This window comes from Scyliorhinus torazame, chromosome 2 (assembly GCF_047496885.1).
Source record: "Scyliorhinus torazame isolate Kashiwa2021f chromosome 2, sScyTor2.1, whole genome shotgun sequence".
NCBI classification, from domain to species: Eukaryota; Metazoa; Chordata; class Chondrichthyes; order Carcharhiniformes; family Scyliorhinidae; genus Scyliorhinus; species Scyliorhinus torazame.
Window position 1 is genome coordinate 176,284,322 of NC_092708.1, and position 72,089 is coordinate 176,356,410.

The window sequence follows — 72,089 nt, forward strand, 5'->3', positions numbered from 1 at the left end:
CTTTCAAAGCCAGCAATCTAGCTCTGTGCTAAACAGCCCCTTTCTTTCTCATCTCTGTCCTGAATGTCTTACCCCTTATTCTTCAGCTGTCACTCCTAGTTCTGGACATCCCACATCGGGAACATTCTTCCTGCATCTAGCCTGTCCAGTCCCATCTGGATTTTATATGTTTCTATAGATTCCTTCTCATTCTTCTAAAATCCAGTGAGTACAAACACAGTCGATCCAGTCTTTCTTCATATGTCAGTCCTGCCGTCCCGGGAATTAGTCTGGTGAACCTTTGCTGGACATCCTCAATAGCAAGAACATCTTTCCTCAAACTAGGAGACCACAACTGCACACATACTCAAGGTGTGGTCTCACCAAGCACTGTAAAACTGCAGCAAGACATTCCTACTCCTATACTCAAATCATCTCGCTATGAACGCCAGCATACCATTAGCTATCCTCACCGTCTGCTGTATATGCATGCCACCCTTCAGCACCTGTTCCACCATGGCACCCAGGTCTCATTGCACAATATAAGGGCAGGGAGGTTATGATGGAGTTGTATAAAATGCCAGTTAGGCCAGAACTAGAGTACTTTGTGCAGTTATTATCGCCACATTATAGAAAAGATGTGATTGTACGAGGAAGGGAGCACAGGAGATTCATCAGGATGTTGCCTGGGCTGGAGCATTCCAGTTATCTGGAGAGGCTGGATAGGCTGGGGTTGTTTTCATTACAGCAGAGAAACCTGAGGGGGGATCTCATCAAGGTGTACAAAATTATGAGGAAAATAGATTGGGTAGATAGGAAGAAACTTTCCCCTTTAGCAGCAGGGTCAATAACCAGGGGCATAAATTTAAGATAAGGAGCAAGGGATTTAGAGGGTAATTGAGGAAATCCTTTTCACCTCGAGGCTGGTGGGAATCTGGAACTCACTACCTGAAAGTGTGGTAGCTGCAAGAACCCACGCAACATTTAAGAAGCATTTGGATGAGTACTTGAAATGCCACAGCGTGCAAGGCTATGAACTAACTGCTGGAAAATGGGATTAGAACAGATAACTTGATGGCTGGCACAGACATGACGGACCGAAGGGCCTCTCTCTGTGCTGTAAAACTCTTATTTCCAAAGAGGTTGGAAGTCAACAGTGACTGTCTCAAAGCACTGTTCCCCCAACCTGTTTAGTGATTGTGCGAACTATCCCTGTGCCACACTAACACGCACCCATCCTATAATCTACAGTCTGTGTTCATTCCCATCCAGTAATACAAGTGACCCCTTTGATTGTCTATGTGACATTCAGTCTTGTCCGACTCCAGCTTCCCTCCCCTCGGTCTTCCCTCTGCCTTCCATTGTTCATTCTCTTCGTCCACCTCGCTGCCCCTCTCTGCCTGCCATCATGAGCCCTTGCCCTTCCCCACCTCATACTTCCACATTGCCTCTCCTCATCTTTGTTTGCTCATGCCCACCCTCGCCTCGCAACCCATCACCGGTCCAACGTCAGACCTTTGTTGTGGTGGCTGCATGACCCCCCCAATGCAGTGCTCCCCAGATAGTGAGGTGGTGACCCCTGTACTCCCCAACTCCAGGCACAGTACTGATTCGATTCGGAGACACAGGAGGGTCCATGGGTCCAGCAGCACAGTGCTTTCCATCACCTCGACATGGAGATGGAGGGCAGGAAACAGTAAGCCCCAGTGGGGTGATGGACAGCACATCAGAAGCAGCACAGCACTATGGCAGGTAAACTTTGCAAGTTGCACTCAGTTCGAAGTCTCTGACGAAATGAGGGCTAAGACACTGGTGATTCCTCGCTGACGTGACACCAGCTCAGAAGGTCTGATGAGGTTGCAGTGGCCAGCTGTGAGCATCCATGAGATGCAAATGAATGAAAATGCTGTCTGTGCCACCTGCCAGCAGGAAGAGCGACCCACCATTTAGCTGCTACTGGGAGAACTGCAACTTGATATTACGCCTTGTGTGTTTCCGGTTTTTTGACTCTCGCTAGATTCCCCATGCCCACCCACCACCAAACCAGCCACTGACAGTTTGAGAGAACTCTGCCCTATTTTCCTTGAACTAAGCACCAAGAAAGGAGTAGTCTGTCATCCAATTCAGAGGAGCAAATTTGCAGGTAAATTATGAAGAAGTGCAAGAATTATAGATGAGTTATAATTGGGAACTTTAATTACCCACATGTAGACTGGATGTAATAGGGCAGAGAGGGGCAAGAGTGTTTTCCTGAAATTTTTCTATAGCAATTTATTTCTAGTCCAACGAGAAAGGAGGCATTGCTCTACCTGGTTTATCAGCAAGAAAAAGCATGACAACTTCTCAAATATACACCTAAGACCCAAGCTGAATATAGAAGGTTCAGAGGAGAGATAAAAAAGCAAACAAGAGAAACAAAGAGAGAGTATGAAAAGACTTTGGCAGTCAACATAAAAGAGAATCCCAGTGTCTTTCTTAGGCCGACAATAGTTAAAAGTTGGTAAAAGGACCAGTAAGTAATGATAGGGACCAAAAACGGGATTTATACATGGTGGCAGAGCTAATAATAATCTCTTATTGTCGCAAGTAGGCTTCAATGAAGTTACTGTGAAAAGTCCCTAGTCACCACATTCCAGCGCCTGTTTGGGGAGGCCGGTACAGAAATTGAACCCGCGCTGCTGGCCTTGTTCTGCATTACAATCCAGCTGTTTAGCCCACTGTGCTAAACCAGCCCAGGTATTTAAATTAATATTCTGCATCTGCCTTTACCTAGAATGATGATGCTACCCAGGCCATGGTGAAAGAGGAGGTAACTCAGATACGCAGAAAGATTTAAAATTTATAAGGAGGAGGAATCAGATAGGAATCTGTATTTAAAAGTTGATGAGACTCCAGGACCAGATGAGATGCATCCAAGGAAATTGAGAGTAAAAATTGCAACTGGCCATAATTTAGCAGTCTTCTTTAGACTCAGCGGTGATGCCAGAGGGTTGGAGAATCACAAATGTTCCACTCATGTACAATAAAGATAAGTCCAGTCAGTCAATTTAACTTCAGTGGTGGGGAATCTTCTAGAAGCAACGATTTTGAGCCAATAGTTACCTATATAAATACAGGTTAATTCAGTAAAGCCAAGATAGATATCTTAAGGGAAAAACATGTTCAACTAACTTGCTGGAGTTTTTTGCAGAGGTAATAGTGAGGGTTAATGAGGTGAAATGGATTTCCAAAAAACATTTGATGTGACAAGTTTTGAGCAAAGTTACAGCTGCTGGAATGATAGAAAAAGTTACAACACAAATATGAAACTGGCTGAGCGACAGGAAACACCAAGTAGTGGTTAATGGATGGTGTTTGGGTTGGAGGAAGGTTTGCAGTGGAGTTCCCCAGGAGTCAGTGTTGCGACCGTTACTTTTCCTAATAAATATTAATGACCTGGACTATTTGTGTACATGGCTCAATTTCAAAATTTGTAATATATTTGGAAGCATTATGAACTGCGAGGAGGCTAATGTAGAACTTCAGAGGGACATAGACAAGGGCACGATGTACCCGAAGTGTAGCGCGCTCAATTAGCCGGATGTTACCCGGTGTTCAGAGTGCTGAGAAACGCCACACTATCTAACGGCCATCTAGGTAGATCGAGGACCTCAGCGGGGAACTCCACGACGAGGCCGCACTGAGACCCATTTTCTGCACTGAGGAGCTCGGCTCGCTGGAACTCAGTGCAGTGAGAAATCAGGACTCCATTTTTAAATGGCATCCCGATCTTTCGAGCCCCCGACGCAACCCCCAGCCCCAATTCAATATAAGAATATAAGGGCCCCCCCCCCCCCCGCACCCATCCCACATCTCCGCAAGGTAACCCCTTGCCCGATCTCCACTATGCACAAAATGCCAGCTTGGCACCTTGATAGTGCCAACCTGGCACCCTGGCAGTGCCACCTGGGCAACCCTCACAGCCATCTGACAGAGCATTGAGGCAGGTTGTAACATTGTGCACAGGTCATATATCCAGATACGTGCCCTCGCCTCTATCACAAAACTCTACACTGTACCCATGCCAACTTCACTGGTATCTACCTTTCCGGCCATACAGGCCCTAATGCTACTTCCAGGTGGATCCCCAAATGGTAAATCAGGAGTGGAGGTGGCTTGTTGTGATTCCTGCCCTGCAACTTGGGTCCCCTTTGGCGGGTGTCTTCAGGTGGTGTGGTAGTGTGGTGTCGCTCTGTTCTGCCTGTTGCCCAGCAGATGCACCAGGTATATGTGGGAGTTGGAGTCCAAGGTGCTGCAGTGCTCTGGCACCTCTCCTGTGGGAGTCACCGGCATGGGCCCCATCATCTCTCCTCCCTTGGGGTGCCTGATGGCTCTTAGGCTATTCCATGGGATGGTGTGCAATCCCCTGAGGCTCTCCCCTCATCAGAGGCTTTTCCCCAGGGTAGAGGGGTCAATTACTAAGGGGCATAGGTTTAAGGTGAGAGGGGCAAGGTTTAGAGTAGATGTACGAGGCACTTTTTTTACGCAGAGGGTAGTGGTTGCCTGGAACTCGCTACCGGAGGAGGTAGTGGAAGTAGGGACGATAGGGACATTTAAGGGACATCTTGACAAATATATGAATAGGATGGGAATAGAAGGATACGGACCCAGGAAGTGTAGAAGATTGTAGTTTAGTCGGGCAGCATGGTCGGCACGGGCTTGGAGGGCCGAAGGGCCTGTTCCTGTGCTGTACATGTCTTTGTTCTTTGTTCTTTGTTTGTGCCAATGCCGTGCACCAGGCCTTCCACTGTGGTCACCACCATAGCAGTGTCTTGCCACGCATTGCCGGCAACATCTCCGCGCCCGTAACCTCTGGAATCCTCCAAGTGGTTATGGATCTGCTGGAGCAACGCTGACATCTTCCTCTGAACATCCCGGCCCTCCCTATCGTCTCCATCAGCTCCGGGTATCCCACTTCCAGAGGCTCAGCATCAGGCTGGAACCCAGCTGGGTCTTGGGACCCAGCAGCCTTCCAACTGCTGTCTCGCCTGGGGGGGGTTCATGTGGTCAATGGGAAGAATTGGTCAGTTAGTCAGGCAATCACAACTCACCTGGATTTGGCAGGTTCCCCGGGTGGAGCCGGCGGTTCCTCACCTCTGTGGCATCCACCAGCCTCCGCATTGGTGACCAGTCTGTCCTCGGCCACCCTGGTCACCTCCAGGTCCCGCTCCTCGAAGGAGATGAGGTTCTGATGTCCAGCCCACCACCAGTCTGGGCCCTCTCACACTGTATGTGTGAGAGATTTTCCTGAGGAGACACAAAGGGGGCATTTATTAGCCACATGCAGGGTTCACAGTGGTGGGAAAGGGGTGTGAAGGTGGGGTTGGGGGGCACTGAGGGGGTGGGGGAGGGGTTGCCTGGGGAGTGGGGATGGGGTAGATGCTCCATTGGAGGGGGCAGGGGAGCGCTGGTGTCTTCTCACTCGTGCTGCCCGGTGTAGGCTGTTGACCTTTTTCCGGCACTGGAGGCCAGTCCTTCTGGTCACACTCCCTGTGCTGACGGCTGTTGCCACCTCATCCCAGGCTGCACTGGCTGCATTGCGGCTCATCCTCCGAGACCCCACAGGGGAACAGGACATCCCTCCTGGCCTCCACCACGTCCAGGTGCCTCCCAAGGTCAGCGTCCGCGAATCCTGGGGCTGGCCTCCTCGGCTCTATTATTGCAAGCTGGTTGGGGTTGGCTGAGTAACTGCAGCTTAAGTGCTGCTCGATCTAGTTAGCGGGGGGGCGGGGGGTGGGGGGGGGGGGGGGTGGGGGGGGGGGGCGGGGGGTGCTGGCAAGCGCGGTACCGGCGAATCAGCTGCCGATCTTCATTTGCGGCAAGAAGCCCCTGAGGCCTCGCTAAGTGAACCAATTAACATTGAATAGCGTTGCCGTCCTCACTGGACTGAACGCGGGGAAGCTCACGGCATTCCCACTCGTTACCACACTTCAAAATGTTTCTGGAGAATCGCGCCCATTGTCTGCCTCAAGGCCCTGCTGCTCAGAGAATTATAGAATCCCTGCAGTACAGAAAGAGGCCATTCTGCCCATCAAGCCTGCACTGACCCTCCAAAGGAGCACACCACCCAGGTCCACTCCCTAGCATCATAACCCCACCTAACCTTTTCTCTTGGAAACTAAGGGGCAATTTATCGTGACCAATCCAGCTAACTTGCACATCTTTGGACTGTAGGAGGAAACCGGGGCACCTGAAGGAAACACAGACCGACATGGGGAGGACATACAAACTCCACACGGACAGTCACCGAGGTTGGAATTGAACCCGGGTCCTTGGCGCTATGAGGCAGCAGTGCTAACCACTGAGCCATCGTGCCACCCCTTTAATACCCTCTTAGCCGACAGCTTGGTTTTGCATGCCTGGTCTCAGAATAGCATTAAATTATTTCTGAAACTGCACCTATTTCCTGCTAACCACACCGTGGCTGCTTCCCTCTGAAAAAATCTCCAGACTCCCCTGCTTAGTTTGTCTAGCTGGCAACGTCCTGGAATGCTTCAGAAATAAAACATTCTTTTTAGCTCTCACCATCTCTAACATGACCCCTGGGGAGACATTGGGGAATCGTGGGATCACAGACTATGTACATACTATGAAAGTCTGCTCCCTCAATGCTGAGGCTGCCAGTGTCCTTTAAGTGGCACCCCTCACTTCTAGCACTTGTGTCCTGATTTCCCTGCCATCCTCAAATGGACGGATATAACGGAGATGAAACACTACTATTTTTCTGATCTTTTATGGGATGTAGCAGTTGTTGCTCTTTTGTGGTTCCCTTGAGAAGATGGTGAACCTTCCACAAAATGCAAATGGGCGTGGCTGGGTAACCTCTAGGGGGGTCAGGACTGGCTACATTGCTCAATGTACTGAGACTGGGGAAGAATCATCAGAGGTTTGAGATGACTCAATCCTGTAACCATAATTCAGCAGTGGTGGGCACTAAACTAACAACACGCCTGGTAAATTGAATACAATGGGTGTGGTGGAACTATCACATTGATGAAATAGGATGTGCTCTTGAGACTAAAGCACAGTGAGGAAAAAAGGAGATGCAATGTAACCTGAAAAACCAAGCATTGACAGAGGCCCAGAAACAGACTATTTATTTGCTCTAAATGTATGGAAAGACTGTGGAACGCCTTCAGTACACAGGGTGAGCAAATGACCAGTTGAAAAGTCTTTGCCAATCCTGCACTTTAGCTGAACATTTGAGTATCATTGCTTCTCTTTCTCACCCTGCCTTGAAAATAATATAAATAGGAATGTTGGCAAAGAAATATGGAAAAACACACAAGAACATATGCAGACTGCAGGAAAAGTCTGATCATGGTATTCCGCAATGCGAGTTGTTTTCACGTCAAACAGGACGATGTTAGAAATTTCCTACACATGCAGTGCTCCAGTAACATGGTGAAAGAATGGAAATAAACTGGAATATATTACTTCTTCAGCAAGATCAACACAGGATACATGCCATATAAGAGTGCTGTTACAGTTTTGGTTTCTTAACCGAAGCTTGGGGGGGATGAAACAAATGCATGTTCACTGGACTGATTCCTTGGATAAATCGGCTATTCTATGAGGAAGGATTGAGTAGAATGGGTCAATATTCTCTGGTGTTTAGAAGAATGAGGAACAATTTCACTGAAAGGTATAAAATGTTTGGAGAACTTGACCAAGTAGCTGCTCAGAGTCTGTTCTCCTGGCTGGAAAGTCTAGATCGAGGGAGAATAGTCTCAGTATAAGGGAATGGTCATTTAGGAATGAGGTGAGGAGACATTTGGCTGTGAACCTTCGGTATTCACTATCCCAGGGCTAGTTACTACTCGGTCAATAGTACATTCATTGCTGAGATCAATAGTTTTTTTCTAAGGAAATCACTGGCTATGCAAGTGGGTTCGATGTAGAAGACTAGCCCTGAGTTTATTAAATGTCAGAGCAGGCCCGTGAGGCGGTACAAACTACTCCTGTGCCTATTTCTTATATTTTTATTAAGTACAGTTAACCTACCAAATGTGTCTGCACAGGTCTGAAAATAAAAGGGTCACTATAGCATTCATACTGCATGTTGTGCAAAACATTTTGGGAATGTTGCGCCCGACACGGAGCCGTGAACGCTGGTAAAATCGTGGGAGAGGCTTAAATCGGGATCCGCGCCGGGTGCCGATCAGTTTGTGATCTAACTGGCATGCTCCTGTTGGCGGGTTCCGGATCCTGCCCAGACGTGACAAGACTTGTGGACTTGGCACCCTGTGAAGGAGGAGGACACCCGCTCCTGGTGGCCGTGAACGTCACCGCAGCCCTGAATCTTTCTGCCTTCAGTTCAGTCCAGGGCTCCAGCGGGGATTTGTGCAGCAAATCACAAGCTACAGCCCACAAGTGCATCCGTGAAATCACAGGCAGCTGCCGATAAGTATTTTGAGCTGGACCAAGTCCATCAAGACGCCCGGGCAGCAGGATTCTCCACCACCACCGGGATGCCCAGGTCCAGGGGGTAATTGAAAACACACATATCGCTGTGCATGCACTGGGGCACCAGGGAGCAGCCTTCATTAACAGGAAGAGGGACCACTCCCTGGGTACTGTATGGGCCAGGGTTTAAAGAACCCCAAAGTGTATCATGGAGTTCACCTGACCCACAACATTTACTAGATTGCGGTATGGGGAGCACACGGCCCACTCTACAGGTGTGGTACAGCAGAAATGGAAAAGTATTTTTTAAAGCAAAACAATGTTTATTCTATGAACTCAAGTTAATCTTTTTAAAGCATACAGTGAACATCTTAGCAACCATTAATTCAAATACAACCCCCAAAGACTACAGCACTAAGTAATCCTTGAGCTTCCCTTTTAACATCCATAAGACTTAAAACAAAACCTTTTAACAGAAGCACCTAGGTTTAAATTCACTACTGAGAACAGTTACCACGTTGAAATCAGCAAATGGACACTCATAAGCTTGCAGAGATTCACACACATCCTGCTGTGATTGCAGCTTCTCCAAAACTAAAATGAAACCAAACCCACCCTGCAGCAAAAAAGCCTAAAGCGAAAGTAAAAAGCTGACAGACAGCCCAGCTCCACCCACTCTCTGACATCACTGCAGTAGTAAACACCCATTTCTTAAAGGTACTCTCACTACAGATATTTATATACACACCCATTTATAGACACCCATTTATTAAAGGTACTCTCACATGACAATGCTCATATCATGTGTAACCAGCACCTCCGGATCATGCATGTGTGTGCATGCTTCCCCGGGAATGTGCATGACAGGTACATCCTGGGACACTCGATAATCCCCGGCATCGTCAAGGACCACCCCGGGCTGACAGGTTGGCTCTTGGTATATAAGGGATAGCCATTCAGGTCCTGGCTGATGATGCCAGTGTGATGGCCGGAGACCGATGCGGAGACCTGATATAATGATATCCATGCTGTCATTGAGCAGTACATCAGACTGCTCAAAAAGCAGTTTGAATGCCTGTACCGCTCTAGTAGTGCACTCCAGAGAGTGTCCGTGTTTGTGGTGGTCTGCCGTGCCATCCATAACCTGGCACAACAGTGGTGACATGCTGGGGGAGAAAGAGGGACATGCAGTCTCATCTGAGCAGGGGCCGCATCTGGAAGGGCTGGAGGACGAGCTGGGAGAGGACTCGTGGGAGCAGTCAGAGAATGGAGGACAGGCAGCAGTGAGGGTCCGGCATGCCTGAGTACCAGGGAGGCCCTCATCATCGTCCAATTCTCATAGGACGAGGCTTTGCTCATCAGCTGAACCCCCCCTGCCTTCCCCAACCCAATCCCACCATTCACCCTCGATCCCTCCATTCTGCCCCATCTCCCGACATCCCCAATCCCTCCTTGTCCCCTCTCCTCTAACTCTCCCCTCCCAACCCTCCTCCCATTGACCACTCACACCTCTACCATCCCACCCTGTGTAACATCACCCCAGGGAGGTGGGCCAGTGTTGGCACTGTAAGAAGGTCAATATACAAGGCAGGGGTGTGATGATAACTCACTGTGAGGAAAGCACTGCTGCTCCTCAGTTTATGCGATAGTCTGACTCCTGGCTTTCTGCTGACAACGTGCTCACATCCACCAACTGCACGTGGCCCTGCATTGAAGACTCCTGACCTAGGACCACTGGGCCCGGGGCAGGTGGGGGGGGGGGGATCAGAGGGCAAGAGGTGGTGAGGGTACAGGCCATCCTGGTGTGAGGAAAATCGTGAGAGGTCTCGCATGTGTCAGATGTAACATGGTTTAATTGTGAACATTTGCAACCCTCATTTTCCTCGCTACTGATTGTGCCCCGCCCCCGCCGCCCATTGAGTGATCCTCAGTCTTCTTAAACTTCCATGCTCTGCTACTACATCTAGGTGTGTGTCTCTGATGCACATCGGAGATGGGGGCAGCCTGCTGCTTCTCATGCCCGGTGGCCTTTGATACCCCTGGTGGATGTCCTCTGGAGGGCCTGAAGCCGCAGGGCCCCCCGGTGTCACTGGCATCGCCCTGCTACCCTGTTCTGCCCACGGACCTTGCAATGTGCCAATATCAGGAGGGGAGATTCGGGTGAGGTGGAGACCGCCGTTGTCTCCCTGGTAGCAGGCCCCGGGTCGGCCTCCAGCGCTCCCTGCTCCTGGACGGTGCCCGTGGGGCCCTGGGGAACTCCATCGGACAGAGAGGCTCACGTCTGTTGTGGGTAAAGTCTTGGAGTGGATTATAAGAGACAAGATTTATAATCATCTAGATAGGAATAATATGATCAGGGATAGTCAGCATGGCTTTGTGAAGGGTAGGTCATGCCTCACAAACCTTATCGAGTTCTTTGAGAAGGTGACTGAACAGGTAGACGAGGGTAGAGCAGTTGATGTGGTGTATATGGATTTCAGTAAAGCGTTTGATAAGGTTCCCCATGGTAGGCTATTGCAGAAAATACGGAGGCTGGGGATTGAGGGTGATTTAGAGATGTGGATCAGAAATTGGCTAGCTGAAAGAAGACAGAGGGTGGTGGAAGATGGAAAATGTTCAGACTGGAGTTCAGTTACAAGTGGTGTACCACAAAGATCTGTTCTGGGGCCGTTGCTGTTTGTCATTTTTATCAATGACCTAGAGGAGGGCGCAGAAGGGTGGGTGAGTAAATTTGCAGACGACACTAAAGTCGGTGGTGTTGTCGACAGTGCGGAATGATGTAGCAGGTTACAGAGGGACATAGATAAGCTGCAGAGCTGGGCTGAGAGGTGGCAAATGGAGTTTAATGTAGAGAAGAGTGTGGTGATCCACTTTGGAAGGAATAACAGGAATGCGGAATATTTGGCTAATGGTAAAGTTCTTGGAAGTGTGGATGAGCAGAGGGATCTAGGTGTCCATGTACATAGATCCCTGAAAGTTGCCACCCAGGTTGATAGGATTGTGAAGAAGGCCTACGGAGTGTTGGCCTTTATTGACAGAGGGATTGAGTTCCGGAGTCATGAGGTCATGTTGCAGCTGTACAAAACTCTGGTACGGCCGCATTTGGAGTATTGCGTACAGTTCTGGTCACCGCATTATAGGAAGGACGTGGAAGCTTTGGAGCGGGTGCAGAGGAGATTTACCAGGATGTTGCCGGGTATGGAGGGAAAATCTTATGAGGAAAGGCTGATGGACTTGAGGTTGTTTTCGTTAGAGAGAAGAAGGTTAAGAGGAGACTTAATAGAGGCATACAAAATGATCAGGGGTTAGATAGGGTGGACAGTGAGAGCCTTCTCCCGTGGATGGAAATGGCTAGCACGAGGGGACATAGCTTTAAACTGAGGGGTAATAGATATAGGACAGAGGTCAGAGGTAGGTTCTTTACGCAAAGAGTGGTGAGGCCATGGAATGCTCTACCTGCAACAGTAGTGAACTCGCCAACATTGAGGGCATTTAAAAGTTTATTGGATAAGCATATGGATGATAATGGCATAGTGTAGGTTAGATGGCTTTTGTTTCGGTGCAACATCGAGGGCCGAAGGGCCTGTACTGCGCTGTATCGTTCTATGTTCTATGTTCTATAGAGGCAGCTGGAGTGAGCTCCAGAGGCCCCAGCATCATCTGTCCCTGCCGGCCCTGGCACCTCCCTGTTGTCTGCGCCATGGTGTTGACACCCTCAGTGATGCTCATCAGTGTCTGGGTCATACTCTGGATGCCCCGCCAAAGTTTACCTGCGTCTTTGTCATGCTCTTCAGCAGCTGGGACATACCATGGAGTGCACAGGCATGCCCACCTGCGCCTGGGACATGCTCTGGAGTGCCTAGGCAATGTCTACCTGCATCTGGAACACATCCCCAGCGACTGGGATTTAAGGTCCTCAGCCAGGGTCGCCATTGACTGAGTCACGGATGGCGCAGCCCCATCAGATGGCGATCCTGCGAGAGATTGGACATATGGTCAGTGAGAGGGAAGAACCATTCTGTATGACATGAACAACTCACTTGAGACAGGTCATCTGGGTGAAGGTGCAGTGGATTCTCACCTCGGTGGCACAGGCCATCCTCGCTGTCGGTGACTATGAATCCTCGCCAACCCTGCGATGTCCAGGGCCCATTCCTCATAGGGGGTGAGGACTCTGATGTCAGGAACTGCGCCGCAGTCTGGGTCCTTTCCCATCTATTATGGGCTAACTTCTCCTGCGGGGACAAAGAGAGGGCATTGTGAGTTGCTGCTTGACGCATCCGGGTTCTATGGCAGATGGCAACTGTAAGCCCTGCTCCTGGGCATGAAGGGGTTGTGTTGGTGAATGCCAGAGTGTGCTCCGACCCATGCGGTCTGCGGTGGGGTGCGAGGTGCCAGCCGCCGACTTGTTTGGCAGGGTGTGGGTGTGGTGGCGGGGGTTGGGGTGGAGGGGGAGAGATATCAGGGTGGTGGCAGGTGGGACCGATGACAGGAGGCTGGTGTCAACTTACCTATTCGGTCCAGTGGAGATCGTTGGTCTCCTTCCTGCACTGGATGGCGGTCTTCCTGGTCATGCTTCCTGCACTTACGCCCACTGCTGCTGTCAATGCCTCCCAGGCTAGATTAGCACCCCAAAGCGCGGAGCAGATTGATGTGGTGGCATGGCTGTGTACTGGCTGGAGTGTGTTCGGAGGGAGCGATTATGAACAGTTATCCTTTGTTAGCGGGGATGTGCTGGGCGGGGTCCAGCTCATTTCTACCATGAAGCCTGAGGGGGATCATTTCCATCATAAGTGGCAATAAATGCGGGTCACGGTTTTCCCAGGACATACCCGGGAAGTTGCGCCGATACAACACTTCGAACTTCTTCCGTTAAATCACGCCTTGTATTTTTTCCAAACTTCCTGCCTTGCTATCTTGTATTCTTCTACTCTTTTGGGGCTAGTAACAACGCCTTGCATTTATATAGTGCCTTTAATGCACTAAAACATCTCAGGGCCCTTCACAGAAATATTATGAGACAATTTGTGACACAGAGTCACATAAATTAATATTAAGACAAGCAACTGAAAGTTTAGTCAAAGACATTAAGGAGCTGATGAAAGGTGGAGAAAAGGCAGAGATGTGGAAAGGTTTAGACAGAGTGTGCTAGACGTTAGGGCCTAGGTAACTGAATGGATGGCCAAAAATGGTGAAACAATGCAAACCAGGGATGAGCAAGAGGCCGTAATCGTCAGAGCGCAGAGATTTCGGACAGCTGTCGGGCTGGGGTGGTTACAAGAGATAAAGCGAGTTTTGAATCCAAGGATGAGAATTTTCAAATTGAAGCATTTCTGGACTGGTTGCCAATGTAGGTCAGCAACCAGAGGCTGATAGCCAAATGAGGTTTGGTGCAGGTTATAACACGAGCTGCAGAATTTTGAATGACCTTAAGTTTACTGAAAGTGGAAGGCGGGAGGCCAAGCAGAGGAGCATCAAAGCAGTTGAATCTGAAAATAACAAAGGCAGGGTCACAGAGGAGGATTGGCTCCAGAAATTCAAACCATCAATCTTCATCATGGGCTGAGAACAGGCCTTCTCACAGAAATGTGTAAAATATAGAACAGAGAATATACAGGCGATAGGAAAGGCCTGATTGTGCTGTTCTGCGAAGCAAATATAGAAAACACTCTCCTCCTCCAAAAACAGGGCAAAGTGAAAACAGACCACCTGATACGCAGTTAATACAACTGGAACCAATCTGACCTTCTCTCTCTTCACAAATTTAATTCAATTCTTTCTTTCTATCCCTTGCGAGCTTCATTTGGAAGGAAGTTAGGTTGAAATATTCATGAGTATAACTGTGCAGGACTGTTAAGAATTTATTACTGAACATATGCTGTGGAACTATAGGATTTTAACTGATGCATTCTTGAAAACACTACAATAGTGTTGTAGTATTTCCTTGGTAATCTGGTCGATTCTCTGTAGCTTTGCCTGAAAAGAAATCCTTTTCACTCACCATACTGTAGTCAGGCTCTATAAAAAGCTAAATAACGTGATTGAAAGTGTTGGCCATTTCTTAAGAACGAGGAATGAGAGAATGCAAATAACAATCCCCTTGACAGTATTGCTGTCGGATATCTAAGTGATCATGACAAGAACAAACTGTAAGATAAAATCAGTCAGTATGACAATTGTTTAAAATTGGGAAAAATTGGAATGTGAAACTCAATCCACTTGCACTCGGTGGAAGTAATTAGAGTGAGCTCAAGGCAGAACAGCAGCACATATCCAGGATTCCAGATGGCTGACATCACATACTAAAACAGCTAATGTCTAGAAGGAGAAAATAAAACAGAATCACGACACCTGCAGTATTTACTGAAGAGGCCTTGTGGTCCTAAGAGACCAAGATAAGCAAACTCATTCCCTAGAGTTTCTAGCTGGTATCTTCAGAATTAATTTAATTTTTGATGCTTAAAAGTTGCCTGTGTGCCAATGGTTTATGGCTAATTAATGTTTTGCACCTGTGTTTGTGGTTTGACAGTTTAACCTCAGCATGCATCTATCCCCACCTGAACGGTGAACTCAATTTACGTGCACTTCTTCGCAGCTCGGCCAAATCAAGCCCGAAGATCCATCAGCGATGGCCAGGATGATGAATGCTAAGCTGATTGCAGATCAGAAGAGGCTGAGACCAGACGAGAACAGAGACGGCGGTCAGGGAGAAATTGCAGTGATTTTTTTATTTTATGCGTTGTCCATCCAGAAATTATCTATGACTGTTCAAACTGCACAAAGACTGCAGGAAATGGAAGGAATAGTGAAATTAGTCACTGTTTACAAAACCATATATTATCCAAGAATTATATACTCATAAAATTGACAAGTCAAATCTGTGTCAGTTTCCTGTAAGTGGAACTGAGCTAATCCCACTCGCCCACTCCTTCCCCATAGCCCTGCAAGTTTTTTTATCCTCAGCTGCTATAATTGAATCTACCTCCAGCACACTCAGGCAGTGCATTCCAGATCCTGTCCAGTGACTGCATAAAGAAAATGTTTTCTCTTGTTGCCTTTGATTTTTTGTGCCAAACAACCGTAAGAGCAGGTCGTCTGGTTTTCAATCCCTTTGCAAAAGGGAACAGTTTCTCTCCATGTACACTCTCTCCATCTTTCATGGTTTTGAACGAAGTCTCTTCTCACCCTCTCTTCTCCAAGAAGTACAAACTTAGCTTCTCCAATCTATCCTTGTAACCGGAGTCCCTCATACCTGGAAAGATCCTTGGACATTTTATCTGCATCCTTCCCAAAATCTTCACATAAACCATGAAGCATGATGCCTGGAATCGGACAAAATAATCCCGTTGAGGCCAAAAACCAGTGTTTTATAAAGTTTCAGCAGACCTTTCATGCTTTTGTATTCTATGCCTCAATTTATAAATCCCCGGAAGCTGCATGCCAAATCTTCAATGGTTTGTGCACATATACCCTCAGTTCTCCGATAGTGCACCACTTTGAAATTGTACACTTGGGTTTATCACTTCCCATTTTTCTACATTAAATTTAATCGGCCACCAGCTTGTCTAGGGTGCTCTTTGTTAGGAAAACAAAGGTAGTTTTGCGGGATTTCTATTTGTATTGGTAAATAATAGAAAGAAGGTATAGTTTTAGGTGGATTTAATTTAGTATTTCTGTGTAAGGAAGGGTAAATTTACAGTTACGTTCCTTCTGTTAAAGCTGTCTATATGTGTTGGGGTTTTGGTTTCAATTCAAACTGTGCTTCGAGAGCTTACAGCGTGAAAAGTAAACAAGTTTGCAGAAGGATAAAGTTGTTGCTTGGTAACCTTTTTTCATAGAATTTACAGGGCAGAAGGAGGCCATTCAGCCCTTCGAGTCTGCACCGGTTCTTGGAAAGAGCACCCTACCCAAGGTCAACACCTCCACCCTATCCCCCTAACCCAGTAACCCCACCCAACACTAAGGGCAATTTTGGACACTAAGGGCAATTTATCATGGCCAATCCACCTAACCTGCAAATCTTTAGACTGTGGGAGGAAACTGGAGCATACAGAGGAAACCCACGCACACATGGGGAGGATGTGCAGACTCCGTAGTGACCCAAGCCGGAATCGAACCTGGGACCCTGGAGCTGTGAAGCAATTGAGCTATCCACAATGCTACCGTGCTGCCACTTTCCAGAAAAAAGAGATTTCCTTTATTAGTTTAACTGGAAACCAGGGCAGTTGGAGATAGGAAACCGGGAGTGAACATTTCTCAATGCTGCCAGGTAAACACAGCACAGGACTAGGAGGCTGCAAAGAGGCAGGCTTCCCAAAGGTAAAAGTCCAGACAACCAGGGAATTGGGACTGAAAGAATGTCTTAGGAAGACTTAAGTTAAGGGAACAGAGACGAAGAAGTTGAACAGTGTCAGATGGCACTATCAAAATGCCCGGATAGCAGTGCCAAGGTGCCAATGGAAGTGCCAGGGTATCACCCTGCCCAGAGCCTGACCACCTGAGGGCCTTAGATGGCCTGGAAGACCCCCCCAGGTACTGTTACACTTGGTCCATGTTTGTATGGACCAGTGCTAAACGGCGCATTGCGAGGTCCCCCTGGTGCGGCCGTTCATTCCCAGGTTTCGGGAGAATCGGGCACCGAAATATTTAAATGAATATGTTTAATATGTTAATTATTTAAATATGCTAATCTGGATCTCGCCCTGCGAGGGCGTCACCGAGTCAGGCGCAGCAAGGCCTTTTGATCATGCCCATTGTTCCAAAATAATATCGGATTAATGTTACAAGGCATCTTATTTGATATTTGTTCTCTCTCTCTCTCACACACTCTCTCTCTATTTTGTCCTACCAAGTGATCATTTGGCATGTAGAATTAGGTTCTCTGCAGAGAAACCTTTCTCTTACATTGCACCATCAATAAACATCACAGGTTCGCTGTAAGTTGAACTTACTTCTGCACTGCCAACTACATGCTGCCTGTAGGAACCATTGAATAACAATTAGGAGGAGAAAACTGGTTTCCCTTTCTCCCTCAACCCAAGCTCATGCAATTCGAACCGTTACCCCAACTGAGATCAAGTAAAGTGCAGCCAATCATAGCTAGCACCGCAGATGTTTCTCAACAAAATAACCAACTGTGCATTTTGCGATTCAACCAACAGCAGAAGTGCTGCAATCAGAGGATTACAAGGACAACAGCTATACGATAAATGAGCCTACAAGAAATGAGGCCATAGTATGGTAACTGAAATATTGGTTGCATTCACTTCATGCAAAAGAGGTCAGTTTAAATGTGGTCATGACCATTGTACATGCTAATTTTTGGTATTCCCCTGGTAAAAGTGTTCAAACTTAGAATGTGGCCTAATATGCACAAAAATGTGATATATTTGAAACTTTTACAGCGTAAAACAAAATTCTGTGAAGGTTTGACCTAGCCTTCAGGTTAATGAAGTAATCTTTTCACACAGATGTTTTAAGGCTTTAAAATGGTTCATTGAAAATCACTGCAGACTTGGAAGCCTCGGCGTTTCACTTCCTTCAGGTAAAAACCTAAGAACAAATTCGAGAAACGCATGGGTCATCGGTCAATATTTGAACCTATCTAATGATTCTTACGCTCCTCTAGATTGCGAGTAGATGTTATCAATCATGCTGCTCAAAGAAGAGCTTTAGCAGTTCTGTCTTGTCCCAGTAAACTGTACACCTTCTTCACAGAAACGATTGCTGACAAGATACTCAAACACCCTCTAGTGGCTGGATTCAGAGATATATTCCGGACACCAGGAAAATTAGCATCAAAGCGTGAAGTTTACTTAGCTGATTGCCAACTTGATCTGAATGTATTGCTGGACATTTAGACACTTCACTTTTATGTACCCATCCCACAGTATACTATCTTCCCACACCAGTTGGAAAGCAGAAATTTTCTTCACTGCCCCAACTAGATGGTTCTTCGCCATCAGTCAAATAACCATTTTACTGATCTCCAATACGTTTAGAATTTATCAACACTCACGAGTGTTCAAAGAATTTTTTTTTTAAAACACCATTTTTATTGCTTTTTCTCCCCAGTCTCTCTGAACAAGGTCCTGGAGACTCCTAGCCAATTCTCAAGGGTTAGTGACCTCTCAAGCCACCCCAAGAGGATAATAAGAGTTTCAAGCTATGTCTGTCATATTATTCCAGCACCCTGGAGATACATTGATTCAAATCATTGAAGGTGTGAAATGGAGCTCTCCACCCCTGCTAGTTCCAATATTACTGAAGTTACAAAATACACAAAAGATGCTATCCGTCCTCCTGACAAGTCTGGTGCTGCCCAGATTGCATGCAAATTGGAAGGATGGTAGCAAGGGTGTGCCATGATTAGGCCATCAATAGACTTTTTATGCTGGTTTCATATTTTTCTCAGAAACTTTGTGCATGTTCAATAAACACCTGGGGAAGGATTCTCTGATTCTGAGGCTATGCCCCCATCTGGCATGGGAACGGTGGCGTTTTACGCCAGAAAACAATGGCACAAAACGGCCACCGATCCTCCGTTTGGCTGGGGGCGAGCATGCCGGCAGCATAAAGCACCCGGCTCCAGCTGCCGATATGGACCGGAGAATTGCCTGGCCCGTAGCCGCACATATGCACGGCGGCGGCCTGCAACGGCCACGCCGTGCTACATGGCGGAGGCCGCTCGCAAGCCCGGCCCGCAAAATAGTGCCTCCGCATTGACCGGCTCACGCGCCCCGGACCATCCCCCACAGTGTCTCCAGCCCTTGCCAAAGTCCCCCTGCCCACGGATCGGCCATCCCCCGACTGTGGCGGCACTGGACTGAGTCTGCAGCCGCCACGCCGAGTTCCCGATGGATGAGATCGCACGCGACCGACGCCATCGGGAACCTGGCCGGTCGGGGGCGGAGAATCAGGGTGCGGGCCTCAGGCAATGTCCTGAGGCTGTCGATATGTCGTGTGGCATTCTCGGAGAGTACGCCGCTTTGGAGGGGGCGGCGCATTGCGAAAGCGGCGTACCAAACCTCGATTTTGACGTCGCCGACCGGAGAGTCCAACCCCAGTTCTCATCCCTCACTACACAAGAACAGTTTATAAAAGTCCAGACAATATAATAATAATCTTTATTAGTGTATGCTTACTGCAATGAAGTTACTGTGAAAATCCGCTAGTCGCCACACTCCATCGCCTGTTCAGGTACACAGAGGGAGAATTCAGAATGTCCAATTCACCTCACAAGCACATCTTTCATGACTTGTGGGAGGAATATTCTGCAGGTGAGATGCTTTTCATTTATTTCTGCTTAAGCTGAGTCTGTGGTTGCGCTGCACAGTGTTTGTGGAGATGTTTTGGAGAGCTGGTGTTTAAAATCAGGTAGACATAGGATGTGATAACTGAAGTATAGGGATTATGGTGACAGTGCCACTTGGACTACGATGTACTAATCCAGTGGAGACAAGGGTAACTCCATAAAAAGGAAGGAGGAAGAGGTCTGAAAGTGCTACTCAGCATGAGTTTTCAGGAACACCTTTCCAATCCCCACATAGAAACATAGAAAAAATAGGAGGAGGCCTTTCGGCCCTTCAAGCACGCTCCACCATTCATTATGATCATGGCTGATCATCCAACTCAATTTCCTAATCTCGCTTTCCCCCCATATCCTTTGATCCCCTTCGCCCTAAATGGTATAACTAACTGCTTCTTGAAATTATCAATGTTTTGGACTCAACTACTTCCTGTGGTAACGAATTCCACAGGCTCACCACTCTCTGTGTGAAGAAATTTCCCCTCATCTCAGTCCTAAATGGTCTACCCCGTATCCTTACACTGTGCCCTCTGGTTTGGACACACCCACCATTGGGTGCATCCTTCCTGCATCTACCCTCTCCAGTCCTGTTAGAATTTTTTAGGTTTCTATGAGATCCCCCCTCATTCTTCTGAACTCCAGCGAATACAATCCGAACCGATTCAATCTCTCATCGTACATCAGTCCTGCCACCCCAGGAATCAGTCTGGTAAACCCTTGCTGCACTCCCTCCATAGCAACAACATCCTTCCTCAGGGAAGGAGACCAAAACTGGACATAATATTCCAGGTGTGGCCTCACAAAGTCCCCGTATAATTGCAGCAAGCCTCAGGAGCAGGGCCTGAGGTAACTCAGGTTCAACAAGGAGGTAGTCACTGAACAGTACCACCTCCTGCAACCCGATTTGGAGCCAGGGCGAGGACAGTCCTACCAGTGGCTGACAAGGTCACAATGGCATAGGAATTGTGTGTCCAGTTCTTTCTGGGCAACATATCGAACATATCCCAATTCCCTATCCGTCAGTGTAGGAAAGGATGTCCCGAAGCGTGGTACATTGGCGAGACCATGCAGACGCTGCGACAACAAATGAACGGACATCGTGCGACAATCACCAGGCAGGAATGTTCCCTTCCAATCGGGGAACACTTCAGCAGTCAAGGGCATTCAGCCTCTGATCTCCGGGTAAGCGTTCTCCAAGGCGGCTTTCAGGACGCGCGACAACGCAGAATCGCCGAGCAGAAACTTATAGCCAAGTTCCGCACACATGAGTGCGGCCTCAACCGGGACCTGGGATTCATGTCGCATTACATTCATCCCTCACCATCTGGCCCGGGCTTGTGAAATCCTACCAACTGTCCTGGCTTGAGACAATTCACACCTCTTTAACCCGGGGTTACCCCTATCTCTGGATCTGTAAACACTTAATTAACTGCAAATGCTCGCATTCTATGCACTGTCTTGCATCTTTGAATTTGTCTATATATATGTTTCTGGAACATACCTCTTCATTCACCTGAGGAAGGAGCAGCGCTCCGAAAGCTAGTGTTTGAAACAAACCTGTTGGACTTTAACCTGGTGTTGTAAGACTTCTTGCTGTGCTCACCCCAGTCCAACGCCGGTATCCATATCATGGCTCCTTAATCTTCATCAATGTTTGCCTTTAGTTTGCCCCATCACCAAGACCCCTGTAGCAGAGGTCATCTTTTTTTTTCATTTTTCCACTTAATAGAAATTATAGTGCAGAAGGAGGCCATTCAGCCCATCGAGTCTGCACCGGCCCTTGAAAAGAGCACCCTACCCAAGCCCTCATCTCCACCCTATCCCCGTAACCCAGTAACCCCACCCAACCTTTTTGGACACTTAGGGCAATTTAGCATGGCCAATCCACCTAATCTGCACATCTTTGGACTGTGGGAGGAAACCGGAGCACCCGGATGAAGCCCACGCAGACACGGGGAGAACGTGCAGACTCCGCACAGAGTGACCCAGCAGGGAATTGAACATGGGACCCTGGAGCTGTGAAGCAACTGTGCTTACCACTGTGCTACCATGCTGCATATCTTTGGATTGTGGGGGTGAACCCCACGCAGACACGGGAAGAATGTGCAAACACTTTATAATAATCTTTATTATTATTGTCACAAGTAGGCTTACATTAACACCGCAATGAAGTTACTGTGAAAATGCCCTCATTGCCACATTCCGGCGCCTATCGGGTACACAGAGGGAGAATTCAGAATGTCCAATTCACCTAACAGCACATCTTTCAGGACGTGTGTGAGGAAACCGGAGCACCCGGAGGAAACCCACGCAGACACGGGGAGAACGTGCAGACTCCACACAGACAGTGACCCAAGCCGGGAATCAAACCTGGGACCCTGGCGCTGTGAAGCTAACCGACAATGACCCGGAGCCGGGATTGAAGCCGGGTCCTCGGTGCCGTGAGGCAGCAATAGTAACCACTATTGCCGCCCACAGAAGTCGTCTTTGACCTCATGCTCCAGTAAACTGGCACAAGAGTTGGCCTTTCCCCATAACGTTCCTGCAGTCCACTCCCACCGAGTGCCTCACCATGTCCTGATCCCAACTCTATCATCTACAGTGCACATAGTGCCAGAATCTGAACTGTTGGTAACGAGTACCTGATCAAATGAACCTGCTTTCTCATCACTACAGTGGGGTTTCTCTCTCTCTTTGCCCTGGGCCTGCTGTGGCTGGACATGTCACAGTTCTTGGGTACATGAAAGCATAAGATCAGATGAGAAGGATTGGAGTGAGGAAAAGGGGTTAGTGGAGGAAAGCAAGACATCCAGACTAATATGCAGCTTGTATGTCATGTCAGATAGCAGCATGAGGGAATTGAAAAGGAGCATAAGAAAGAAACAATTTCTTGTTCTGGGCGGAATCTGTTGCTGCTGACCTTTTGATCGAGAGAACCACCTAGCTTTAATTCTACTTTACCCCCACAGAACCAACTCTAATCACTTACAATGACCCACCAGACTCCCCCCCTCAACCTCCGAATACACTCTGAACTCCTGACTACCCCCAACAAAACCCAACTTCCTCCCACTCCAGGCCACCCTCTTGCTCCTCCTCTCAGCCAGCCATTGCTCCACAGAGCTCATAGAGGTGGTGATGGCATATAGGTCCACAAATGTCTGGCACTTGGTGGTATGCTGGATATTGCTCTCCATTAGGCATGGATCAAGCCATGTGCTCGCACACTCTAGAATTACAGCTGCACTCGTGAGATTAGATTGATTCCTCCATCGTCCGCGCAGGGTGTTCATAGTCTCTGGATGTTCTGCTAAATTTTCCTGTCCCTCACACTATAGCTTCAGCATCTGCCAGGTTGTTGATGACTTCAGACAACATCAGCAGGCCCTTCCACAGTCATCCAAGTGTGAATACTCTCAGTTGGGCATGCCTGTGCTGTGTTCATTAGGTTATAATTGTTACTAACCACACATGACGACCCAAAGACAAGTGGGCATCTGTGCTAGCCGAGGGTACAAGAGAATTATGTGATAGTGCATACTTTCAGGTTTCCTTCTCCCTCTCCACAGGGCTGGGGGAGGGGAGCAGGAGGAAACTGGCTTTCCAAACTAAGCTGGCATGGATGGGGATAGCTGAGAAGCTCAGCACTGTGGAGGGCAGCTCCCTTGTATCTGGCTACAGTGCCAAAAGAGGGTTAATGACCTGTGCACTCTGGCAAGTGAGCACACAGTTGCAACTTTAAATGTGACTGGAGATAAATAAGAGATTGGAGAAGGGATTTCCCACCCAGTTGGCAGACAATGGCATCAGAAATGACTGTCAAATGCATGCCAGTCCATCTGTGTAGGACCAGTAAGGTAGAGTTGACTTCTGCACAGCCATGCTGACTGCCTTGCCAAACCAAACAATGGAGGGCTGGGTGGTCTTGTCAAGGACCTGCAATAAGACTGATGAGCTGGCTTTACAGCACATCCTTCGACCCATTCACCATCTGAAGCTCTTTGTGAGTTCCATGGCACATTGCTTAAGTGCTCACCAGTTGGCCTCCTGAGCCCATCCAATAGGCCACTCACTCTCTCGGGGTTCCACACCCTGAGTTTTAACAACAATTGTTTATTCCAATTCCACAAAATTCAATGTCCAGTGGCTGCAAGGGAAAGTCGCAAGGTGAATACAAAATTAACTGGGACTGGATGGCTGTTACCAATGAGATTCCGCAGGGCTCAGGTCCTTTGCTTTTCTTGGTATATATCAATGATTTGGATTTAAATGTGTGTGTGTGGGGGGATATTTTCCTCCATTAACTAAGATATAGCTAATAAAGGGGGAGCCACGATAGTACAGTGGTTAGCAATGCTACCTTTCAATGCCACGGACCCGGTTTCAATTCCAGCCTTGGGTGATTGTGTGGAGTTTGCACATTCTCCCCATGTCTTTCCTCTGGGTGCTCCAGTTTCCTCCCACATTCCAGGTTAGGTGGATTGGCCATCCAAAATTGACCTTAGTGTCTAAAAGGATAGGTTGGGTTACGGGGATAGGGTGGGCCTGGGTGGGGTGCTCCTTCGGTGGGTCGGTGCAGACTCGGAGGGCCAAATGGCCTCCTTCTGCACTGCAGGGATTCTGTGCTATGATTCAACGATTATAGGATAGAAGATTGTGTTAGAACTGTATAAAGCAGTAGTTAGAGGTAAGTTTGAGTGTTGTGTACAGAACTGGTCACTATATTAAAGGAAGGATGTGATTGCACTAGAGAGAATACAGAGGAGATTTACCAAGATGTTGCCAAGAATGGAGAATTTTAACTTTAAGGAAAGATTGAATACACCTAAAGCAGACAATTTTACCCAAGTTAGGAAACTTCTTCCATTTTATGTACCCACCATGAGTACTTGTCGGCAGTTCTTTTCTGCCTGCTCTTACTTACTATGAGTTAACATGTGCCTGACGAAACTAATCAGAAATTCATAAAGAGAATTTTTTCATTAAATCGTGCAGCTTGATTTGAGCTCCATTCCCATAGATTAAAGTTCATTATAACTCGCTGCTCGTTCCACTTTGTGGTTCTTTTTCGTTTAAAATAATTTGCTGTAAAATATATTTTCCACTGCAAGTTACTTGAATCTAATACAGAAGAAAAAAAGAGAAATTCACTGTGATTTTGCCAACAGCCTCCTTCCATATCTGGAGGAGTTTCATCTTCAAGAGATTTGTCTAGTTGGCAGTCTGTGCGTCAGGAGAGTACAGTGAAAGACAGAGACAAGATGGAAAAAAAAGGAACAAAAAAAAATAAATGGGCAAGGCCTATTCAACACTTGGAGCAATACTGCATACAGTTAGAGCAAGAAATAGGACTTTGTACTGGTGAACAAATTATAACTGAAACCCCAACATCTGTTTTTCATCAGAAAGCAGCTTTTCCAACAGAAAAATACCTCTGGCTAAAAAAAAACCCTACATTTGATGATATTTCAAAAGGATCAGTAAGTGGTAACCAACACGTTCAGCTTCAGAAAAAAATTACTGAAATATTTTAGTATAAGAGGGAGTCCCACAAATCACAATCTACAGACCTGTTGTGAGATAGAATTTATGGCTTTCAACTATTATCCTTTTACATAACATGGCATCTTCTTTGAATTGGACATGTCTGAAGTTCTGCACTATGGGTAACCAATGCGATTCCACAGTGCATTGGCAATCCTGCCGTCACCTTGTAAAAATATTGAAATGGACACATGGTTAATAGCTTTAATGAGGACCCTTTGTGCAGCTACTAATCATTCACAATGTGTGTATTCTTTGGAGGGACTGTTAATGCGATAGCACATTTAATTACTTCATGAGGTGACCTTCAATTTTTCAGTCCATATGGCAACAGAAAACCTTCAGAAGAAATTTCCAGATGATCACTAAACATCAGGCACAAAGATGCTGGAGCGGTAAAAGACAAGTAGAATTACGCCGTGAGGACCAGAGATGTTTTTGGGAGGTATCAATATGATGCAAGAGGAAAGGTAACATTATGGAACTACTCCTGTCCAGGAGAACTCTCTTCCATCTATCGGAAAAACATAATAAGACAGTACAGCAAGCGCTTCCCAAACTGTGAGTCGCAGCCCCGATTGGGGTAATAAAAAGAGGAGACAATTTTCCGGCCCCATTTGCTGCAGTGGGTGCAGCAAGCCAGTGAAAATGCACCAACTTCAACAGGACTGGAAGATTCATACCATGGCCAGGGCTGGAACATTTCATCCAGTGTTTAGGAATCACAAGCTTCTCTTGCTCCTTGATTATGCCCCGTGCTGAGTCCCAGGTGCATCCCATCCTCCATTGGCCTACTAATCTGTCAGTCAGAACAATTCTTTTTCAGCAAGACATTTTAAACATTGTCTGCAAGGCCATATCCAGGGAGGATGAGGATGAATGGAGCCAGATTACAGTGTGACTGGCGGCGAATGGAGTTTGATTACACTGTGTGTGAGGAGGAATGGAGTCTGATTACAGTAAGTGTGAGGGGGAGTAGTGCCTGATTACAGTAAGTGTGAGGGGGAGTAGTGCCCAATTACAGTAAGTGTGAGGGGGAGTAGTGCCCGATTACAGTATGTGTGAGGGGGAATGGAATCTGATTACAGTATGTGTGAGAGGGAATAGAGTCTGATTACACTGTGTGTGAGGAGGAATGGAGTCTGATTACACTGTGTGTGAGGAGGAATGGAGTCTGATTACAGTAAGTGTGAGGGGGAATGGAGTCTGATTACACTGTGTGTGAGGGGGAGTAGTGCCCGATTACAGTGTGTGTGAGGGGGAATGGAGTCTGATTACATTGTGTGTGAGGAGGAATGGAGTCTGATTACAGTGTGTGTGAGGGGGATTAGAGTCTGATTACAGTAAGTGTGAGGGGAGTAGTGCCCGATCACAGTGTGTGTGAGGGGGAATGGAGTCTGATTACATTGTGTGTGAGGAGGAATGGAGTCTGATTATAGCAAGTGTGAGGGGGATGTGGTAAACCACTGTTACACCTGTATTAGGTGATGTACGTTAGGACCTGTACTACAGGTTTGGCGATAGTCCCTGCCTGCTGCCTCCGCCCAGGAGGCGGGGTATAAATATGCATGTCCCCCAGCCAGCAGCCATTTCACCAGCTGCTGTGGGAGGCCACACATCTGATAGCAATAAAGCCTCAGTTGGATTCAACTATCGTCTTTTGTCCGATTGATCGTGCCTCAATTTATTGCTATCAGTTTCTAAGGATGGACTTCCGAATCAAACTGGATCGCCTGCAGCTGGATCCGCACTCAAGCGACGCCAGAAAGGACTTCCAGCACTGGCTAGCTTGCTTCGAAGCGTATATCAATGCGGCACCAACCCCTGTTCCGGAGGCTCAGAAGATTCAGATTTTATATTCCAGGTTGAGCTCCAAAGTCTATCCGTTAATCAAGGACGTGCCAAAGCCATGACTCTACTCAAGGACAACTATGCACAGAAAACGAACACACTCTTCGCCAGGCACGCACTCTCTACTCGCTCTCAACTCCCTGGTGAGTCCATAGAAGACTTCTGACGGGCCCTAATCCCACTAGTCTGGGACTGTGACTGTCAGGCCGTAACGGCCACAGAACACTCAGACCTCCTTATGCAGGTCTCTTTTGTGACTGGAATTGGGTCAGATCTCATACGCCAGCGGCTCCTAGAAGGAACCACGCGCGACTTCGCAGAGACTAAAACGCTAGCGCTCTCCATGACGGTCGCCCTGTGCAACGTCTAGTCCTACACTCTCAGCCGCGCGGCCCACCCCTCCTACGCTTTGTGGACCCCACAGACAGCTGCCCCAGCGGGGGCGCTGCCCACCCAATAAGTCTGCGCTACACGCCAGCCAGCAAACCCCGGGGACCCCGATGCTATTTTTGCGGCCAACAGAAGCACCCCCGCCAACGCTGCCCGGCCCACACTGCCCTTTATAAAGCCTGCAGGAAGAAGGGCCACTTCGCCGCGGTATGCCATGCCCACTCAGTAGCCGCTATCGCCCCCACCCCCCTCGGTCACAGACAATGGGTGCCGCCATTCCCACCCCCCTCAGACCACATGTGGCCAGTGGGCGCCACCATCTTCCCCTCCGCGCAACACGTGCATTCCATGGGCGCCGCCATTTTGTAACACTCAAGATCTTCAGGTGCCGCCACCTTGTCCACCCCTCAGCACATGGGCACCACCAGCGTTCCAGGACCTGGGCTCACCAGCCGTCCCATTACCCGACGACCAACCAAGACTTGCCTCCATGTCAATCGACCAGTCTTGTCCGCATAACTTGACCAACGCAGCCACCAGCGTGAAAGTCGACGGACATGTAACCTCCTGCCTGCTGGACTCTGGGAGCACCGAAAGCTTCATACACCCAGATACGGTAAGGGGCTGCTCCCTCACGATACACCCCGCCAACAAAAAAATCTCCCTGGCCTTCGGATCCCATTGCGTAGCGATCCGGGGGTACTGTACGGTCACGCTCACGGTCCAGGGCGTAGAATTCAGCGGCTTCCGCCTCTACATCCTCCCTAACCTCTGCGCTGCACTAATCCTCGGCCTGGACTTCCAGTGCAACATCCAGAGCCAAACTCTGAAATTCGGCGGGCCCTTACCACCCCTTACTGTGTGCGGCCTCGCGACCCTAAAGGTTGACCCACCTTCCCTCTTTGCCAATCTAACTCCAGATTGAAAACCCATCGCCACCAGGAGCAGATGGTACAGCACCCAGGACAAGACCTTCATCAGGTCCGAAGTCCAGCGGTTGCTTCGGGAAGGCATCATCGAGGCCAGCAACAGCCTCTGGAGAGCTCAAGTGGTAGTAGTTAAAACTGGGGAGAAACACCGAATGGTCGTGGACTACAGCCAGACCATCAACCGGTACACGCAGTTCGACGCGTACCCCCTCCCACGCATACCTGACACGGTTAACCAGATTGCACAGTACCGGGTCTTCTCAACGGTGGACCTGAAATCCGCCTACCACCAGCTCCCCATCCGTAAATCGGACTGTCCATACACTGCCTTCGAGGCAGACGGCCGCCAATACCACTTCCTTAGGGTCCCTTTCGGCGTCACAAACGGGGTCTCGGTCTTCCAAAGGGAGATGGACCAAATGGTCGACCGGTACGGGTTGCGGGCCACCTTTCCATACCTAGACAACGTCACCATCTGCGGCCATGATCAGCAGGACCACAACGCCAACCTTGCTAAATTGCTCCACACCGCTACTCTCCTGAACCTCACCTACAACAAGGAGAAGTGCGTGTTCAGCACGAACCGCTTAGCCATCCTCGGCTATGTGGTCCAGAACGGAGTTCTGGGGCCCAATCCTGACCGCATGCGACCCCTCATGGAACTCCCCCTCCTCCACTGCCCCAAGGCCCTCAAACACTGCATGGGGTTCTTTTCGTACTACGCTCAGTGGGTCCCAAACTATGCGGACAAGGCCCGCCCACTCATACAGTCCACCCAGTTTCCCCTGACGGCCGAGGCCCAACAGGCCTTCGCCTGGATCAGAGCTGATATTGCCAAGGCCCCAATGCACGCTGTAAATGAGATACTGCCCTTCCAAGTAGAAAGCGACGCATCAGTCGTCGCCCTTGCCGCCACCCTCAATCAGGCAGGCAGGCCCGTGGCCTTCTTTTCCCGCACCCTTCATGCCTCAGAGATTCGGCACTCATCCTGTCATGATATCCACATCAGCATATCATGGTGCAATCACGCACACAGGCAGTTGGACCAACCAGCACACACATAACATCGCAGCCAATCACCAGTGGGAGCACACGCACTATAAAATGGTGAACACCACAGTTCCCGCTCATTCTACCAGGAGATAGCTCAGAGCACAGAGCTCACAGCGTGCCACTCAGGCATAGACCATGTGCTGAGTGCCTCACTAAGATAGTGATAGGGCTGGGTCCACAGGTTAGCTGGTGAAGCATGTACCCAAGCCAGTAGTTAGTTGTAACAGTTGTTTAGACAATAAAACTGAGTTGTACCATCTACAGCCGTGTTGGATCATTTGTGCATCAGAACACCCAACACAACATGATACCAGTAGTGGACGCTAACCAGCAACTGTGAGACCTATCTGCACCCATTCAGAAATCCGCCATCCTGCTCCATGGAAAACATCAGACCGCTGCAGCCGCTCCGAATCGCTGGCAATCTCGGCGCAAACTGGAAGCTGTTTAAACAGCACTTCCAGTTCTTCCTCAAAGCCACAGACAGGGAGTATGCATCGGACACTAGGAAGATCGCCCTCCTCCTCTCCACGGCGGGGCAACCACATCTATAACTCCCTGGCATTCGCGGAAGGCGAGGACAAAACAAAATATAAGACAGTGCTTCTGAAGTTTGGGGAACACTTCAGCGTGGAAGTCAATGAGAGCTTCGAGAGGTACCTATTCCAGCAGCGCCTGCAGGGTAAGGATGAGCCTTTTCAATCTTACTTGACACATCTCCGTATCCTCGCGCAGTCCTGCGGCTATGAGGACACCTCCGACTCCATGATACGGGATCAGATAGTTTTTGGGGTCATCTCGGACACCCTACGCCAGCAGCTCCTTAAAATAAAGCGACTCACCCTAGCGACTGCCATCAAGACCTGCGTCCTCCATGAGAACGCGACCAGCCGGTACTCCCAAATCCAGGCGGCCGAAACGGCACGGAACGGGCCCCACGAGGCGGAGTGGGTCCAGTCGATTGAGTTCCTCCCGGCCCGCTGCCCGGACGAGGGCAGCCATTTTGCGCGCTTTCCGAGGCTTCCCGCGCTCGTACGTGCCAAAAGAGGGGACGTTGACACAGAGGGACGTGATGCGCAGGCGTGCTCTACGCAGGACCGCACCACACATGCACGGCGGCGCAACGAACGGCATGACGTCACGACGTGCGGCAACTGTGGCTCTGCCCACTTAAAGCGGCAATGTCCGGCCAAAGCGCGACAATGCCTACGATGTGGCAGGATGGGCCACTATGCTGCCTGCTGTCGAGCAGCTCAACCTGCCAACTCCCAATAATTCTGCCAGCCTCGCAGAGACGTGAGGGCGATACACTGAGTCATATCCTGATAGTATGCAGACCAGCGATACCGAAGACAGGGAGCCCTCCCGCGTTGCGGTAATCCACAAGAACCGGATGTCCCCAAGTCGGAACCACCAGCCGTTGCCAGTGCACAGCATTGATCCGGGCGATGAGTGGTGTGCCACCCTAACGGTCAACCGATCCCAGATCAAATTTTGCCTGGACACTGGAGCCTCCGCCAATCTCCTCGCATGGTCAGCCTTCCAGACCCTGAAGGCGAAACCACCGATTCTGCCATCCCACTGTCAGCTGGTTGACTACAATGGAAACGCCATCCCGGCCACGGGGTCCTGCCAGCTCGAAGTTACACACAACTCACACAAAGACACATTATCATTTGAAATCGTAGGATCCTCGAAGGACTCTCTGTTAGGCGCACAGGCGTGCAAGATCCTCCACCTCGTTCGGCGGGTACACACTCTGTCTCCAGAAGGCATGTCCGATTTCCCGGATGCAGACTTTAGGGCGCAGCTCCACTCACTCCTCACGCACAACCAGGAGGTTTTCGAAGGCATGGGCACACTGCCCTACATGTCCAAAATACGGCTCAAACCAGACACCACGCTGGTCATTCACGCACCTCGTAGGGTCACAGCACCACTCAAGGACCGCCTCAAGCAGCAGCTGCAGGACCTGCAGGACTAAGGAGTGCTTTCCCGGGTCACGGAGCCAACGCCATGGGTCAGCTCCATGGTGTGCAAGAAGCCCTCCGGCGAGCTCCAGATCTGTATCGACCCAAAAGATTTGAATCACAACATTATGAGGGAACACTACCCCATACCCAAATGAGAAGAAATCACGAGCGAAATGGCTCGGGCAAAAATATTCACCAAGCTTGATGCCTCAAAGGGCTTTTGGCAAATTCAATTGGATCAGTCCAACAGGAAGCTGTGCACTTTCAACACTCCATTTGGCTGATACTGCTACAATAGGATGCCATTCGGCATCATTTCGGCCTCTGAAGTGTGCCATTGCATCATGGAACAGATAATGGAGGGCATCGAAGGGGTATGCGTCTACGTAGACGACGTTATCATCTGGTCCACCACACCACAGGAGCACATCAGTCGTCTCCAGCGTGTCTTTGCACGGATACGGGATCAGGGCCTGCGCCTTAACCGAGCCAAATGCTCTTTTGGCCAGACTGAGCTAAAGTTTTTGGGGGACCACATCTCCCGGTCAGTGGGGGGGCCGGATGCCGACAAAGTGGCAGCCATCGCAGCCATGCAGCAGCCAAGAAGGCAGTGCTGCGCTTTCTCGGGATGGTCAACTTCCTGGGGAAGTTAATTCCTAACCTTGCCTCGCACACGACTGCTCTTCGCTACCTGGTCAAAAAGACAATGGAGTTCCAGTGGCTGCCCGCACACCAGAGTGAATGGGAGGAGCTCAATGTCAAGCTCACCACCGCCCCAGTACTGGCGCCTTTCGATACCACACAGGAAACAAATATCTCAACTGACGCCAGCCAGTCTGGCATTGGGGCGGTACTCCTGCAATGGGACAACACCGCATCATGGGCTCCGGTTGTCTATGCATCGCGGGCCATGACACCCACAGAACAGCGCTATGCGCAGATTGAGAAGGAGTGCCTAGGCCTGTTGACTGGCATCGACAAGTTTCACGACTATGTATATGGTCTTCCGCAGTTCACTGTGGAGACCGTCCATCGCCCCCTGGTCGGCATCATTCAGAAGGACCTCAACGACATGACCCCCTCGCCTCCAGCGCATTCTGTTCAAGCTCCGGAGGTACGACTTCCAACTTGTCTACACACCGGGGAAGTATCTCATCATCGCAGATGCTCTGTCCAGGGCGGTCAACACACCGCCCGACTCGGAGTGGTTCGTTTGTCAAGTCGACGCGCAAATAGCCTTCACATCGGCCAATCTGCCGGCCACTGATGCACGTCTGGCCCACATTCGCCGTGAGACTGCGGCTGACCCCGTACAATGTACAAATGTGAGGTAATGCATTTTGGAAGGTCTAATGCAGGTAGGGGATATACAGTGAATGGTAGAACCCTCAAGAGTATTGAAAGTCAGAGAGATCTAGGAGTACAGGTCCACAGGTCACTGAAAGGGGCAACACAGGTGGAGAAGGTAGTCAAGAAGGCATACGGCATGCTTGCCTTCATTGGCCGGGGCATTGAGTATAAGAATTGGCAAGTCATGTTGCAGCTGTATAGAACCTTAGTTAGGCCACATTTGGAGTACAGTGTTCAATTCTGGTCGCCACACTACCAGAAGGATGGTATGGAGGGCATTAGCTATGAGGAGCGGTTGAATAAACTCGGTTTGTTCTCACTGGAACGACGAGGTTGAGGGGCGACCTGATAGAGGTCTACAAAATTATGAGGGGCATAAACAGAGTGGACAGTCAGAGGCTTTTCCCCAGGGTAGAGGGGTCAATTACTAGGGGGCATAGGTTTAAGGTGAGAGGGGTAAGGTTTAGAGTAGATGTACGAGGCAAGTTTTTTACACAGAGGGTAGTGGGTGCCTGGAACTCACTACCGGAGGAGGTGGTGGAAGCAGGGACGATAGTGACATTTAAGGGGCATCTTGACAAATACATGAATAGGATGGGAATAGAGGGATACGGACCCAGGAAGTGTAGAAGATTGTAGTTTAGTCGGGCAGCATGGTCGGCACGGGCTTGGAGGGCCGAAGGGCCTGTCCCTGTGCTGTACATTTCTTTGTTCTCTGTTCTTTGTTCTTTGACCCCCCTTCTACAATGTGTGATGCGCCACATGACGGAAGGGTGGCTCAAGGGGCAGTGTCCACAATTTTACAACATCCGGTATGACTTGGCCATCATTGATGGTGTCTTCTTGAAGTTGGACCGGATCATGATCCTACACAGCATGCACCGGCTTATCCTCGAACAACTGCACGAAGGCCATCGCGGAGTTGAAAAGTGCAGGCGGAGGGCCCGAGAGGCTGTGTACTGGCCAGGCATCAGCGACGACATCGCCAACATGGTGCTCAACTGCCCCACCTGCCAGAGGTTTCAGCCGGTGCAACCCCCTGAGACCCTTCAGCCCCATGAGCTGGTCACGTCCCCCTGGGTGATGGTGGGCGTGGACCTCTTTCATGCACTCGGCAGGGACTACATTATTCTTATTGACTACTTCTCAAGTTATCCGGAGGTCATACGCCTGCACGACACAACGTCATCAGCTGCCATCCGGGCATGCAAAGAAACCTTTGCCCGCCATGGAATTCCACTCACCGTCATGTCTGACAACGGTCCTTGCTTTGCGAGTCAAGAATGGTCTCCCTTTGCCACTTCATACAACTTCACACACGTGACGCCCAGTCCTTTGCATCCTCAGTTGAATGGCAAGGCGGAAAAGGGCATCCACATTGTGAAGCGGCTCCACTGCAAGGCTGCTGATGCCGGATCTGACTTCTGTTTAGCCCTGCTGGCCTATCGCTCGGCCCCACTGTCCACGGGCCTCTCGCCAGCCCAGCTGTTGATGGGTCGCACCCTCAGGACCACTGTGCCATCCATTCATGTTCCTGACATCGACCATGCTCCAGTATTGCAAAGGATGCAACAACAGCGTGCTCAGCAGAAGGTGGCACATGACGCTCGGGCGACTGATCTTCCTGCCCTGGCGCCTGGAGACAACGTCCGCATACACCTACCGGAGGGTGGCTGGTCGGCAACCGCCGAGGTTCTCTGCCACGTGGCTCCCCTGTCATTCTTGGTTCGTATGCCTGATGGCTCCATTCGCTGCCATAATCGGCGGGCCCTTCGTCTGGTTCCACGCTCGCTACGAGATCATGCACCGGTGCCACACCCTCCTGTTGTCCCTGATGTCGACTTTGTCGAGCTTCCTGCCACTCTGCCTCTTCCTCTCTCGCCTGTGGCCAGGCCCATTCCTCACCCTTGAGGCGGTCAACCCAAATTCGTCGCCCACCTGAGAGACTTGACTTATGAGCCTGTTAGCACATTGGACTCACTGAATTGTTTTACAGTACTGTTAACGAGTTTCTTTTCTTGTCATTCATTGTTCCAGAAGTTTTCTCTCGTCGTTTGTTGATTGCAATTGTTCTGGTACAACCTCGTTGTTCTGTTGCACCTGACACCTTCCTCTGTATATAGTTTAGCCTCATGTACATGTTGTAAATATTGCACACACATACTAAGATACACTCAGTACACATTTCTATTTATTAGCATGTAGGCACATATCCTTTGTTAAAGGGGGGGATGTCATGATATCCACATCAGTATATCATGGTGCAATCACACACACACTGATGGACAGGCAGTTGAACTAACCAGCACACACAGAACATTGCAGCCAATCACCAGTGGGAGCACACAAGCTATAAAACAGGGAACACCACAGTTCCCGCTCATTCTACCAGGAGATAGCTCAGAGCACAGAGCTCACAGCGTGCCACACAGACATAGACCATGTGCTGAGTGCCTCGCTAAGATAGTGATGGGGCTGGGCCCACAGGTTAGCTGGTGAAGCACGTACCCAAGCCAGTAGTTAGTTGTAACAGTTGTTTAGACAATAAAACTGAGTTGTACCATCAACAGCCGTGTTGGATCATTTGTGCATCAGAACACCCAACACGACAATCCGTCGAAAAGGAGGCCCAGGCTATCGTTGAAGCTGTGCGGCATTGGAGGCATTATCTGGCCGGCAGGAGATTCACTCTCCTCACTGACCAACGGTCGGTAGCCTTCATGTTCAACAACACACAATGGGGCAAGATCAAAAATGATAAAACCTTGCGGTGGAGAACCAAGCTCTCCACCTATAATTACGAGATTATGTATCGCCCCAGCAAACTCAATGAACCTCCAGGCGCCCTATCATGAGGTACATGTGCCAGCGCACAGGTAGACCGACTCCGGGCCCTGCACGACAGCCTTTGTCACCCAGGAGTCACACGGTTGTACCACTTCATTAAGGCACAAAATCTGCCCCACTCCGTCGAGGAAGTAAGGACAATCACCAGGGACTGCCAGGTCTGTGCGGAGTGCAAGCCTCACTTTTACCGTCCGGACCGCGCGCGCCTGTGAAGGCCTCCCGCCCTTTGAACCCCTCAGCGTGGACTTCAAAAGCCCCTTCCCCTCCACCGACCATCACACAAACTTTCTCAGTGTGATCGACGAATACTCCAGATTCCCCTTTGCCACCCCATGCCCCGACATGACGTCTGCCTCCGACATTAAAGACTTCAACACAATCTTCACTCTGTTCGGTTTCCCCGCCTACATCCACAGTGACAGGGGATCCTCATTCATGAGTGATGAGCTGTGTCAGTTCCTGCTCAGCAGGTGTATCACCTCCAGTAGAACGACAAGCTATAACCCCCGGGGAAACGGACAGGTAGAAAGGGAGAATGGGACGGTATGGAGGGCCGTCCAGCTGGCCCTACGGTCCAGAAACCTCTCGGCCTCCCGCTAGCAGGAGGTCCTCCCTGATGCACTCCACTCCATTCGCTCATTACTCTTCACTGCCACTAACAATACACCCCATGAACGTCTTTTTGCCTTCCCCAGGAAGTCCCCATCCGGGGTGTCGCTCCCGACGTGGCTCGCAGCTCCAGAAACGGTGCTTCTCTGTAAGCACGTCCGATCCACAAGGCGGACCCGTTGTTGGAGAGGGTGCACTTGCTCCACGCAAACCCCCAGTACGCCTACGTGGCGTTCCCCGCCAGCCGCCAGGATACAGTCTCCCTCAGGGACCTGGTACAAGCAGGTTCCACCCCCACACCACAGCCCCCCCCCCCCCCCCCCCCCGGCCCCCGGCGCCACCCTCCCCTCCCCATGTCGCTCCCAACAGCACCCCACCCAGGACCATCCGTCCGTCCCCCACCCACGCCCGACAATAAAGAGGATTTTGGCATGCTCCTGGGGTCACCATCGACCAGAGCAGCACCATCACCGCCGACACAACTGCGTCGCTCCCAGAGGAACATCAAGGCCCCAGACCGGCTAAACCTCTGACCGGTCCACTGGACATCAAAGTACATTTGTTTGCTCAAAACTTGTAAATATTAACTCCTTGTTGTATATAGTTATCCACCACCCCCGCCGGACTCAATTTTTAACAGGGGGTGAATATGGTAAACCACTGTTACACCTGTATTAGGTGATGTACGGTAGGACCTGTACTATAGGTTCGCCGGTAGTCCCTGCCTGCTGGCTCCACCCAGGAGGCGGGGTATAAATATGCGTGTCCTCCAGCCAGCAGCCATTCCGCCAGCTGCTGTGGGAGGCCACACATCTGACAGCAATAAAGCCTCAGTTGGATTCAACTATCGTCTTTTGTACGATTAATCGTGCCTCAGGGGAGTAGTGCCCGATTACAGTGTGTGTGAGGGGGAATGGAGTCTGATTCCAATGTGTGAGGGGAATAGAGTCTGATCACAGTGTGTGTGAGGGGGAATGGAGTCTGATTATAGTGTGTTTGAGGAGGAATGGAGTCTAGTTACACTGTACGTGAGGGGGAATGGAGTCTGATTACAATGTGTATGAGGGGGAATGGAGTCTGGTTACACTGGGCGGGATTGTCCACTCCCGCGCCGAAGTGCCCCCGCTGTCGTGAGCGCAGTCGAGGTTCACGACAACGCGAAACGGCCCCAATCCCGACCGATTCAGGCCCTGAAAGTGGGCTAGGATCGAGGCCGCGCCATCTATACGCGCCAGGCCTTGTCACCGCGTAAAGGCGGCGCTGCATAGATGACGCAGCCGGCGCCGCATAACTGGCATCACCCACATATGGGTGGGTTGGCCAGCGCCAACCCGCGCAGGCGTGGTTGCCGTCCTCTCTGAGTCCGCCCCGCAAGAAGATAGCAGACGGATCTTGCGGGGCCACGGAAGGAAGGAGGTCCTCCTTCAGAGAGGACGGCCCGACGATCGGTGGGCACCGATCACGGGCCATGCCACATTTGAGGTACTCCCCGGTGCAGGATCCCCCCTCCCCACCCCCCGCAGGGCGCTCCCCCAGTGTTCCCGCGCTGTTCCCGATGGCAGCGACCGGGTGTGGACGCCGCCGGGGGGAACCCGCCGTTTTGGCCTGGCCGCTCGGCCCGTCCGGGCCTGAGAATAGCAGGGGTGCCGGAGAATCGCCATTTTTGGTGTCTCCGGTGATTCTCCGGCCTGCGGCCCCCGGAACTCGACGGGGCCGTTTCCGCCGCTTGGGAGGGCATCGGACCGGGAAATTTTGGCGGCCCAGGCGATTCTCCCAACCAGCGCGGGAGTGGAGAATCTCGCCCACTGTGTGTGAGGGGGAATGGTACCTGATTACAGTGTGTGAGGTGAATGGAGCCTGATTACAATGTGTGTGTGAGGGAATGGCGGCTGATTACAGTGTGTGAGGGGGGAATAGGGTCTAGTTACACTGTGTGTGAGGGGGAATGAAGTCTGATTACAATGTGTGTGGAATGGAGGCTGCATACATTGCGTGTGAGGGGGATTGGGATCTGATTATAGTGCGCCATAGAATCCATACAGAAGAAGGCAATTCAGCTCATCGAGTCCACACCGACCTTGCGAAAGAGCACTTTGATTATGCTACCCGCTTTCCCCAGGCAGCGGGTGGTGTAGACAGAGTCAATGGGTGGGAGGCGTGTTCGCGTGATGAACTGGGCTATGTAAGAGTTGATGCACTATCAATTACGACGAGACGAGAGAGTAATCGAGGCTTTATTAAGCAGAGATGTGTTGCCTCCTGCAGCTGCTGCTGAAATGGCTGCAGCTCGGTGAGCACACACATTTATACTCCGCCTACTGGGCGGAGCCAGCAGGCAGGGATCTACCCCCGTACCTGTAGTACAGGAGCCTTACCATATTACCTCTCATACACGGATTACCCAAACAGTGGTGACTACCAAATTCACCCCCTGTTAAAAAAGAGTCCAGCGGGGGTGGTGGAAAACTATTTACTTGGTATGTGAGCATTTTAAAAACTATTTACATGGTACGCAGCATTTTTAAAGAGTACAGTTTGGCGAAAATTCACAAATTTAGCCGGTCGGGTGCCTTGATCCTCCGTTGTAAGTGCTGCTGTCCCGGTGGTGATGCAGGCGCCGGCTTGGTCGCCTGTGACTCCGGGAGCGTGTAGTCCTCGTCCTCATCCCCGGTTGGAACTAATGGGAGGACGGATCATCCTGGAGCGGGGGCTGTGGTGAGGTGCGCTGGGGGGAGGGTGGGTGGCGCTGGGGCAATTGGAGGGGGGTGGGGGGGGAACCAGCTGGTGCCAGGTCCCTGAGGGAGACTGTGTCTTGGCGGCCGTCGAGGTACGCCACGTAGGCGTACTGCGGGTTCGCATGTAGCAGCTGTACCCTTTCGACCAATGGGTCCGCCTTGTGGAGCCACATGTGCTTGTGGAGGAGGACGGGTCCTGGGGCTGCCAGCCACGTTGGGAGCAAAACCCCGGAGGTGGACCTCCGAGGGAAGGCAAGGAGATGTTCATGGGGGGTTTCATTAGTCGCAGGGCAAAGTAGCAATCAGATGGAGTGGAGGGCGCCGGGAAGACTTCCTGCCAGCGGGAGACTGGGAGATTTTTAGACCGTAGGGCCAGCAGGACGGCTTTCCAGACCGCCCCGTTCTCCCTCTCCACCTGCCCGTTTCCCTGGGGGTTGTAGCTGGTCGTCCTGCTCGAGGCAATGCCCTTGCTGAGCAGGAACTGACGCAGCTCATCACTCATAAAGGAGGATCCCCGGTCACTGTGGACGTAAGCGGGGAAACCGAACAGGGTGAAGATGCTATTGATGACTGTGGCAGACGCCATATCGGGGCATGGGATGGCGAAGGGGAATCTGGAGTATTCATCGACCTCGTTCAGGAAGTACGTGTTTCGGACGGAGGAAGGGAGGGGCCCTTTGAAATCCATGCTGAGGCGTTCAAAGGGACGGGAGGCCTTCACCAGGTGCGCTCGGTCTGGCCGGTAGAAGTGTGGTTTGTACTCCGCGCAGACCTGGCAGTCTTTGGTGACCACCCTGACTTCCACAATGGAGTAGGGTAGGTTGCGGGCCTTTATGAAGTGAAAGAACCGGGTGACCCCTGGGTGACACAGACCATCGTGTCGGGCCCAGAGTCGGTCCACTTGTCCGCTGGCACATGTACCTCGGGATAGGGCATCGGGGGGCTCGTTGAGCTTACTGGAGCGATACAAAATCTCATAATTGTAGGTGGCGAGCTCGATCCTCCACCTCAAGATTTTATCATTTTTGATCTTGCCCCGCTGTGTATTATTGAACTTGAAGGCAATCGACCGTTGGTCAGTGAAGAGAGTGAATCTCCTGCCGGCCAGGTAATGCCTCCAATGCCGCACAGCTTCAATGATGGCTTGGGCCTCCTTTTCGACGGAGGAGTGCTGAATTTCGGAGGCATGGAGGGTGCGGGATAAGAATGTCACGGGTTTGCCTGCCTGGTTGAGGGTGGCGGCCAGAGCGACGTCTGATGCATCGCTCTCGACCTGAAAGGGGAGGGTCTCGTCGACCGCGTGCATCGCGGCCTTGGCGATGTCGGCCTTGATATGGTTGCAGGCCTGGTGGGCCTCAGCCGTCAGGGGGAAAACTGTGGAGTGGATGAGTGGGCGGGCCTTGTCCGCATAGTTGGGACCCACTGGGCCTAGTATGAAAAGAACCCTAGGCATCGTTTGAGGGTCTTGGGGCAGTGGGGGAGAGGGAGTTCCATGAGGGGGCGCATGCGATCGGGGTCGGGCCCTGGAACTCCATTTTGCACCACATAGCCAAGGATGGCTAAGCGGTTGGTGCTGAACACGCACTTCTCCTTGTTATACGTAAGGTTCAGGCGTTTGGCGGTGTGGAGAAATTTGAAAAGGTTAGCGTCGTGGTCCTGCTGGTCGTGGCCGCAGATGGTGATGTTATTGAGGTACGGGAAGGTGGCCCGCAGTCCGTACCGGTTAACCATTCGGTCCATCTCCCGTTGGAAGACAGAGACCCCATTAGTGATGCCGAAGGGAACCCTAAGGAAGTGGTAAAGGCGGCCGTCTGCTTCGAACGCAGTGTATTGGCGGTCCGCCTTTCGGATGGGGAGCTGGTGGTAGGCAGATTTCAGGTCCACTGTAGAGCATATCCAGTACTGTGCAATCTGATTGGCCATATCAGATATGCGTGGGAGGGGGTACACGTCGAGCTGCGTGTACCGATTGATGGTCTGACTGTAGTCAATGACCATCCTGTGTTTCTCCCCAGTCTTTACAACTACCACTTGGGCTCTCCAGGGACTGTTGCTGGCCTCAATGATGCCTTCCCGCAGTAGTCACTGGACCTCCGACCTGATGAAGGTCCTGTCCTGTGCACTGTACCGTCTGCTCCTGGTGGCAACGGGCTTGCAATCCGAGGTGAGGTTTGCAAACAGGGAGGGTGGGTCGACCTTAAGGGTCGTGAGGCCGCATACGGTGAGGGGTGGTAGGGGTCTGCCGAATTTTAGAGTGAGACTTTGGAGGTTGCACTGGAAGTCCAGACCGAGTAACAGGGCAGCGCAGAGGTTGCGGAGGATGTAGAGCCGGAAGTTGCTGAACTCTACGCCCTGGACGGTGAGGGTGGTGATGCAGTACCCCCGGATCTCCACGGAGTGGGATCCGGAGGCCAGGGAGATTCTTTGGGTAACGGGGTGTACCGCGAGGGAGCAGCGCCTTACCATAGCGGGGTGGATGAAGCTCTCCGTGCTCCCGAGAAGGCAAGATGTCTTGTGGCCATCGACTTCCACCGTCGTTGTCGTGGTTGCGAGGTTGTGTGGCCAGGACTGGCCAAGCGTGATGGAGGCGAGCTGCGGCTGGTGTTGGTGGGCCCCGGGCTGGTCGGCGGCGGTTGCGGGTGATGAGCGGTCAGATGAGGTGCCCGACGAGCAGGGGTCCTGATGTGCCATCCAAAATGGCGCCGAACATGGCGGCGCCCATGGGGCGCATGTGGCAGGCGGCATTAAAAATGGCGGTGCCACGGGCCGCACGTGGGCTTCGGGGACGAAAATGGCGGCGCCCACGGGTCGCCCGTGGGGGGATGCAGGAGCAATGGGCCTGGTAATAGCGGCGATCGACTGGGCCTGGTACACCGCAGCGAAATGCCCCTTCTTCCCGCTGATCTTGCAGATTGCACTCCGCGCCGGGCAGCGCTGCCGGGGGTGCTTTGTCTGCCCGCAGAAATAGCACTTGGGCCCTCCCCGGGGTTTGCCGTGCAGCGTAGGCTTGGGGTTGGCGGGGGGGCGGCCGCTGGTGGGGCGGCCGCTGGTGGGGCCCATGATGTCCATGAGGGGGGCGCCGTGCGGTCGGGGGAGTACGCTTGTACATTACGGGAGGCTACAGTTAGTGAGGTTGCGAGTTTCTTGGTCGCTGCGAGGTCGAGCATACCCCCTTCTAAGAGGCACTGGCGGATGTACGCCGACCCTATGCCCGTAATGAAAGCGTCCCTGATTAGGAGTTCAGTATGTTCAACGGCCCAAACTGCCTGGCAATCGCAGTTCCTCGCCAGGGCGTGCAGGGCACGCCAGAAATCGTCCAATGACTCACCGGGGAGTTGTTGCCGCGTGGACAGGAGGTGCCTGGCGTAGAGTTTGTTGATCGACCGGATGTAGTTCTCTTTCAGAAGCGCCATGGCCTCAGTGTAGTTGGGCGCATCCCGGATAAGGGGGAAAATATCGGAGCTCAACCATGTGTATAGGATCTTGAGTTTCTGTTTTTCTGAGGGTTGTTCTGTCGCTGCTCCGATGTAGGCTTCAAAGCAAGCTAGCCAGTGGTCGAAGGCCTACGTGGCGTTGTCTGCTTGAAGCAGCACCTGTAGGTGATCTGGCTATATGCCTAGGTCCATCGCTGTAAAATCTCTGCTTAATAAATTGATGCACTGTCAATTACGACGAGATGAGAGTAGAGAGTAATCAAGGCTTTATTAAGCAGGGATGTGTTGCCTCCTGCAGCTGCTGCCGAAATGGCTGCAGCTCGGAGAGCCCACACATTTATACTCCACCTACTGGGTGGAGCCAGCAGGCAGGAATCTATCTCCATACCTGTAGTACAGGAGCCTTATCGTATTACCTCTCATATACTTATTACACAAACAGTGACTACCACAAGAGTCAATTTGGACATGCCGAATTTCCTTAATAATGAATGTAAATGCATTGTTGTGCTTTCTTGGTTATAACGTCGACGTGGGTGGACCATGACAGATTGTTGGTGATGTGTACACCTAAGAATTTGGAGCTGTCAACCATCTCCACGTCGGCACTATGGCTGCAGATAGGGGTGTGTATTAAGTACTGACTATTTTGACTTTGTTTGCACTTGGGGTCACATTAAATTTCAAATTGTTAAAATGGAGAGACTTTGGAACACAGATTGGGAAACACTAAAGTGGTGAGTAGAATTCACTGAAGCTTGTGAGAATCCCAGTTTCCCTAAATTTTCCATCATTGAATTCCAAAATCCCTAGTGTCAGGCGGTCAAAACACTTATTTCGAGGGCTACTTTTTTTGATTTCTAGGACTCTTTGTTTAATTTTAATTATGAATCGCATATGCACTTCCAAGATGAAAATTCTAACTACTTGGCACAAGTTAACTTCTTAAAATGTATGTCACATCTGCAGCCTCTTTTTAAAAATTAATTGCAATTTTCTGACCACTCTCCAGCATTCCTATCTTTTGTTCTGCCAAGTTCAAGTTTCTTTTCCCTCAATAATTGTTTAATGTGAGTGCTGACAAACAGCAGGAAATAGACTTCCAATGGCCCAGCTGTGCAACAAGTGAATAACCATACTTTCATTCTGGAGCACCAAGCTAACCATCAGATAATGAATGGCTTAATTCATAAATACTTCACATTTCAGTGACTTTTTTCCAAGCTAAGGCACCTCCTCAGATGGTAACATAATAGCAATTACTCATCTAGTAATCCAGATGGCACAGTTAATGCTCTGGGGACATGAGATCAACTCGGCAGTAGGTGCTATTTAAATTCAGTTATAAAATCAGGAATATAAAAGAGTCTCAATAATGGTGACCATGAAAATCCTTCGTGGAGGGATCAATGACCAGGTCACACAGATTTAAGATAAGGGGCAGCAGGTGTAGAGGGGGTGTGAGGAAAGGCTTTCTCAGGTGGTGGGAATCTGGAACTCGCTGCCTGAAAGGTTGATGGAGGGAGAGACACTCATAACATTTAAGAAGTATTTAGATGTACTCTTGCGATGCCAAGGCACACAGGACCAAGTGCTGGAAAATCGGATTAGAATACTTAGGTGATTGTTTTTGTCCGCTGCAGAAACGATGGGCGAAGGACCTTTTCTGTGCTGTATATCCCAATGACTATGATACTGATTGTTGTAAAAGCCACTAGTGATTCATTCATGTCCTTTAGGGAAGGAAATCTGCCATCCTTACCCAGTCTGGTTTACATATGACTCGCGATTCACAGCAATGGTGTTTGGCTCTTAACTACCTTCTTAAATGGAATAGAAAGCAGAAATGTCATAGAATCAGACAGTGCAGAACAAAGAACAACGAACAAAGAAATGTACAGCACAGGAACAGGCCCTTCAGCCCTCCAAGCCTGCGCCGACCATGCTGCCCGTCTAAACTAAAATCTTCTACAATTCCAGGGTCCGTATCCCTCTATTCCCAGCCTATTCATGTATTTGTCAAGATGCCCCTTAAACGTCACTATCGTCCCTGCTTCCACCAACTCCTCCAGCATGGAGTTCCAGGCACCCACTACCCTCTGTGTAAAAAACTTGCATCGTACTTCTCTAAACCTTGCCCCTCGCACCTTAAACCTATGCCCCTAGTAATTGACCCCTCTACCCTGGGAAAAAATCTCTGACTATCCACTCTGTCTATGCCCCTCATAATTTTGTAGGCCTCTATCAGGTCGTCCCTCAACCTCCTTCGTTCCAATGAGAACAAACCAAGTTTACTCAACCTCTCCTCATAGCTAATGCCCTCCATAACAGGCAACATCCTGGTAAATCTCTTCTGCACCCTCTCTAAAGCCGCCACATCCTTCTGGTAGTGTGGCGACCAGAATTGAACATTATACTCCAAGTGTGGCCTAACTAAGGTTCTATACAGCTGCAACATGACTTGCCAATTCTTATACTCAATGCCCCGGCCAATGAAGGCAAGCATGCCGTATGCCTTCTTGACTACCTTCTCCACCTGTGTTGCCCCTTTCAGTGACCTGTGGACCTGTACTCCTAGATCTCTCTGCCTGTCAATACTCTTGAGGGTTCTACCATTCACTGTATATTCTGTACCTATATTAGACCTTCCAAAATGTATTACTTCACATTTGTCTGGATTAAGCTCCATCTGCCATCTTGCCGCCCAAGTCTCCAAATGATCTAAATCCTGCTGTATCCTCCGACAGTCCTCATCACTATCCGCAATTCCACCAACCTTTGTGTCATCTGCAAACGTTCTAATCAGACCAGTTACATTTTCCTCCAAATCATTGGATATATACTACGAACAGCAAAGGTCCCAGCACTGATCCCTGCGGAACACCACTAGTCACTGTCCTCCAATCAGAAAAGCACGCTTCCATTGCTACTCTCTGCCTTCTATGGCCGAGCTAGTTCTGTATCCATCTTGCCAGCTCACCTCTGATCCCGTGTGTGGTGAACCACTGTAATAGGAGATTGTAGCACAATCAATCACTCACGAAACGAGATGAGAAGGAGTCAATCGATGGCTTTATTTCGCAGACTTGTTCCCCAGCAGCACAGTTACAGAATGCGGCTGCTGGGAGAACCTGGGCTCTTATACTCCGCCTTACTGGGTGGAGCCAGTAGGTGGCTGATCCAATCGGGACCCAGCGTCTATCCACCAATAGCCTCTCGGCATCACAGGGTGCCATAATACCCCTAATACATACCACCACATTCACCCCTTGTTAAAAAAGAACCCGGCGGGGGTAGATGGCCGTATGGTGGTAGGGGTTTACAGAGTCGGTACCTAAGATGCCATTAACATGGCAGCTATGCTCCGATATCCACTACCAGTACTATTTACAATGCCACTTTTACTGGGCAACTGAATTATTTACAGAGGCATTCCTTGCTTTGTTATACGGATTCGATGAGTCGAATGGGTGCCCTGGTCGTCATTGCCGATCGTCTCAGCCCCGATGGTGATGCAGGTGCTGGTTCGGGCACCGTCGTCTCTGGGAGCGTCGCGATGCCTCTTCCTGCTCCACTAACCCTAGGCGGGGCAAGGGGAAGGACCGATCCACCCGGGAAGGGGGCGGCTGTGGGGTGCGCCGGTGGGAGGGAGGGGGTGATTGGTGTTGGGGGGGGGTGTGGAGCTCCGGCGGGTGCCAGGTCCCACAGGGAGGCCGTGTCCTGTCGGCCGTCAGAGTACGCCACGTAGGCGTATTGAGGGTTCGCGTGGAGGAGATGAACCCTCTCGACCAATTTGTGTCCGATTTGTGCGTCCGCACATGCTTTCGGAGCAGGATGGGTCTGGGAGCTGCCAGCCAGTTCGGAAGTGACGTTCCGGAGGAGGACTTCCTAAGGAAGACAAGGAGGCGTTCGTGAGGTGTTTGATTCGTTGCTGTACAGAGCAGCGACCGGATGGAGTGGAGGGCGTCCGGGAGGACTTCCTGCCAGCGGGAAACTGGGAGACTTCTGGACCGTAGGGCCAGCAGGATGTCTGCCAGACCGTTCCGTTCTCCCTCTTGACCTGACCGTTCCCCCAAGGGTTGTAACTGGTTGTCCTGCTTGAGGCAATGCATTTGCTGAGCAGTAATTGACGCACTTCGTCGCTCATGAAGGAGGACCCCCTATCGCTATGTATGTAGGCAGGGAAACCGAACAGTGTAAAGATGGTGCCAAGGGCTCTAATGACCGTGGCCGCGGTCATGTTGGGGCAGGGGGTGGCGAATGGGAACCGGGAGTACTTGTCAATCACGTTCAGGAAGTACGTGTTGCGATCGGTGGAGGGGAGGGGGCCTTTGAAGTCCAGACTGAGGCACTCAAAGTGACGGGAAGCCTTTATCAGGTGCGCTTTATCTGGCCTGTAGAAATACGGCTTGCACTCTGCGTAGATTTAGCAATTCCTGGTGGCTGTCCTGACCTCCTCGATGGAGTAGGGCAGGTTGCGGGTCTTTACGAAGTGATAGAACCGAGTGACCCCCGGGTGGCAGAGGTCCTCTTGGAGGGTTCGGAGACGGTCCACTTGTGCGTTGGCACATGTGCCGCGTGATAGGGCATCGGAAGGCTTGTTCAGCTTTCCGGGACGATACAAGATCTCATAGTTAAAGGTGGAGAGTTTGATCCTCCACCGCAAGATCTTGTCATTCTTGATGGTGCCCCGCTGTGCATTATCGAACATGAAGGCCACCGACCATTGGTCAGTGAGGAGAGTGAATCTCCTCCCGGCCAGGTAATGCCTCCAATGTCGCACAGCTTCCACTATGGCCTGGGCCTCCTTTTTCACTGAGGAGTGGCAGATATCTGAAGCGTGGAGGGTCCGGGAGAAAAAGGCCACGGGTCTGCCGCTTGGTTGAGGGTGGCCGCCAGAGCTACGTCGGACGCGTCGCTCTCGAATTGGAAGGGACTCGTCGATCGCATGCATAGTGGCCTTTGCAATATCCGCTTTGATGAGGCTGAAGGCCTGGCGGGCCTCTGTCGACAGGGGAAAGACCGTGGACTGAATTAGCGGACGGGCCTTGTCCGCGTAGCTGGGAACCCATTGGGCGCAATAAGAGAAAAAGCCCAGGCAGCGTTTCAGGGCCTTGGAGCAGTGAGGGAGGGGGAACTCCATGAGGGGGCGCATGCGTTCAGGGTCTGGGCTTATAACTCCATTTCGCACGACGTAGCCGAGGATGGCTAGACGGTCGGTGCTAAACACGTACTTCTCCCTGTTGTATGTGAGATTCAGGGTGTTTGCGTTCTGGAGGAATTTGCGGAGGTTGGCGTCGTGGTCCTGCTGGTCGTGGCCGCAGATGGTGACGTTATCGAGGTACGGAAACGTGGCCCGCAAACCGTAACGGTCAACCATTCGGTCTATCTCCCATTGGAAGACCGAAACCCCATTAGTGACACCGAATGGAACCCTTAAAAAGTGATAGAGCCGCCCATCTGCTTCAAAAGCAGTGTATTTGCGGTCGCTCGGGCGGATGGGGAGCTGGTGATATGCGGACTTAAGGTCCACCGTGGAAAATACCTTGTACTGTGCAATCCGATTGACCATGTCAGATATGCGGGGTAGAGGGTACGCATCCAGCTGCGTGTACCGATTGATGGTTTGACTCTAGTCTATGACCATCCTCTGCTTCTCCCCGGTCTTTACAACTACCACCTGAGCTCTCCAGGGACTATTGCTGGTCTGGATTATGCCTTCCCTCAGCAGCCGCTGGACTTCTGACCGGATAAAGGTTCGGTCCTGGGTACTGTACCGTCTGCAGTAGTGGCGACTGGTTTGCAATCCGGGGTGAGGTTCGCAAACAGGGAAGGCGGGTCGACCTTGAGGGTCACGTGGCTCAGATAGTGAGTGGGGGTATAGGGTCGCCGAATTTAAACATTAAACTCTGGAGGTTGCACTGAAAATCCAACCCCAGGTGTGTGGCAACGCAGAGGTAGGGAGGACGTAAAGCTGGTAGTTCTTGAACTCCCTCGCCTGCACCATGAGGTTCGCGATGCAGAACCCTTTTATCTCTACAGAATGGGACCTTGCCGCCAGAAATTTTTTTTGATTACTCGGGTGGATCGGAAGGGAACAGCGTCTTACCGTATCGGGATGTATAAAACTCTCCGGGCTCCCAGAGTCGATCAGGCAGGGCGTCTCGTACCCATTTATGAATACCGTCGTTGTTGCCGTTTGGAGAGTTCGGGGCCGCGACTGGTCCAGGGTCACCGAAGCCAGTCGCAGTTGCTGCATCGGGGCGTTTTCTTCAGGCCCTGTGGGGCCGTCCATCCCGGGGTCCTTAGCCGTCAGCCAAGATGGCGGTGTCCACGGGTTGCACACGGTCCGGGGTGGACAAGATAGCTCCGCCCATTGATCGCATGTGGCCGGAGGAGCACAAAATGGCGGCGCCCATCCCTCACGCATGGAGTCCGGGACCCAAGATGGTGGCGCCCGGTGGCCGCACATGGATCGTTGGGGGGGTTGAAGTTGGGGTCCTGGTTCTCCCCCGGAGATTGCAGCGACCCCCAGGGCCTGGCACACTGCTACAAAGTGCCCCTTTTTGCCGCACCCTTTACAGAGGGCTGAGCGGGCTGGGCAGCGCAGTCGGGGGTGTTTCGCTTGCCCACTAAAGTAGCAGCGGGGCCCACCCGGGTGATCTGGCGCTCTGGCAGCACAGGCCTGCGGGGGAGCAGGGGGTGCCAGGGATCCGGTCACAATGGGGGTCCTCGGTGGCCAAGGGGCTGCCGCGCGGTCCAGGGCGTAGGCACGGGCGTTCTGCGATGCCACATCGAACGAGGCAGCGAGGGCCCGTGCCTCCTTGAGGCCTCGTGAGTCGCTTTCCAGCTATCGCTGGCGAATTTGGGACGAAAGCATACCTGCCATGAAAGCATCCCAAATCAGTAGCTCCGTATGTTCATTAGCCGGAACCTGTGGGCAGTTGCAATTTCTCCCCAGTATTAGCAGCGCACTGTAGAATTCGTCCAGCGATTCCCAGGGGATTTGCCGTCTCGTCGCGAGCCGGTGGCGTGCATAAACCTGGTTGATTGGCCGAACATAGAGTCCTCTCAGCATGGCGAGCGCCGCCTGGTAATCGTCCGTGTCTTCTATGAGAGCGTAGATTTTCCGGGCTCACCCTGGAATGCAGGACCAGCATTTTCTGGTCTTCTGTAGGTACGCAGATGGCCGTTCGGAGGTATCCTTCAAAACACGCTAACCAGTGTTTAAAAGTGGCCACTGAATTTGCCGCGTGGGGGCTGATTCGCAGACACTCCGGAGTGATTCGGAGCTCCATGTCCTTTAAAATCTGCGCAATAAATTGGAGCACAATCAATCACTCACGAGACGAGATGAGAAGGAGTCAATCGATGGCTTTATCACGCAGACTTGTTCCCCAGCAGTACAGTTACAGAATGCGGCTGCTGGGAGTACCCGGGCTCCTATACCCCGCCTTACTGGGCGGAGCCAGTAGGCGGCTGATCCAATCGGGACCCAGCGTCTATCCACCAATAGCCTCTCGGCATCACAGAGTACCGTAATACTCCTAATACATACCACCACAGAGATGTAAGGTAGGACCTGCACTACAGGTTCGCCGGTAGCTCCTGCCAGCTGGCTCCGCCCACGGAGAACTGTATAAATATGCATGACCTCCAGTGCCCTGCCATTTCGCCAGCTGCAGGAGGCCATGCATCTGACTGTAATAAAGCCACAGTTGTACCCAACTTTAGTCTTTGTGCAATTGATCGTGCATCAGTTTATTACAGTCAGATTTTCCACAGAATGGATATCAGAATTAAGCCCGATCGCCTGCAGCTGGATCCGCACTCGCCCGATACCAGAAAAGACTTAACTCACTGGCTAGCATGTTTTGAGGCCTACATCAAGGCTGCGGACCCCGAGCCAACGGAGGCTCAGAAGATAAACGTCCTGTACTCCAGACTGAACTCCAGCGTGTTCCCGTTGATCCAAGACGCCACGAATTACACACAAGCAATGGAACTCCTTAAGGAACACTACGCGCAGAAGACGAACACGCTCTTCGCCAGGCATGTACTGGCCACCCGTTCGCAACTACCTGGTGAGTCCATCGAAGACTTCTGGCGGGACCTAATTCCACTCGTCCGGTACTGTGACTGTCAGGCCGTTACGGCAGCCGAACACACAAATCTCCTCATGCGCGATGCCTTCGTGATGGGGATTGCGTCGGACCGCATCCGAGAACGATTACTGGAAGGGGCCACGCTCGAACTGGCGGAGAAGAAAACCTTGGCGCTCTCCATGACGGTCGCATCCCGTAACGTACAATCGTACCCCTCCCGCCGCGCTGCCCACCCTTCTACTCCTTCCTACCCCTCCTGGACCCCGTTGACGACCTCCTCAGCCGGGTCCCTGCCTTCCCAATACGCCTTCGCCGCACGCCAATCCGCGCACCCCGGGGGGTCCCCACTGCTACTTCTGCGGTCAGCAGAAGCACCCCCCGCCAACACTACCCGGCCCGCACTGCAGTTTATAAAGCCTGCAGTAAAAAGGGCCACTTTGCGGCTGTGTGCCAGGCCCGCGCAGTCGCTGCGATCGCGCCCGCTATCGCCCCCTCCCCCAAGCCAGTCACACAATGGGAGCTGCCACCTTCTCCTCCTGGGTCCATGTGCAACCAATGGGCGCCACCATATTGTCCCCCTTCAGCCACGTGCGCCCCATGGGCGCCGCCAGCTTGTCCCAACCCCGCAATGTGTGCAGCATGGGCGCCGTCATCTTGTCCCGACCCAGCAATGTGCGCACCATGGGCGCCACCATCTTCTCCCCCACAGGGTCTCCGGGCATCCCGACATCGGAACCGTACTCGCTCGCCACCCGAAGCATCTGATGGCTACCCGCAGCTCGCTTCGATGACGCTGCACCAATCTCGCCCGCACAACCTGGCCACCACGTCGACGACGGTTAAAATTAACGGCCAGGCGACCTCGTGCCTGCTGGACTCCGGGAGCACCAAAAGCTTTGTTCACCCAGATACGGTAAAGCGCTGCTCCCTCGCGGTCCACCCTGCCAATCAAAGGATCTCCCTAGCCTCCAGATCCCACTCCGTCCCGATCCGAGGCTTTTGTACAGTCACCCTCACGGTCCAGGGCATAGAATTTAATTACTTCCGCCTCTATGCTCTTCCTAATCTCTGCGCTGCACTCCTGTTGGGCCTGGACTTCTAGCGCAATCTCCAGAGCCTCACCCTCAAATTTGGCGGGCCCTTATCCCCCCTTACCGTTTGCGGGCTCACGACCCTCAAAGTCGATCCCCCCTCCCTTTTTACCAATCTAACTGCGTATTGCAAGCCCAAGGCCGTCCATATGGCATGCGGCGTACTCCTAGAGTACGCTGTTTTGGAGGGGGCGGTGCATCGCAAAAGCGGCGACGCCCCCGATTTCGGCGCCAATGTGGATTCTCCGGCCAATTAACAAATGCGATTTCAGCATCAGAGACCGGAGAATCCCACCCAGAATTCCTTTAATGTTGATGATGATGCAGTGAGATGAGATTGGTATACAGAGAATTGGTTCAGTGGGTGATTCCCAGAATCTTCCAGAGAAACAGACTTTGTAGAGTCTAGAATTGATGTAGTCTGTTGGTCAGCCTAGAGTCCTGCTGCGATGTTTACAGGCTGGAGGTTAAACAGCAGACTGAGCTGCAAGTCTTGAAATGTAATATGAAAACTTTCCAAAGGCCAGAAACTTAGGTTATGGGAAACTGTCCATTGATGTGCAGGCTAACATGCAGTTTCTATGCCTCTGGTCAAAATCCATTGCTCACCTGAGGAGAGAGATGGTGGCTATTGGCACCTCTGTAAGTATAATGAGTTTTGATGGCTGGGGAGACTGATCATCTGCTGGTCCCTGGTTTTATTGATTGTCATGTGTCCTCACAATGAGAGGTGCAAAATTCCACAAAGATAGAGATTGACATTTTGTCCTGTGGTTAGCTAGTTTCTGGAAAGTTCCAGAAGCAATCATGTGACCTGTAGCAACCATACTTTGGTTCAGCAAAGTCTACTTTTAAAATAATAAAAAGTAAAAATTAATAAGTAAAAAGTAATATAAACAGTTTATGATCTGTTTTGTGTCTGAGGAACATGAGAAAGTAATTGAATACTAGAAAGTGAAGCCTCCCCAGATGAATGAATTGAAATAAATCTGTTATGCATCAGAGAATACATCCTTGCTGGTAAAGCATCATGTGATGTGTAGTGACATTAGTAGAGTGTTTGCGTAGGCTTTGCAGTTCTCCATCTTATAGGAGCAACATCTCTTAATAAACCGCTCGTTGTGTTTAAAAGAATCCAGAGTGTGGACATCTCCATACCTTTTCTCTTTGCGGCGAACAAAGAAAGAGAACAGAAGAGAAAATTGGCGATGAGGATTGAGGTAGAAGACAAATTGCTGAAGAAGAAATTTGTTGACTAAAGAGTGGCGATGGCATCCGGTGTAAAAGAAGATTCTCGGGACTAGACTCGCACAGGCACATACGTTGGGTGAAGCACTGCGGCCGATGCTGAAGGCTTGAAAAGAAAATTCAGCTACAACCACGCGTAAGGAAGAACAAAAGTTCAGGAGAACTTACTTACCATTTAAGTGAGTAGAGTCTGAGCTGCAGGGAACGGGAATTCTGAAGTCTGCCAACTCTACACAGGCCTCTACTTGGGAAAAAGTCAAATCACAGAGGCAAAATGAGAAAAAAAAATTCTAGTTGCTTGTGGATAAAGGGATCATTTGTGTTATACTTTCCAAACAATTGGAAGGGAGGAAGTTGGTTTAAGTATAGACTCAAGGAGCTGGGATCCTAAATGGCAGGAAAAACAGGTGCCATTGATGCATTTGAAGACTGAAAAGTGGAACTCATGAGGAAAGATTTCATTTATACCGCATTGTAAATCAGACACCGGAGGACCTAAATCCCATAACATTTCTCAGTTTGCTAAGGCGTAGAACTTTTATGCTGCTACAAAATTTAGTTCACCCAGCAAAACCAGGAAATAAGTCCGATGTGGAAATAATGAAAATCTTAGATGGGTATTTTTCTCCTTGACCATTATCAATTGCAGAAATGTTTTATTTCCACAGCCTTAGTCAGGAAGAAGGCTAAAGCATTTTATAATTCATAGTGACGTTAAGAAAGGTAGAAAAATGTCGTGAATTTGGTGCAACACTTGATGATACGTTTTGTGATAGGCTGATTTGTGGACTCCACATGAAGCTATTCAGAGGAAGCTGCTCACTGTAAGTGACTTAACTCTAAAAGCTGCTGTGGAAGTTGCCACATCTATGCAGATAGCAACAAATGAAGCTTCAGAGATAGCGGCTGGAGCGAAGATCATCAAAGTAGATACCACAAGGAAAAAGGCTGCAAGGATGCAGCTGAGTCACTAACGGACACAGGTTGGACAGTCAGGGAGGAAATGTCGGAATAAAACAAATACGTGCAGCAACTGTAGAAAAAAGGGCCATATTGCCCAGGCATGCTGGCCTCAGAAAACATCTCCGACACCAAGAATATGCAATAAATAAAACACATCTAAACAGCCGAGCCATACAGATAAATTAGTAGACAAAGTTCAAGATCACTCAAAAGACAACAGATGGGGTTCCCCGTTTCAGAGATTTAAGTGTTGACGCATGGACAGAATCGGTGGACTTCCTCGACAGAAAAATTAGCACTGCTCCCAGAACAATTTGTCAACCATTAATGGGCTAGCACATGGAACATGAATGATTTCAATGAGGAAAGGTTTGGGATATTCCAGAAGCGGGATTGACACTCGTGAGGCTGACAAGCTGCAGCCACATATTAGCACTCCACTCCCCATACACACTCATCCAGCCAACAAAATGGTAGCATGGAGAGCGCCACCACGGTTCACGGACACAGAGCTGAAGTCCCTGCTAGTTCCTGTGGAGGAAAGTTTGGCCACCCTGTACCCCAGGGTGGGACAGAGGTTGCCATCTGCCACCGTACATCGGGCCTGGGTGCAAGTGGCAGATACCATGAGTGCCGTGGGCCTCACTACAGTACAGGAAGAAGCTGCACAATCACCTCAGGGCAGCCAGGGTGAGTAGGTAGCACTGTGCCCCTGGCACTAACCCCCCCGCTCACACACCCGTAATGCCCTAACCCCACATGAGGGCGACCGAACCCCCGCCCTGCACCACATGCCAGCACCAATACCCACCTCAATAGTCAGATGCCCTGGACACGAAGGCAACCAGCTACCCACCTGCATGCATCTGACTGTCTAGCACCATGTGCTTTCTGTCTCCCCCGCCCCCCAGGAGAAGGCGGCCTACAGCCGCCGGGAGAGGGAAAAGATTGGAGGGGGACTGCCCCTCTCTACTGCGGAGCAGCAGGCTTTGGGCCTGGTTATTAGGCCTGGAGAGAGTTGCCGAGGCAGTTGGCGGCATCGGACGAGCAAGTGAGACCCTGCTGAGTTGCGATTGCCCATGGCAGGTGTGTCACCCCTCCACACCCCCCCCCCCCCTCCACTCCACCACCATCTGCACACCATCCCACACGGCTCCCACACCACCCCCACTTGCCCCCCCCCCCACATGACCAGGAGGGCTCCACCAGCAAACACAATTCCAACACGCAATCCAATCATGCGTCATTTCTTGTGTCTTGTAGGATCAATGTGAGGTGGGCCCTTCTGCTGTCCTCCGCCCCCGACCCCAACCACAACCCCAAGCAGGGAAGAGGACACGGACAGCTACGGGTGCACTCGAACTGCAGCCCAAGACACCCCAGAGCACCAGTCTGGGGACAACACTGACTTCCCGTCACAGTTGTCTCCAGCACGTTTCACCATCCCAGGGACCCTCGGTTGGGTACTTCAGCAAAGAGGCTCCTGGGACACTATCTGGTGTGCACCACACACATTCTGCGGTACATCAGTGGGCGTGGAACCCAGAAGGGGCGGACGGTCGGAGGGCGGGACTCGCTGCCGTCCAGACATGTTTCAGGCTTCTGGAAAGGGTGGTCCCATCGATAGTGGAGATGCAGACAGAGAGCCAGGGGTGACATGAGGGCTTCAGCAATCATCCAGCGCCTGCAATGCAGTTGGAGGAGTCTAACTGGCTGCAGGGACAGGATGTGGTGCCGACAATGCATGCCACCCAGGCCAACACCGCACAGGTGATGTGCGGGGTGGAGGCCTTGGGGGTGAAGGTTTCAGCCATGGGTCAAGATATCCAAGGCCTGGGGCAATCTGTGCGGGCAGTGGCCAAGACCCAGGGTTGCCCTGTCACATGCAGCTATCTACCAGAGCCACCTGGACATTGCAGCGGAGCTTCTGAGCGTGGCCCGGTCACAGCGTGCCATGGCTGAGTGCGTCGGCGGCATTACTCGGGCACTGGCTGACCAGACACAGAGGGAGGTGGCACAGGCATGCGCTGATGTGGCACAGACCCAATGGGTGGTGGCACAGTTACTGAGTGATGTGGCGCAGTCCCTGACAGAGGTAGTCCACTCCCTGTGCTCCACGGCCGCGAGTATTGGGACTCTGGTCGAAACGGGAGTGGGTCTCCAGGACTGGCAGCGCCAGATGACAGGGGGGAGTCTCAGGGGTTGCTTCTCCCCACTCCATTCCCAAGGAGTAATGTGGGCACCCCGAGGGAGGAGGAGGCAATGGGGCCGGTAAATCCCTGAGGGGAGGTGCTAGAACATCACGGCGCCTCGAACCTCCCTCCTCTTGTCCCTGGCGCATCTGATGGGTAGCAGGCAGAACAGGGCAGCACCACACCACCTGGGACACCCGAGCAGCAGCCGGGCTCATCCAGGCCCGGTCGCCTCAGAAGACGCTCGCCAAAGGGGGCCCAGATCACTGGGCAGGAATCACAGCAGGCCGCCTCCACTCCTGATGTACTGTCTGGGGACCCACTTAGGGGAGGCAGGAGCAACCCGGGAGGCTGGTGCATTCGACTTTAATCTTACGAATGAGATCAACATAAATGCAAATAAACTTTGAGCAGTGTCTCGCCCTGTCCTGATCAAGCCAGTTGGATTGGGACAGGAGTATCGGAAACAGTTTGGCATCTGGTGCAAATCCCGTTTCGGGCCTCTCCTGGAATTCTCCGACATCGGGGGATTTGTGCTGGGCGCAACACGACCAGAGAATCGTCCCTTAAAAGTTGCATGATGACCATGAAATCATTGTCAATTGTTGTAATGACCCATCCAGTTCATTAATATCTTTTAGGGAAAGAAATCTGCTATCCTTCCCTGGTCTGGCCTACATATGACTCCAAATCCACAGCAATGTGGTTGGCTCTTAACTGCCCCCTCAAGGGATGGGCTCTAAATGTTGACCCAGCAGTGACGCTCACATCCCATACACAAATTTTTAAAAAATCTAACTTCCAGAGCAGTGTTACATCAGCTCAGAAAGTGAAGTAAAGAAGTGAAACAGTGAGATTAACAAGGAGAAAGAGTGCAAAGGAGAAGAGAGTTCATCATTTAGGGAGAGAGCTAGATAGAAAATGGAAAGAGAATGCAGGAAAAGGAAAGAAAAGAGAAAATTTTAAAGAAAGTGAATAAGGAAAAGGGAAGGAGAAATAAAAGGGAGGGCAGAAGAGAAAGAGAGGGGGAGAGAGAGAGGGGAAGTGAGAGAAGTGAAAGGAGAGCGGGGAAGGGACAAAGATAGGAAGGAAAAGAACAAAGGACAATTGAAATAGAGAAAGGAAAGTAAGTGATCAAGGAGACAGGGAAGAAAGTTGTTTAAAGTTTGAGGGTCAGAAAATTACCCAAACTGTTTAATTCCCCTGCATATGCCATTAATTTATTGCAGATGCAAATCTTAATATCTTTATGGCAATTCGATACATATGTTTGCAATTGTGTGCTAAAAAAAAATCATCTATACTTAGGTTTACTTAATAGAAAACATATGTGAGTGAATATTTGGCTTAGATGCATTGCCAACATTCAGACAGGCAGGAACAAAGTGGCAGCATTCTGGGAAAGCAATAAAATTCTTTAAAATTGTTACTTGTTAGCATACTTACTGAGCCCCCTAAAATGTGGTACAACGCGGGCGGCACAGTGGCACAGTAGCTAGCACTGCTGCCTCACGGCGCTGAGGTCCCAGGTTCGATCCCGGCCCCAGGTCACTTTCCATGTGGAGTTTGCACATTCCCCCTGTGTCTGCACGGGTCTCACCCCCACAACCCAAATGATGTACAGGTTAAGTGGATTGGCCACGCTACATTGCCCCTTAATGGGAAACACAATGAATTGGGTACTCTAAATATATATTTTTTAAATAAAATGTGGTACAAAATGATTCTCAGATACTGAAGGCTGCACATTGTCCTTTGAACTAAAGAACCAGAGTCTGAATTGAATTCAGGCTGATAAAAACAATTCCTGTCTTCGCTACTTTAATTTGGGGCAACTCATATCAAATGCTGAATGAGTACAGTGAATATTTTGCATAATAAAGTGATCATCTAGAAAGGATCCCTTAATCTAAGGAAACAGGGATTATCAGTGATGTGAATAACCTTTACATTTTATGCACAAAATTCATTTATTTATACACAAACGATCAATCAATTTTTGCTTATCTGGATTAAACATAAAAGGTCAAGGAAAATCTGATTTGTTGCTCTAAGAAAATACAGATCGGTGCTTATACTGCAAGACAAATTCTGCACTTGGACTTTTATGTGCACCGTGTGCTGATGGCATCAGGGAATGGAACTCATTATCTATATAATTGAGCCAAAGTCTGAAGCAGGCCAGCAGCAAGATTGTTATAGCTCTTAACAGCAAATGTGCTGGGATGAATTTTCCTGACCATGTGAAGCTGGGTTTGAAGGTGGGGATTGTCTTTGAGGGAGCTGCATTGTTACTGCTCCTTGTGCATTCACACAAGCAGGAAATCTAAAGGAAAGATCGGCTGCCCATACCACAGAAGTGGGCAGCCAAGTAAGCTGATTAAGGACTCAATTAGGTATGATTTTGCGAGCAATTTGCTGGCAAAAAAACATTCAGATGTGGCAAGTACCATCTCCATATGTGGCCTTCCTGCTGTAGCAAAGAGACTTGAAGCTCCATTCTGCAAAGAGTCAACTGCCGCAGGAAAGGTCACGGGCGGGATTCTCCACCGACGGGGTTATCCGTTTCGCCGCCACCGGGGGACGGCGTAGGGTTGCCCCACAATGGGAAACCCCATTGACCGGCCGGGGGCAGAAATGTGGCACGGCGGGGCGGAGAATTCAGACCCATATCTGTAGCCCAAACAATGCACCCGGAAGACTTTCCTCTGCACTTTGAAGAGCCTAATGACTTTACCCTTAATTATTTTAACTTTGAACCCACTGTGTCCAAAACCCCAATTACCAGAATCTTGGGGCTGGATGTTCCCAAGGGTACATAACCCCAATATTATGATCAAATGGAGCTCCTGAACCCCGAGGCAGCAACCTAATTGATCCTGCCTCCCTGCTCCCCTTCAAGGATAGCAAACAGGTGGCCAGTCCCTTGTGACCCAAATGGAGAGCCAGCCTTGGTACCCTTACCAAGAGAGAGTGCTGCTGCAGGTCAGGGACTGTGAGGCAGTCTCAATATGGATTCACCCTCGGAAGCGTGTAATTAAAGATAAAATGATTATTGTCAAAGCTGTTATGTTCCTCAAAGCAGGGGTGCATCAATGGGGCCACATATGTCACCATTCCTGCCAGCAGCCCTCACTTTGGGGAATGGCAACTCCAACTCTTATTGACCCTTGGGCCTGCTGTAGGGAAACTGTCTCCATAGAGATGACAGTAGCAGAAGTATGGGGGTCTTGAAAATGCAACTTAATTGGATGCATAAAAGTCCAAAGGTGTGCAGGTTCAGTGCATTGGCCATGTTAAAATTTCCCCTTAGTGGTCTGAAGATGTGCAGATCTACGGGGATTTATGGGGATAGGGTGGGGGGATGGGCTTGAGCAGACTGCTCTTTTAGAGGATTGATGCTGACCAGGTGGGCTGAATGGCCTTTTTCTGCACTGTAGGGATTCTATGGGTCTATGGGTCTACGGTAACCAGCTTAACTAGTTAACTGCCTCTATGGTGCTGACAGTCAATGTGATAACTTCCCTGGGAGCAGGAATGCGTTAGGAAGCTGTGCCCTTCACATGAATAGAGTGTTCGATTATGACAAAGTGCCAACTCTCTAGACAAGACTTTTACCATCACCTTACAATTAAATTCTTCATGTGTGAGAATCAAATCAGACAGACTCCACGGGTGGGATTCTCCTTCGGCCAACGGAGAAATCGGGAAAGGCGTTTGGGCTGAGAATTGGTTGTGAAGCCAAAATAGTGGTGGGCACAAGGCGTAAATGCATTCTACTCCACACATACAGCAAACGTCATTCGCACAACATTGATGAGGCTGACCCGGTATTCTCCAGGACCTCTGTGATGCTCCACCTCCACTGGGGGAATTATCGACGACAGGTTTCAGTTTGGTTACAAAAATCGGGAAACGGCTGTGGCTGATGAGGGAGAGAGAGGACATGCAGGGGCATGACAATGGGCTGTCGCTCGCGCCACTGGCAGGGCAGGCTGGGGAGGGTGGGGACAGGTGTCTGCCAGTCCTGGGTGGTGCAGCGGGAGGTGATGGGAGATGGGCAGTGGGATTGGGGTTACCCCACCCCCCCCCCCCATGAAACCGGGGTGTCCAGGGAAGGACCGCCATTGCCACAGCCTGCAAGGCAGCCACTTTGCTCCTCACCCCATTTACTGTCCTCCGTGGCCCATGGTTGCACAGAGTGACACCAGCCATATGAGTGCACCCACCCCACCACCCCTGCACCCCAATCTCAACCCTCCACCCCACCAAACTCCCCCCCCTCAACTGACTTCCACCGGCCGACGGGGCAGCACACGGCCCACCGAAGGGCAGTGTCCACAATAGCCACTGCAGGTGAGCGCCAGATGGTGGCTGCGGAGAGTACCGCTGGCATGGGTAGTGCCAGCCAATGGTACCCCTGGAAGCAGGGATGGGCGCCAGGTCCAGAGGCGCCACGGTGCTGATACCAATGGGGCCAGGTGTGCGGAGGGCAGAGAGGTGGGGGAATGTCCGGGGGTGGGGGTGGGGAAGGAGGGGGACATGCGGGGCAGGGTTTGCAGTGGAGACTGGAGCCACCATGTAGCCCAGTGGACCTGGTCACACATGTGGGTACGCACCAAGCTAACATGTCTGCCTTTCACCCCTTACAGACAATGTACTTCAGAATCCAACCAGGGATGGTGGCCTTCATCCTAGTCGCCATAGCCCTGGGGATGCACTGAGGCTGTACGAGCAGGAGCTGCTCAAGGGGTCCTTGCATCAGTGGAGCCTGTCCCATAGGAACAGGAGGCTGTCGGTGAAGATGGAGAGCCGCCCGTCCCACAGGCCGAGGAGGAGGTGGGAAAGAGGCAGTATATGAGTGCTCGGTTGGATCGGCAGCGCCTGTCATTTGGGTACCTACCAGACTGGCCATTACACCAAAGACTCAGGCTGAGCAGAGGAACAGTGCAACATATCAACAAGATCATGGTGCACCTTGCATTGCGGGGGTATGGGGGCAGACACCCGCTCCCGGTGGCCATCAAGGTTGTCATGATATGCACTCATGCACATAATGAGATACAGACAGGCAGTGACAGACACCCAGTACAGCCAATCAACACTCAGAACAGAACACAACCAATCACCAGGCAGAACACTAGAGGGGGGTGTGGTAGTAGAGGTATTACAGTACCTGGTAATGCTGGAACACCATTGGTAGAAATTGTATGCTTCCTATTGGTCAAGCTGTATGGTAGCTCCGCCCTGCTAGGCGGGGTATAAGAGCCCGTGCCGCCCCAGCAGCCTTCATTCTGTACCTGAGCTGCTGGGGGAAACATCTAGCTTATTAAAGCCTTCAGTTGGACTACAACCTCGCTTTAGTGGTAGTTGATCGTGCATCAGAGGGTTTCCCACTATAAAACATACGAGGCATCAGCACTCTGCCTCTTTACACTGATGACAATAGTAGTGACAGTCAGGTTGTATATATCAGTTAGCACCTTCTACCTGTGACTTAGAGCTAGTCTGGTCTAGTTAGTTATAGTTAGCACACTTAGATTAGTAAAGTGTCAACCCAGAGCAAACTGTGTGCACTGCTCCAGAAGTTCAATAAAACGTACTGAACTAACGTCTAAGTTTGTGTCTACTTTACAATACAACTGCATCCAGTTGTAGTCCGTGTTACCCCAGGGTAAATAACACGACAAAGGTGATGGTCGACCTGAACCTTTATGCCACGGGGTCCTTCCAAGTGCCGGGTGGGGACCTGTCGGTGATCTCACAGAGCTCGGTGCACAGGAGCATCCGTGACGTTCTGGAGGCCCTATATCTCCGGGTTGCCACAATATATCGAATTCAATGTGTACCAATCCCACCAGGATGCCCGGGCACCAGGCCAAGGTACCCTGGGTCCAAGGGTTGATCAACAAGATGTATGCCGAAAGGGGATCCGCTCGATGAACGTGCAGCTGATCTGTGACCATCAGATGGACATCATACATGTCTGTGCCTGATACCCGAGCAGTGTGTACAATGCCTCATCCTGGCACACACAACGGTTCCTGGCCTCTTTGAGGGGCTGACTCTTGGGCGACAGGTGTTATCCGCTGCGGCCGTGGCTCATGACGCCTATCCAGAGGCCACAGACTGATGTGGAGAAAGGCGACAACAACGCCCATGCAGCGACCAGGGGCGTGATCGAGCAGTGCTTTGGCAAGCTGATGCGGCTCATGTGCCTGGACTGCTCTGGAGGTGCCCTCCAGAATAGCACTAGGAGAGTCTCCCACATCGTGGCGGCCTGCTGTGTCCTCCACGACATCGCGCAGCAGAGGGGCAACGTCTGGAGGAGGAGGATGAACGGCAGGCCTCGTCTGACGAGGAGGATGCAGGGGAGGGCAAGGGTGGACAGGACATGGAGTCCGGGCAGGCACAAGAGGCTGCACAACGTGTGCGCCAGGGTCGATGCACACAGGACGCTCTAATTGAGATGGGTCCAATTACTGCCTCAGGTGGAGTGGTGCCACCCTTTTTATAGAATTTACAGTGCAGAAGGAGGCCACTCGGCCCATCGAGTCTGCACCGGCTCTTGGGAGAGCATCCTACCCAAGGACAACACCTCCACCCTATCCCCATAACACAGTAACCTCACCCAACACTAAGGGCAATTTTGGACACTAAGGGCAATTTTTCATGGCCAATCCACCTAACCCGCACATCTTTGGACTGTGGGAGGAAACCGGAGCACCCGGAGGAAACCCACGCACACACGGGGAGGATGTGCAGACTCCGCACAGACAGTGACCCAAGCCGTCTGTCGCTGCCCGCCAGATGTGCCTGAGACAGGAGGGGGGAGTCCGAGGCGCTGTGGTGTCCCGGTACCTCCCCTGCGGGAGTCACCAGCATGGGCCCGCAATTCATAAATTGCTCGAGGCACGGTGCCAATTTTCCCATCATGGACCGCCACCAATTCAGCTCTGGTGTCAACACCTAGGGCGGGATTCTTCATCCCACCCGCACATGTTTTTGTCCCGGCAGCCAGCCAGTGGTGTTTCCCATTGTGGACACCCCCACACCGTCAGGAAATTCACAGGTGTGAGTGCGCTACCGGCGAAGCAGAGGCTCCGGCCGATGGAGAATCCAGCTCCTAGTCTCTGATATGGAGGATGCTGCCCAATATGTTTCAAAATGACTTTTAAGTTATCAATGAGTAACTGGGAAATTGCACAACCCAATGTAATATAGAGTCAGGGGTGGGCTGAGTCAGGGTGTGTGGGCCGCCATCGGGGGTGGGAACTGGGATACAGGGGTGGGGTAACTCATACAGCCGGTGTCACTCTGCAAAGGTGAGTGGTCAATGGGCTGCGCTACCAGATGGCTGCCTTGCAGACAGCAGCAATGGCGTTGCATGCCTGGACACTGTTGTGTTCTGTGTTATGACAGTGGCAATGATGTGCACAGAACATCTAGTTCTTTAACTAGAAAGATGATTTATTAGCACACATGTGGAAAGATAACTAACAAACTATAATACAGAAAATGGCTAATGAATGAATTCATTGAATTCTCCTGGAGCTACTCGAAGTGCGACGACCCTCTTGTACAACTTACTACCAACTGCTGAATCTCTCGTCACATGGTTGATCGCTATCACCACCTGATGGTCGGAGGTCATAGAATCATAGAATTTACAGTGCAGAAGGAGGCCATTCAGCCTATTGAGTCTGCACCAACCTTTGGAAAGAGCACTTTACCTAAGCCCACCTCTCCATCCTATCCCCGTAACAAAGTAACCCCACCTAAGCTTTTTTTGGACACTAAGGGCAATTTATCAAGGCCAATCCACCTAACCTGCACATCTTTGGACTGTGGGAGGACACCGGAGCACCCGGAGGAAACATACGCAGACACGGGGAGAATGTGCAGACTCCGCACAGACAGTGACCCAAGCCGGGAATCGAAACTGGGACCCTGGAGCTGTGAAGCAACAGTGCTAACCACTGTGCTACCGTGCCACCCTGGGTTTTCGTATCGACAACTATGTACATTGATGGATAACTGTATACATTGATGTGTACATGCATATCACCAGAGACACCGCCCCAGTCCTGTGGGGGGGGGGGGGGGGTGGTCACCCCTGCCACTCGACCCATTCACCCGTCACACCCTGCCCCCGCGATTTCACCATCGGAACCGATTCTCTGCCCAATTGTGTCTCCCGATTTTGGCGTTGGCCGACAGAGAATCACGCCTCTGATCCATGTTGAATCTGATGGGCGAGAAACACTCAGCAAGCCGCAGGGTAGGATCTAACGAAGAGATTTATTATGAGAGACTACTAAACTCCCACGCCCCGAAGGGACACCCTGCCCGACCTGCATCCTGGCCGGCGTTTTCTTTTACTGTGAAGCCTTCCCTGTAAAGTGGGAAGCTCCGCCCCCAATTACCGGGGGAGTACATACTCATTATGAATTAATGGGAATCAAATGGTGTATGCTCCCTTACCTCCCAGAGGGCCATAAACAGCAACCCCCACCCCCCCCACTCCCCACCCACAAAAGTCCAGAGAAATGTCCATGTCCTCTGGCCAATCTGTGGGACCAATTGTCCATTTTCTCTGGTGGCAGCGTTCCGGCATTGAAGTGGTTGGTCCAGGAGGCATATACCTGATCGGTGAGCATCACTTCCATGTCGAAGGTCGAGGTTGAAATGGTGAGGCTGGTGTCGGAGCGGACGCGGGTATTGGCGTGGGCGTCGATGGCCACGTACCAGTTGGAATCCGAGTCGGGATCCAAGAAACAGAGTCGCCATCTTGACCTCCTGTTCCTCGATGCTCGGAGGGGACGGCGGTTGCGGTGGACGTCCTGGCTGAGGCATTCGCATTAATGAGTACCGGCGGCAGGCACTGGCAATTCTTGGAGGCGGCCGCGGATGATGCCTACACGGAGATTAGATTTCCAGCCCAAATGCCTGTACAGAGTGAGATACTGGCCCAGTTTGGGCAGCACGATCCCAGAGATCCACGTGACTCCATCGCTGAAGTTCCTGACGGAGATGGCGTCCCCAGGAGTGAAACTACAAAGCAGCCTCCAACATCCCATGGCGGCTTCAGACAGTTCTTTCTGGGTCTTTCTGGCCAGATGGGCGTCTGGGTCCTCAGAGTATGGGGCAGGTCCCTGCACATGGGCTGCCTCCTCAAACCTCTGCTGATGCTGCTGCCGTCGCCTTCTCCCGTGTCCGGCAGCCTGGACTGCCAATGCCACAGTGAGGGCAACTGCTGCGGGGCCCACAATATCATCCACTCTATGATATCAGTAAGGAATTGGCGAGGTGAGAGACAGACAATCAGTTATGGTTTCCACCCCGATATCCTCGAATCCTCCAAACCTCCCTCACCCTTACATTCCCCACCGTCTCTCTGGGTGGTGCCATCCAATGAGCTGGTTATGCTGGGAGACCCCACCCTGCACATGCACCCCCGGACACAGCAGGGGCTCCTGGGCACCGAACCCCAGAACCCGGATGCCAGACCCCCACCAGAAAAGGAACGGGGACTGGGTACCCCCCACCCTGACCCACACACCCACTTTCTGGTCGCACGGGGTGTCCAGTGTCCAGGTATTTGAATGTTGGCTCCTGGCACTGTGGTTGTGTTCAGGCAATGTGGCCGGGCTGCAAAGTTTGAAGTTCATCACATTCCACTCGATGAACGTGCAGCTGATATGTGACCATCAGCTGCGCATCATCCACATCTGCGCCCGATACCCGGGCAGTGTGCATGACGCCTTCATCCTGGCGCACTCGATTCCTGACACGTTCGAGACGCCACCCCCCCTGGCTGGGGGGTTGGCTCCTGAGTGACAAAGATTATCTACTGCGGTCGTGGCTGATGACACTTGTCAGGAGGCCACAGATCACACCGGGACCCGCTACAACAATGCCCATACAGCGACCAGGTCTGTGATCGAGCAATGCTTCATCCTCCTGAAGTTGCGATTCAGGTGCCTGGACCGCTGTGGAGGGTGTGGTGTGAGTGTGGTGTGGGGGTGAGAGTGTTGGGAGGGTGTGGGTGAGGGTGGTGTGAGGTGAGGGTGGTGTGGGGGTGAGAGTGGTGTGGGGTGAGGGTGGTGTGGGGGTGGGAGTGGTGGGGGGATGAGTGTGGGGGTGAGGGTGGTGTGGGGTGAGGGTGGTGTGGGGGTGGGAATGGTGGGGGGATGAGTGTGCGGGTGGGATTGGTGTGGGGTGAGGGTGGTGTGGGGGTGAGAGTGGTGTGGGGGTGAGAGTGGGGGAGAGGGTGGTGTGGGGTGAGGGTGGTGTGGGGGATGAGTGGGGGGTGAGGGTGGTGTGGGGCGAGGGTGGGGGTGAGGGTGGTGTGGGGTGAGGGTGGGGGTGAGGGTGGTGTGGGGTGAGGGTGGTGTGGGGTGAGGGTGGGGATGAGGGTGGTATGGGGTGAGGGTGGTGTGGGGGATGAGTGTGGGGGTGAGGGTGGTGTGGGACGAGGGTGGGATTGAGGGTGTTGTGGGGTGAGGGTGGGGGTGAGGGTGGTGTGGGGTGAGGGCGATGTGGAGTGAGGGTGGGGATGAGGGTGGTATGGGGTGAGGGTGGTGTGGGGGTGAGAGTGGTGGGGGGATGAGTGTGGGGGTGAGGGTGGTGTGGGGTGAGAGTGGTGTGGGGGATGAGTGTGAGGGTGGTGTGGGTTAAGGGTGGGGTGATGTGGGGTAAGGGTGGTGTGGGTGTGAGAGTGGTGGGGTTGAGAGTGATGGGGGGGTGGGGGTGGGGGTGAGGGTGGTGTGGGGTGATGGTGGTGTGGCGGTGAGGGTGGGGGTGAGGGTGGTGTGGGGTGAGGGTGGTGTGGGGGTGAGAGTGGTGGGGGGGTGAGGGTGGGAGGGGGGTGAGGGTGAGGGTGGTGTGGGGTGAGGGTGGGGGGATTAATGTGGCGGTGAAGGTGGTGTGGGGTGAGGGTGAGGGTGGTGTGGGATGAGGGTGGTGGGGGTGTGTGTTGGGGTGAGGATGGTGTGAGGTGAGGGTGGTGTGGGGTGAGGGTGGTATGGAGGTGAGGGGTGGGGGGATGAGTGTGGCGGTGAAGGTGGTGTGGGGTGAGGGTGGTGTGGGAGTGAGAGTGGTGGGGGGGTGAGTGGTGGGGAAGCCTGCCATGTCCAGGGCCCTCTGCTCTGCCACGTCAAGGGCCACAGGTCGGGCGGTCCCCCTCCAGTCTAGTCCCACTCCTGGCGGTTATGGATGGTCCACTCCTGGGGTTGGTGGGGAGGTGGTGAGCAGAGAATGACAGTGTTAGTCAGTCCTATGCATGCAGCCCAGGGGGAGAGTTGCTGGTGGTCTCTGTGGCCAGGAAACCTGGCCTTGGTGGCTGGTATCGGTGCCAGCATGTGGTGCAGTGTGGGGGTTCGGCCGCATTCCGTTTTGGGGGGTTGGTCGGGCTACGGGTGTATGGGACGGGGGTTGGTACCAGGGGCACAGCGCTGCCAACTGACCCTTGCCATCCTGTGCAGATTGTGCAGTTTCTTCTGGCACACCTGTGACAAGGCACGGAGGACGATGGCGACTGGCAGCCTCCTGCCCGGGCCGAGATACAGGGTCATCCGCCCATCCTCCAGCACGTCCCAGAGGGCCTGCAGCTCATCGTCGGTGAATCTTGAGAACAAAGAACAAAGAGAACAAAGATCAATACAGCACAGGAACAGGCTCTTCGGCCCTCCAAGCCTGTACCAGCCATGATACCACCCTTGGCCAAAACCTTCAGTGCTTCCTAGTGTCGTATCCCTCTATACCCATTCTATCCATGTATTTGTCGAGATGCCTTTTGAACACCATTAATATATCTGCTTCTACAACCTCCCCTGGTAGTGCATTCCAGGCACTCACCACCCTCTGAGTAAAAAACCTGCCTTGCACATCTCCTCTAAACATTGCCCCACGGACCTTAAACCTATGGCCCCAATGACTGACCCCTCCACCCTGGGAAAGAGTGCCTGCCCATCCACTCAATCCATGCCACTGATAATCTTGTAGACCTCCAACAGGTCACCCCTCAACCTCTGTCATTCTAATGAAAACAGTCTGAGTCTATTCAGCCTTTCTGCATAGCTAACACCCTCCAGACCAGGCAACATCCTGGTAAACCTCCTCTGCACTCTCTCCAAAGCCTCCGCATCCTTCTGGTAGTGTGGCGACCAGAAATGTGCGCAAAATTCCAAGTGCGGCCTTACCAATGTTCTATACCACTGCAGCATGACTTGCCAGTTTTTGTACTTGAGGCCCCATCCAATGAAGGCAAGCATTCCGTATGCTTTCTTGACTACCTTGTCCACTTGTGTTATCACTTTCAAAGATCTGTGGGCCTGCACGCCCAGGCCTCCCTGACTCTATATTCCTAAGAGTTTCGTCATTTATGGTATATTTCCCCTCTATGTTAGACCTACCAAAATGCATTACCTCGCATTTGTCTGGGCTAAATTCCATTTGCCATTTCTCTGCACAAGTCTCCAACCTATCTATGTCCTGCTGTATCCTCTGGCAATCCTCAACACTATCTGCCACTCCACCAACCTTGATGTCATCCTCAAACTTACTAATCAGACCAGCAACATTTTCCTCCAAATCATTTATAGATTTCATAGAATTTACAGTGCACAAGGAGGCCATTCGCCCCATCGAGTCTGCACCGGCCCTTACAAAGAGCACCCTACTCAAGCCCACGTATCTACCCTATCCCCAAAACCTAACAACCCCCACTTACCCTCTTTTGAACACTAAGGGCATTTTAGCATGGCCAATCCACCTAACCCGCACATCTTTGGACTGTGGGAGGAAACCGGAGCACCCGGAGGAAACCCACGCAGACACGGGGAGAACGTGCAGACTCCACACAGACAGTGACCCAGCCGGGAATCGAACCTGGGATCCTGGAGCTGTGATATGTACACTACAAAGAACAGAGGCCCTAGCAAAGATCCCTGTGGAACACCACTAGGCACAACCTTCCATTAAAAAACAACCTTCTACTGCTTGCCTTCTGTGACCGAGCCAGTTCTGTATCCATCTTGCCACCTCACCTCTGATCCCGTGTGACATGGGCGGCACGGTAGCACAGTGTTGAGCACTGTTGTTTCACAGCGCAGGACCCCAGGTTCGATTCCTGGCTTGGGTCGCTGTCTGTGCGGAGTCTGCACGTTCTCCCCGTTTCTGCGTGGGTTTCCTCTGGTTACTCCGGTTTCCTCCCACAAGTCCCGAAAGACGTGCTGTTAGGTGAATTGGACATTGTAAATTCTCCCTCAGTGTACCCGAACAGGCGCCGGAGTGTGAAGACGAGGGGCTTTTCACAGTAACTTCATTGCAGTGTTAATGTGGGCCTACTTGCGACACTAATAAAAACAAGGTTATAAGATGACTTCACCTTTTGTACCAGTCTACATGATACACCTTGTCAAAGGCTTTACTAAAGTCCATGTAAACAACATCCACCGCCCTCCCCGCCCTCCATAATTCCTACCCCTGAGAATTCTCTCCAATAATGTACATACTCCCGACATAAGGCTCACCGGCACTATAGTTTCCTGGATGAACCCTGCTACATTTCTTAAACAGCGGTACCACATTAGCTCTTTTCCAGTCCTCTGGGATCCCACCTGTAGCCAATGAGGATACAATGATGTCAGGTAAGGCCCCAGAAATTTCCTCCCTTGCTTCCCTCAGTACTCTGGGGTAAACCCCATCCGACCCAGTAGACCTATCTACCTTAATGTCTTTTAAAAGACCCAATACCTCCTCCTTTTCGGTGTCAACATGACCCAGACTGTCCACACATCCTACCTAAGAATCATCTTCCACAAAGTCCTTTTCTTTGGTGAACACTGATGCAAAGGTACTCATTTAGTACCTCACCCATTTCCTCTGGCTCAACACAAGTCCTTAAGTGGTCCAAACCTTTCCCTGACCACACTCTTGCTTTTTACATACAAATATAAAGTTTTGGGATTAACCTTAATCTACTTGCCAAGGACTTTTCATGACCCCTACTAGTCCTCCTAATTTCCCACTTCAGTGCGTTCCTACTTTCTTTATACTCCTCAAGAGTTTCGACTGTCCCCACCATTTTTTTCTTTTTTTTCCCAAAACTCCTTGCTGCCATCTTGTTGACTGGGATGTTGTGCGTGGGGAGTGAAGTGTGTATCTGTGGCTGTAGCTTGTCAGCCTCCTGAGTCTTTTTTTAAAAAAATATATTTTATTGAAAATTGTTTCTAAACAACATTTTTCCCTCTTACAAACCAAACGGAACGATAACAAAAATAGAAATTTTTAACAATACACAAGTAACAAAACCCCGTAATCTATTGACCTATACTAAACTAAACCCCCCTCCCCCCACCCCCCCCCCCCACCCCCACCCCCCCCCCCCCCCCCCTCCCCTCCCTCTGGGTTGCTGCTGCTGGTCATCTGTCTTCCCTCTAACATTCCCTTAGGTAGTCGAGAAATGGCTGCCACCGCCTGGTGAACCCTTGAGCCGATCCTCTCAGGGCAAACTTTATCTGCTCCAGTTTAATAAACCCCGCCATATCGTTTACCCAGGCCTCCAGTCCAGGGGGTTTCACCTCTTTCCACATAAGTAGGATCCTGCGCCTGGCTACTAGGGACGCAAAGGCTACGACATCGGCCTCTTTCGCCTCCTGCACTCCCGGCTCATCCGCAACTCCAAATAGAGCTAACCCCCAGCTTGGTTTGACCCGGGCATTCACCACCTGCGAGATCACTCCCGTCACTCCCTTCCAATATCCTTCCAGTGCCGGGCACGCCCAAAACATATGTGCGTGGTTTGCCGGGCTCCCGCCACACCTCCCACATCTGTTCTCCACTCCAAAGAACCTGCTCAATCTTGCCCCCGTTATGTGTGCTCTATGTAGCACCTTAAATTGAATCAGGCTAAGCCTGGCGCATGAGGAGGAGGAATTTACCCTGCTTAGGGCATCAGCCCACATACCCTCTTCTATCTCCTCCCCTAATTCTTCTTCCCACTTTCCCTTTAGTTCTCCCACCGACTCCTCCCCCTCTTCCCTCATCTCTCTGTAAATCTCTGACACCTTGCCCTCTCCGACCCACACCCCTGAAAGCACCCTGTCCTGTATCCCCTGTGTCGGGAGCAACGGAAATTCCCTCACCTGTTGTCTAGTAAACGCCCTCACCTGCATATATCTCAAGAAATTTCCCCGGGGTAACATACTTTTCCTCCAATGCTCCCAAGCTCGCAAAAGTCCCATCTATAAATAAATCTCCCACCTTCCTAATTCCCAACTGGTACCAGCTCTGAAATCCTCCATCCATTCTTCCTGGGGCGAACCTATGGTTGTTCCTGATAGGGGACCCCACCAGGGCTCCCCGCACCCCTCTCTGTCTCCTCCACTGTCCCCATATGTTCATTGTTGCCGCCACCACCGGGTTCGTGGTATACTTTTTAGGTGAGAGCGGTAGCGGTGCCGTCACCAGCGCCTCTAAACTCGTCCCTTTACAGGACTTTCTCTCCAGTCTTTTCCACGCCGCTCCCTCCCCCTCCATCATCCATCTAAGTATCATTGCCACAATGGCGGCCCAATAATAATCTCCCAAGTTCGGTAGTGCCAGTCCTCCTCTATCTCTACTACGTTGAAGGAACCCCCTCCTTACTCTCGGAACTTTCCCTGCCCACACAAAGCTCGTGATGCTCCTATCTATTTTATTAAAAAATGTCCTGGTGATTAATATAGGGAGACATTGAAATACAAATAAGAACCTCGGGAGGACCATCATCTTAATTGCTTGCACCCTGCCCGCCAGCGATAAAGGCTGCATGTCCCACCTCTTGAAGTCCTCCTCCATTTGTTCTACCAGCCGTGTCAAATTAAGTCTGTGCAAGGTTCCCCAGCTCCTAGCGATCTGAATCCCCAGGTATCGGAGGTTTCTTTCCACTTTCCTTAACGGTAAGCCTTCTATCTCTCTACTCTGGTCCCCTGGATGTATCACAAATAGTTCACGCTTCCCCATATTTAGCCTGGAACTCACTACCGGAGGAGGTAGTG